Source organism: Bombina bombina, chromosome 2, assembly GCF_027579735.1.
Source record: "Bombina bombina isolate aBomBom1 chromosome 2, aBomBom1.pri, whole genome shotgun sequence".
NCBI lineage: Eukaryota > Metazoa > Chordata > Amphibia > Anura > Bombinatoridae > Bombina > Bombina bombina.
In genome coordinates, this window is record NC_069500.1 from 116,695,654 (window position 1) to 116,767,742 (window position 72,089).

Consider the following 72,089-nt stretch of genomic DNA (forward strand, 5'->3'; position numbering starts at 1 on the left):
GGGACAGGTAACCCATTTTTTTTTCTTTCAAGATTCAGATAGAGAATACAATTTTTAAAAAGTTTCTAATTTACTTCTATTTTACAATTTGCATCATTCTCATGTTATTCTTTGTTGAAGAGCTACCTAGGTAGATAGCAGGCACATTCCTGAAGCAGGAAGTAGTGCTGCCAACTAGTGCTCTTGCTAATGTATAACATTTTCTGCAAAACTGTTGCCATATAGTACTGCAGACACGTGCACACTCCTGAACTTACTTTCCTGCTTTTCAACAAAGGATAACAAGAAAACAAAGAAAATGTGATAATAGAAGTAAATTGGAAAGTTGTTTAAAAGTATATGTTCTATCTGAATAATAAAATAAAATGTTTGGGTTTTATATCCCTTTAAGTGCTTAATGGCAGTTTTAGGTGCATGTTACCAGCCACTGATTTTGCCATCGGGTGAATACACCCGCATTTCCCAGTCTCGCAATTGCCGCAAGCGACATCACTCAAGCAAGTACATTTTAATGCTTCTAACAATGTTTTATATGCACTCATTACCTCTCCAAATACCACTTTTATGTCCCTTTAACAAAGTAATTTGCCCACAAATTATAGGATTTCAGGTTTCCCATTTAAAGGGATAATAAACCCAAATTTGTTATTTTATGAATCAGATAGAGCATGCAATTTTAAGCAACTTTCTAATTTACTCCTATTATCAATTTTTCTTTGTTCTCTTGGTATCTTTATTTGAAAAGCAGGAATGTAAGATTAAGAGATGGCCCATTTTTGGTTCAGGACCTGGGTTGCACTTGGTTATTGGTGGCTAAATGCAGCCACCAATCAAAAGCACTAGCCAGGGTGCTAAAACCAAAAATGGGCCGGCTCCTTAGCTTTTATTCCTACTTTTTCAAATAAAGATAACAAGAGAATGAAGAAAAACTGATAATAGGAGTAAAGTAGAAAGTTGCTTAAAATTGCACGCTCTATCTGAATCATGAAAGAAAAAAATTGGGTTTACTATCCCTTTAAGCTTATTTTTTTTAATTTGGAGATGTAGAAAATGTTCTGGGGGCAAAATGAGAGAAGTCTTGAATGTGTGAGTAGTTTGTGCCTTAAAGTCACACCCAGTTCATTTTTTATTATTATTTAAAAAAAAAAGGTGCCTCCTGGTGCAGTGACAGCCAATCACAGGGGCACAATATGTATCTCACTGTTACGGTTGCCTCCAGGCTGGCTGGAAGTTGGACCGTAGAAAAGGATGCTCCTAGCGCTCACCAAAGAATCATCAGCACCATAGTCAGCAATCCCTGTAGTGATATTAGCTGAAGCTGTCCCCTACAAACATGAGTCAAAGCTGCAAGTTAGAGGGACAGAAAATAGGTCTGATGTGCTGGAGCACACAGCCTGCTTTTTATTGAGGTTACATGCAAACAGGACACTCTCAGGGGGAGGCATAAAATCCCCCATCACACATGTCATGAGATGCAGGACATATGCAGGACACAGCAATGATGGTACAACTCTATTTTATTACAGAGCATAGCAATACACATCCAGACAGGTTGATTGTACTAAACTAACTGCGACACAGACACCGGACCTAAGCCCCGCCCACATGCTAGTGACATCACATCCTGCTATCATCACATCTTCCCCTTTTTCAAAGACAAAGCATACATTCGCATATATTAAATAACAAGGTACACCAACAGGGTATACAACAACATTTTGTTTTAGAACATTATAAAAACAGATAGATTAGAAAACATGAACAAATAAATTACATCCTGACTTGGACATCGGGGTAGACTACCCTAGTCCACAGTGACCATGGGATTATTCTGCCCATACTTCCGGTCACTGTTCTAGCTAAAGTCAGTCCCTGTATCGGGCCGGAAGCCTCACCACTCTTCCGCTTGATGTAACTTTGCATGAACTGTCCTCTGATACAGAAGATGGTGAACAAGAGTCTGCTGGAGGCAAAGATATATCCCCGCTATGATCTTGCTGAGGGGAAGGCACCTCTCTTAGAACAGGGGATCCCACCGGCGGTGGTACTGAGGTATCCGGTTCCAGACTCTCAGGTACAGGCTGAAGATGTCTTCGGTTACGGCGTGTAACCGTCCCTCCCTCTGTAAGGACTGTATAAGACCTTGGTTCTGGAGAGCGGCCCACTACCGTAGCAGGCGTCTTCCATTTCTTCTCATCATCCAGTTTAATTCTGACACTTTGGCCCGCTTTCAGTTCCTGTAAAGGCCTGACAGAATGTCTCCTGTCGTAGAAGAAACGATAACCCTTTTTGGCCTCTTCATCCCTCCTAAGGACTTCGTCCCGAGGAACAGGGCCAGGCGGCTTGAAGACACCCACTGAGGGTAAAGTGGTGCGAATCTGGCGTCCTAGCATCAGCTGTGCCGGGCTAAACCCGGTGGCTTGAATGGGCGTCGCCCTGTATGACAAGAGGGCTAGGTACGGTTCAGATTGCTTTAGAATGAATTTTGTTGTTTGAACTGCCCTTTCAGCCATTCCGTTGGCCTGCGGATAATGTGGACTTGACGTGGAATGTACAAAATCATATTCCCTGCTGAAAGCACTGAACTCTGTAGAAGCGAACTGCATGCCATTATCACTCACCAGCTCCATTGGAATGCCCCAGCGGGCGAACAAGCTCTTCAGGCGAATGATAACGGCCTGACTTGTGATATCATTCAGGGGTGCTATTTCCAAATACCTGGAATAGTAGTCGATAACAACAAGAAACTTTTTCCCGTGCAGTTCGCACAAATCAGCAGCTATTTTCTGCCACGGCCCCGCAGGCAGCGGAGTAGACATTAAGGGCTCCCTTCTCTGAGTAGGCCGGCGTTCCCGGCAAAAGGCACATTTAGACACGTGATTTGCAATGTCGGAGCTGATCCCAGGCCACCACACAGCTGTAGCTGCTCTTTCTCTGCACTTTGTAATGCCTAAGTGGCCATCGTGAATCCTGTTTAACATCTCCTTCCTCATGCTGACAGGAATTACAATACGGTCTTGGAACAGCACCAACCCCTCCAGCTCCGTGAGCTGCGACCTCTCTGGCTGGTAAGCATTTAAAGACATCCAGGCTGCCCGGCTCTCGGGCCAGCCATCTCTTATGTACCTTATAACTTCTCGCAGATCTGTGTCCAAATATGTCTCTTTCTTTATCTCTTCCAGTTTCCTTGAAGAAATGGACTTAGAGGCCAGAACTGAATCAACATACACTTTTACATCCGACTCTGTGGAGGATTCTTCAGCAGCAGCCAGCGGGAGCCTGGACAGTGTATCTGCCACAACCAGCTGCTTCCCCGGCACATGCACTGCCTGAACATTGAACCTGAGTAGTCTCATTAAAAGTCTCTGGCATCTCAAGGGTGTTTTGTCGATGTCATAAGAATTGATAAGAGGGACTAGCGGTTTGTGGTCAGTTTCCAGACTAAATTTCTCCAAACCCACTAGATAACGCTGAAAGCGCTCACAGGCCCAAACTGCAGCCAGGCACTCTTTCTCAATTTGAGCGTATTTCGACTCCGCAGCCGTCAGTGTGCGGGAACAGTAGGCGATGGGCTGTAGTTTGTTGTCATTCAGCTGCAGGAGTGCAGCCCCCAACCCATAACTGCTTGCATCAGCACTAACCACCGTCTTTTTTGAAGGGTCGTAGAACCCCAGCACTGGGGCAGACCCCAGTAGGGACTTAGCATGCAGGAACGCTTTTTCTTGTGAGGGTCCCCAGACCCAGGCAACATCTTTCTTAAGCAACTCCGTGATAGGGTGCAAAACTGTAGATAAATCTGGAAGAAACTTGCCCACGTAATTTACTAGGCCCAATATCTGTCTCAGCTCATGTACATCAGAAGGGCTTTTCATCTGTTCGATAGCCCGAATTTTCTCGGGGTCCGGCTTGATGCCATCCCCGTTGATGATATGCCCAAAGTAGCATAATTCAGTTTTCCTAAAATGACATTTTTCTTTATTCAGCTTCAGCCCAGACTCTTTGATAGCCTGCAGCACACAACTCAAACGCTGATCATGCTCCTCCACTGTAGACCCATACACTAGAATGTCGTCCATGACGACTGCTGTGCCCACGTGGCCACTCAGGAGAGAACTCATTTCCCTCTGAAAGATCTCAGGAGCGGAGGATATCCCAAAGGGAAGTCTGCAGAAACAGAACCGACCTACCGGAGTGATAAAGGTAGTCAGTTTGCGGCACTTTGGATCCAGGGGGATCTGCCAAAAGCCGCTAGAAGCGTCTAATGTGGAAAAGAACTTCGCCCCAGCCAACTTCGGGGCTATATCTTCCAGTGTCGGCAGCACAAATCTCTCCCTCTTCACTGCCTCATTCAACCTTTTCAGGTCCACACAGATGCGCACCTTTCCGTTTTTCTTTGCAACTGGAACAATGGGGGCACACCAATCAGTTGCTTCAACAACCTCTTCAATAACCCCCATAGACTTCATGCGCATGAGCTCTTTCTCCACTTGAGGCATGAGCGGGAACGGAATTCTACGAGGAGTAGAAATACTGTACGGGACTGCGTCACTTTTAAGTGCTATACGGACAGGTTTGCAGCTCAGTAGGCCCAACTCGCCAAACATATCTTCAGAGATCTCATTCACTCTGGCCACGAGGCCCAAGTCACAGGCTGCTTTTCTGCTCAATAAACTGTTAACACACTGACCTCGGATCACATGCACCCACATGGTGAACTTCCTTTGTTTGTACTCACAGCTGGCAAGAAATTTCCCCACACAATCAATGCGGCCACCAGGACTATGAACATTTGTAGTAACCTTCGCCAGCTGGGGCTGTCGAGGCAGTCTCATAAATTCAGCAAAAGACATTACAGTGATATCAGCTCCTGTGTCAATCTTAAAATCAACATTGGCTCCCATTACAGTAAAGGTAACTTTCCAATCTTCCTCTGAGCTTGTCCGTTCCACAACAGACCCCACAAAAGACACTTCCTGACCCTCCTGGTCACTGTCCACCTGCATCTCCTTAATGTATTCAGTTTTACACACCACTTCAAAATGGCCTATTCTGTTACATTTTCTGCATCTTTTATCTCTGGCCGGGCATATAGCACTCTGATCATGAGCCCGGTAGCACCGTGTGCATCGGCCATGTTGCGCCCATCCACTTCTAGGCCTTTCCAGTACTTTAGATCTACCGCTCACACTGTGCCTTTCACTAGTAATTTTCCTAGACTGTTGCACTTCATCCACAATACTCTCAGACCTCAGATCAGCACTTTGCTTTTTCACCAGTTCACTCTGGCGGGCCATCCTAATAGCCCCGTCTAATGTTAAATCAGGCTCTAACTGCAGCTTCAGGGAGACTTCAGCATCTGCAATTCCAATAACTATTCTGTCTCTGATTTGCTCTTCTTTAGCAACACCAAACTCACAGAATTCAGCTAATTCATACAGGCTGCGCACAAATGACTCCACAGATTCTCCCACACGCTGATTACGTTTGTGAAAACAAGCTCTCTCATGAATCACATTTCTTTTGGGCACAAAGTGGGCACTGAGTTTATCCATAACTATATCAAAGTTAACTTCTTCCCCTTCTTGGAAAGTAAAAGCATTGAACACTGGCTCTACATCTTTCCCCATAGAGTATAAAAGAGAATTAACTTGTACTTCACCACTCTCCTTGTTCAGTTTGGATGCAATCCTGAAGCGCTGAAACCGCTGACGCCATGTGGGCCAAGCTGCAGGCTGAGAAAAGTCAAAAGGCTCAGGTGGGGTAAACTTTGACATCGTCATCATCAGAAACAGAAGCGTAGTCCAGAACTTCTGACACCATGTCATGAGATGCAGGACATATGCAGGACACAGCAATGATGGTACAACTCTATTTTATTACAGAGCATAGCAATACACATCCAGACAGGTTGATTGTACTAAACTAACTGCGACACAGACACCGGACCTAAGCCCCGCCCACATGCTAGTGACATCACATCCTGCTATCATCACAACACATTTGATATTAGATAGAGAGACACTCCCTTTGACAGGCCACAACATTTACTTCAGCAGATAACATTACACACAATAAAACAATGCAGTCCACCTTATCAATACTAGTCTGATTAGACAATGGGAAAGTTGATCACTAAACCTAATTAGAGCTAATCCCAGCAGACTTGTATGTAGAATAGGTTTCTTGAAGCTGAACAAAATTTAACTCTTAATGGCACACAATGAAACTGAACCAAGTGGGAGAAAACCAGGGACAAGTCATTTCACAGGTCTGGGGACATAGTCTTAAAGGGGGCATTGTTCACCAGAGTCACAATATGTCCCCAGACGTTTCCCAAAGGGCCACACACACCCAACAAAAGTCAATATACTCTCAGGGGCACAATCTTCCAGGGGCCCTAGTCATGAGGAAGGAGGCTGGCAAATAGGCTTCTCCAAAATCCAGGGAAGCAGGGCAACCTTCCATTTAAAGGGCCAGTCACAAATAGCAGTTTGTAACATATCTCCCCTTTTGGAGGGAGACTAACAAGGCACCTGACCTTCTGTCGGTCAGTGCCTAAGTTAGTCTCGCAACCCACCCACAAATAAACACTAGCAGCAAAGCAGCCCCCCCACAACAAGTAGCACTGGCCTGTAGGTTCCAGGTTATAGGATGAAAGTGTAGCATCCTCTGCCTTCCTGGCGCAGCTGTGCAAATAGCTGATGGTACTTGGGGGGCAGAGGCCAGCGGCACTCTGCCCTGGTGCCAGCGCTTCTGCTGGGGTGAGGGGTTTGCAGGCCAGTCCTGTAACAAGGGGGTCTGTAGGGCAGAGGCCAGCAGCGCTCTGTTCTGATGCCAGCTCTTCTGCTGGGGGAATTGGGGCATAGTCCTGCCCGGTGGCAAAGGGAACGTGGGGGTCAGTGGGGGTTAACATCTCCACTGTTAACCCTGGGCCCAAGTTAGGAGTTAGCTGGGGAGGGGGAGATTGGCTTACCTCCTCCTCCTGATACTCCGGCGGCCGTTGGGAAGGGAGGTCGATGCTCTCCGCTTCCTGTGGAACATGCTGCGGCTGGGGATAGAGACCGGTTGTCTCCTCTCCCTGGAAGGCACACTCCGGCTGGGGAGGGAGGTCGATGCTCTCCCCTCCCTGTAGCTGGGTCTGTCGCTGGGGATCTGGGCCGCCTGCCCAGCATCCCTGTAGGGCCGGTAGAGAGACTGCGGTCCCATCTCCACCTGCCTGCTGGGGGTCCTCCCAGGACCAGTCTATGAGGCCTGCTGCCTCTGGTATCTCTGGCTGGGGAAGGGGACTGGTTGTCTCTTCCCTCTGCACGGTATACTGCCGCTGGGGAGGGAGGTCGCTGCTCTCCTCTCCCTGTAACTCTGGCTGCCGCTGGGAAGGGAGGTCGTTGCTCTCCGCTTCCTGTGACTCACTTTCTCGCTGGAGACCAGGTGTCCAGACCCTCAAACTCCACAGTTGGCGCTCAAAGGCTCGTGCCGCTTTGTTCTCCGTATCCAATTCCCGGATGATGCGACTGACTACCTCCTGTGCAGGGTCTGGACCATATCGGACTAGCCGCCTCTTTACCTCTGGAACGAAATCCGCGCCCTCATAGCGACGGATCAGGTTGAGGTGCTCTTCACAGGGTTCTGAATAGTGTCTTGTCAGCTCCATGCTGCTGTAGGTAGGGACGCTGCGCAGTGGCTAGCGTTGCCCTCAATAACTCTCCTACGATACCAGTGCTGTTGTGGTGCTGCTCCTTGCACTAGGACGCGATCCCACCGCTGCCGCCAAATGTTACGGTTGCCTCCAGGCTGGCTGGAAGTTGGACCGTAGAAAAGGATGCTCCTAGCGCTCACCAAAGAATCATCAGCACCATAGTCAGCAATCCCTGTAGTGATATTAGCTGAAGCTGTCCCCTACAAACATGAGTCAAAGCTGCAAGTTAGAGGGACAGAAAATAGGTCTGATGTGCTGGAGCACACAGCCTGCTTTTTATTGAGGTTACATGCAAACAGGACACTCTCAGGGGGAGGCATAAAATCCCCCATCACACATTTGATATTAGATAGAGAGACACTCCCTTTGACAGGCCACAACATTTACTTCAGCAGATAACATTACACACAATAAAACAATGCAGTCCACCTTATCAATACTAGTCTGATTAGACAATGGGAAAGTTGATCACTAAACCTAATTAGAGCTAATCCCAGCAGACTTGTATGTAGAATAGGTTTCTTGAAGCTGAACAAAATTTAACTCTTAATGGCACACAATGAAACTGAACCAAGTGGGAGAAAACCAGGGACAAGTCATTTCACAGGTCTGGGGACATAGTCTTAAAGGGGGCATTGTTCACCAGAGTCACAATATGTCCCCAGACGTTTCCCAAAGGGCCACACACACCCAACAAAAGTCAATATACTCTCAGGGGCACAATCTTCCAGGGGCCCTAGTCATGAGGAAGGAGGCTGGCAAATAGGCTTCTCCAAAATCCAGGGAAGCAGGGCAACCTTCCATTTAAAGGGCCAGTCACAAATAGCAGTTTGTAACACTCACAAACAGAAAACAGGTCTCTGGTGCTATAGGAGCAGGCTGGGTCCTTCCAGTTACCCAGCAAATTGACCACTGGCTCTCTCAGGTGCTGGATACTCCTTGAAAACTGAAACATGCAGTAAGATATATTTTTTTTAAACAAATTTTAAAAAAAGGTTATTTAAAGGGACATAGTCTAAATGAAAGATAGTTCATACAATTTTCAATACTACAGTGTTTGCAATGAGATTTATAACAATGGTGTTGATCACAATCATTAACATGACTTATCAAATGATTTATCTATAAAAAATAATAGCCATAAACTTTAATAATGGTAAATTTTGTAGAAAAATCATGATATAACATTTTCTAAATGATTGTGCTCAGGACACGTGCTCTTGGGTCTATCTAGGTATGGTCATAAATAAAGGATATTAACAGAATGAATGAGTTAGGCTTTGCCTAATGAAATAGCCAAGTTAGAGCCATGAAATGTGTTTCTTGTCCTTTTTATTAGCTTTTCACTACAGGAGACTGCTAGTTCATGTGGGCCATATAGATAACATTGTGTTCATGTCTGTAAAGTTATTTAAGATTTAGCACAACACAGTACTAAATGCAACTTAATAGATAATAAATAAATAAAAAGTAATGTGATCAGGGGCTGGCTTAGATACAAGGTAATCCCAGAGGTAAAAAGTACATTAATAAAACAGTGTTGGTTATGCAAAACCAAGGGATGGGTAATAAAGGGATTATCTATCTTTTAAAACAATAACAATTCTGGTGTAAACTGTCACTTTAAATCTGACGTTACACAGAAAAAATGTACAATGTTTTCAGTTTCTATACAGACTCAGTGAAAAGCCATTTAAGTACTCGTTGGGGCAAATTTATGAAGCTGCATTTGCAGCTATTCAGGCTATGCGGAGCAGGTGCAACCACAAATTTAAAGGGACAGTTTACTCAAACATGTTCTCCCCTTTAATTTCTTCCCAATGATCCACTTTACCTGCTGGAGTGTATTAAATGGTTTACAAGCATTTCCATTACCCTTATATTGGCATTTAAAATAGTTTATTTAGCCTGTGGTATCCCCACCTATCCTGAAAGTTTTTGGCCTCAAGGCCAAGCTGTGTTAACACAGCCATTAGAAGAAATTGCACCCCCAGAGGGTTATAGAAGAGATAAGGTAATAAAATGTTAATTTTCCATTGTTCTCTCTAAGTATTGGTGATTGGTTTATAGACAGATATAAGATAAAGAAGCAGGTATTTGTACACAATGTGATAAAGTAATGAGATCTGATTATACCTACAAGCTCAACCCATTGTATTATGTTGTGACTTCAAAACACAAAATTAGCTAATTCATATACACAAATAAGCCTTAAAAAAAGCAAATCTCATGCATTTTATACTCTGCAGCTGGTAAAAAAAAGTAATTGGAAACACATTAAGGGAAAAACAATTTTATAGTATACTGTCCCTTTAAGAAGCAGGAACTGCTTGACTTGCATCTCTGACACCTCAGAGGTGGCGAGATAAGTTACCCTGACACTTTTTCAGGGTGACTGACATGCGCAGCTCTTGCTTAATTGGTTGTGCAAGAGCAGCGGGCGGCATTGGACATATAACCTCTTGATCTACAATGTTAAATTTGGTCATGTGATGCAGCATCACAAGTGGCGATTGGAGGCACACAGGTTCACTACTTGCAAACCTGTCACCCTGCAATAATGATGCATTTTGACCTTTATCTCCACTGCTGTGGCCAATTAGGGACACAGAAATTAGCTACTGCACTGATCAAGTAATCACTGTGTAGAATTTTGAAATTAGGTAGATAGCAGGCACATTCCTGAAGCACTACGTGACAGGAAGTAGTGCTGCCAACTAGTGCTCTTGCTAATGTATAAAATTTTCTGCAAAACTATTGCCATATAGTACTGCAGACACGTGCACACTCCTGAACTTACTTTCCTGCTTTTCAACAAAGGATAACAAGAAAACAAAGAAAATGTGATAATAGAAGTAAATTGGAAAGTTGTTTAAAAGTATATGTTCTATCTGAATAATAAAATAAAATGTTTGGGTTTTATATCCCTTTAAGTGCTTAATGGCAGTTTTAGGTGCATGTTACCAGCCACTGATTTTGCCATCGGGTGAATACTCCCGCATTTCCCAGTCTCACAATTGCCGCAAGCGACATCACTCAAGTAAGTACATTTTAAGAATGCTTCTAACAATGTTTTATATGCACTCATTACCTCTCCAAATACCACTTTTATGTCCCTTTAACAAAGTAATTTGCCCACAAATTATAGGATTTCAGGTTTCCCATTTAAAGGGATAATAAACCCAAATTTGTTATTTTATGAATCAGATAGAGCATGCAATTTTAAGCAACTTTCTAATTTACTCCTATTATCAATTTTTCTTTGTTCTCTTGGTATCTTTATTTGAAAAGCAGGAATGTAAGATTAAGAGATGGCCCATTTTTGGTTCAGGACCTGGGTTGCACTTGGTTATTGGTGGCTAAATGCAGCCACCAATCAAAAGCACTAGCCAGGGTGCTAAAACCAAAAATGTGCCGGCTCCTTAGCTTTTATTCCTACTTTTTCAAATAAAGATAACAAGAGAACGAAGAAAAACTGATAATAGGAGTAAAGTAGAAAGTTGCTTAAAATTGCATGCTCTATCTGAATCATGAAAGAAAAAAATTGGGTTTACTATCCCTTTAAGCTTATTTTTTTTAATTTGGAGATGTAGAAAATGTTCTGGGGGCAAAATGAGAGAAGTCTTGAATGTGTGAGTAGTTTGTGCCTTAAAGTCACACCCAGTTCATTTTTTATTATTATGTTAAAAAAAAAAGGTGCCTCCTGGTGCAGTGACAGCCAATCACAGGGGCACAATATGTATCTCACAAACAGAAAACAGGTCTCTGGTGCTATAGGAGCAGGCTGGGTCCTTCCAGTTACCCAGCAAATTGACCACTGGCTCTCTCAGGTGCTGGATACTCCTTGAAAACTGAAACATGCAGTAAGATAAAAAAATTTAAACAAATTAAAAAAAGGTTATTTAAAGGGACATAGTCTAAATGAAAGATAGTTCATACAATTTTCAATACTACAGTGTTTGCAATGAGATTTATAACAATGGTGTTGATCACAATCATTAACATGACTTATCAAATGATTTATCTATAAAAAATAATAGCCATAAACTTTAATAATGGTAAATTTTGTAGAAAAATCATGATATAACATTTTCTAAATGATTGTGCTCAGGACACGTGCTCTTGGGTCTATCTAGGTATGGTCATAAATAAAGGATATTAACAGAATGAATGAGTTAGGCTTTGCCTAATGAAATAGCCAAGTTAGAGCTATGAAATGCTTTTCTTGTCCTTTTTATTAGATTTTCACTACAGGAGACTGCTAGTTCATGTGGGCCATATAGATAACAATGTGTTCACGCCTGTAAAGTTATTTAAGATTTAGCACAACACAGTACTAAATGCAACTCAATAGATAATAAATAAAAAGTCATGTGATCAGGGGCTGGCTTAGATACAAGGTAATCCCAGAGGTAAAAAGTACATTAATAAAACAGTGTTGGTTATGCAAAACCAAGGGATGGGTAATAAAGGGATTATCTATCTTTTAAAACAATAACAATTCTGGTGTAAACTGTCACTTTAAATCTGACGTTACACAGAAAAAATGTACAATGTTTTCAGTTTCTATACAGACTCAGTGAAAAGCCATTTAAGTACTCGTTGGGGCAAATTTATGAAGCTGCATTTGCAGCTATTCAGGCTATGCGGAGCAGGTGCAGCCACAAATTTAAAGGGACAGTTTACTCAAAAATGTTCTCCCCTTTAATTTCTTCTCAATGATCTACTTTACCTGCTGCAGTGTATTAAATGGTTTACAAGCATTTCCATTACCCTTATATTGGCATTTAAAATAGTTTATTTAGCCTGTGGTATCCCCACCTATCCTGAAAGTTTTTGGCCTCAAGGCCAAGCTGTGTTAACACAGCCAGTAGAAGAAATTACACCCCCAGAGGGTTATAGAAGAGATAAGGTAATAAAATGTTAATTTTCCATTGTTCTCTCCAAGTATTGGTGATTGGTTTATAGACAGATATAAGATAAAGAATCAGGTATATGTACTTAATGTGATAAAGTAATGAGATCTGATTATACCTTCAAGCTCAACCCATTTTATTAGGTTGTGGCTTCAAAACACAACATCAGCTAATTCATATACACAAATAAGCCTTAAAAAAAGCAAATCTCATACATTTTATACTCTGCAGCTGGTAAAAAAAAGTAATTGGAAACACATTAAGGGAAAAACAATTTTATAGTATACTGTCCCTTTAAGAAGCAGGAACTGCTTGACTTGCATCTCTGACACCTCAGAGGTGGCGAGATAAGTTACCCTGACACTTATTCAGGGTGACTGACATGCGCAGCTCTTGCTTAATTGGTTGTGCAGGAGCAGCGGGTGGCATTGGACATATAACCTCTTGATCTACAATGTTAAATTTGGTCATGTGATGCAGCATCACAAGTGGCGATTGGAGGCACACAGGTTCACTACTTGCAAACCTGTCACCCTGCAATAATGATGCATTTTGACCTTTATCTCCGCTGCTGTGGCCAATTAGGGACACAGAAATCAGCTACTGCACTAATCAAGTAATCACTGTGTAGAATTTTGAAACCTGTAACATTCTAAACTTTGCTGGGCACACACCCTCTCTGGGGGTTAATTCAAAATAACAATATGCAGAGTCAAATTAAACAGGAAAAGTGGGCAAAATCTAAAATGAAAATATATTGCAAAGATTTTCTTTACTACACATTGTGATGAGCTGTAAATCACTACTGAGCATTGCCTCTCAGACAGAATCCAGTATTGCAGGTTTACCATAGCCTTTGGGAATATCAGAAGGCTGTTGATTGGTTGCTGTTCTCACTAAGCGACCAGTAATCTGGCCAGAGCTACAGCAGTACAGGAACTATTTTGTAACATCTAAATAAGTAATACAGGTTTTGCAAGACATTGTTATAGGATAGTATCTATTTCTAACTCCCTCACATTGTTATGATTAGAGGATTTTTTATTATTCTGTCCCCTTGATCTTTTTGCAGCTTTATTAATATTTTTATAAAAATAATGATGTGCACCCACATAGTAGCAGTTGCTGTAGATCATTACAATTATGCATTCTTGCTATTTACTTGCTCACCAACCAGCATTAGATTATAACTAGAAAGTTTTGAAAAGTCATAAATAACTTACACACTCCCCCAATCCCCTCCCAACCCTCCATTGTCAAAGTGTACAACCAAACCCTGCAACTTCCCTTAGAAGTAGCAAATGCCTTTAACAATTATTTTGTCGGATGCTCCACCACCCTTATTGACAAACTATTAAATTAAACACATCCTGAAACTAAAAAATGTGGATCAGGCCCCACTAAATCTGCAAAGACTCAATATAGACAAGTTAAATTTTAGACCTGTACCCATCAATGTCACAACCTTGTCAGGGTATCTGTGAGTGTTATTGAATAATATATATATATATATATATATATATATATATATATATATATATATATATATATATAATATATAGTTGTCTACACCAAATGATTCATTTATTTGTGAGACTGTAACTACAACAGACCTCCCTCTTTACCTTAGACATCTAAGGATTCAAAAGAAAACATTTGGTCTAATTAGTTTAGGCAGTCATTTCAAAGATCAGGCAGTTACTTCAAAGTAAATATTAGCATTTTGGAACCCTCAGATGTGTATGCCCAAGATGGGTAATAACTGACTGTCAAGGTATATGTAAGGTTAATAAATATATATTTTAATCATATATTTTAAGGTTAATAAATATATATATTTATTCAGATCTGACTGGTCAGTAGAAAATTATTCATTTCTTTCAGACAAACTGACTTCAATCATGGTTAATTCTCCCCCACTGAGCATATCTCAAGACTAAAATTGCAGACAGATGTCCCAAGAAACAAAAGGGAAGCATTTGCTCTTAATTGGAAGTGCAAACTCATGTGCAGCTCTTCCCCCATTTAGTATGCAAAATTATTCTCAACACCCCAGTGAGGGAACTAAACATTTGGCTTATTTAACTTTAACAGCCATCTCAGGATACAATATGTTTTTCTACCTGGAAATGTGTGATAAACTCCCTACTCCTCACAGAGGAACCTGTTAGTCTAGTTTAAAGTGACATGTCTTGGGAAAACCTTAGCCTCACACTCAGGTGCAAATGAGTCCTGCTGTGGCTGCTAACACTGAAATATACAAAATGTAGACGTTGCGTCTGAGGGAGGATAACACACAGTGAAAGCACATGACTTACATGTTTAAAACAACTATATTATATGCAAGTAGAATACACTTCAGCATTATCAGAAAATATATATTTTAATGGATATGAGACTATTTACGTAATATTAAATATAAACACATGAATATATATATGGAAAGTAAAAGATTGAATGAAAATTGTAATAATCCCATATTTGAATTACATATATATATATATATATATATATATATATAACATGCTTTCCTGTTTTTTTCAGATGGGGCTAAAGGAAAATAAATACAAGATACTGCATAGAAGTGGATGTGTATATGTATGTATGTGTATATATGTATTATATATATACATGCATATTTTGAAAGCATAAAATATCTTAGCCTCTGTGTGTTTAAGAACATGAATAGATGTTTATGGACCTGAAGAGAAGTGATTATTGACATTTATTTTTATTTCAGATCTACATAGACAGGATTCATGTATTCAGGAAGAAATACACAGAAATGTAACTTGCTGTATCTGAATAAATGCAATATATCCGGAGTTTTAAATACTACCAATCTGGAAAAACTAGCAGTATAATTGTTTTGATATGGTATGGTGTTAAGGACATACTGTGTTTCATGTCAAATTGATCAGAATAAATAATGTAATATAATACAGTACATATAACTTAATAATGTAAGGAAATTATGACAGTTATTACACACTTAAAGAAATATTTTAAATGCTAGAAATGTTAAAAATGTATTGCTGTGTTGTATGTCTGCTGCCACCCGTGGGCCAAAACCAAATATGACAGTTAAAGGATTTAGCTGTTCAAAAGAGGTGTTCCCATGGTGAACATGCTCAGCTCCGTTAAGGGCCAATCCGATTAGATATTCCAGATATCCAATCCGAGAAAAGCTTCCGTTTTGGGCGTTTCCAATCTAACCAATGATGGGTAATGATCAAAAAAGGGGAGGGGTGAGGTCAGATGATTTAACCCCAAGCATAGAGGCTGCAAGATGCTGGCTGCTGCTATCTCTGGCTATCCCTGAAGGAAAATAACTGCAACAGTTATTACAAAGCAAACGGCTATCTATATGCTCCATATGCAGATACCCCCAATCTTGGTCTTCTGAGGTTAGATCATTCTTGTTAAGAGATATTGGATATCGATTGCTGTCTACCCTGGTAACGTATGCAAGATTATTGGTAAGAGCATAGTCACTACAGTTAAATTATAATAAATAGATTGAAAGAGCAAATTGTATTTTAAAACTGATAGCCATAGCCCTGTATAGTGTTAAACTTGTATCTTGCAGGTTAAGTAACTTATCTGTGCAATTTCTGATGTTGTGAATTTGTATGAGGATAAATTGCAACTAAATAGCTGAATATATATATTATCCAATTGTTTATAAGCATTGTTAGGATTATATTGCGTGGATGTTAAAAGTTAAAGATTTTAGTCTCATTGTGTTAACTGGATAAAACTTCTATTGTTAATAAGGTAAACGTGTATAGTATTGTCTCATATTCTGGTTCCTATAAATATATTCCAATATGCTCATGGATATTAACTAAATTAAAGGGCACTTTGTATTTTAGCTTGCATTCATAATCCTGTGTAGTTTAAAACTAGTCTTTTGTATGGTAAGTAATTAATTTATTTGCTAGTTAAATGTCCTTGTGTTGCATATTTCTAAGTCAGGCCTATTATTGTAAGTAAATCTCTCTGGTGTGCATTAAGTTATTGGCAACTATATATATTTTAGAACTTGCCTTAATTGTAGCTAATAAAGAATTTATTTCAGCTCAGATAAATTGGCATAGGAGTTGGTTGTTTGCACAAAAAATATATACAATTTCTGATGTTTTAAATTAGAGTTATATAGGATAAATTGTAGGCTAAGTAGTTTAATTGTGCTGGTCTGAAAGTTAGTGGCCCATACTTTGGTATTTCATTGTGGTGATGCAATGCAATTCAATTGTGAATAAGGTTAATTATAAAGGTACATTTGGTTTGCTTTGTAAAGAATATTGTAACAATTCAAGCCTGCATAGTTTGATTCATCTGGTTTTCTATAAATATAATTCAATGTGTTTATAAATTTAACTAATATAAAGCATTTAGGAATTTATATTAATTTTAATTGTTTTGTATATGCATTTTATGGGGGGTTTGTTTTAAAGAATAATAATTAAATATATTGTATTCTAACCCGGCCATATACTGACACCTTAATAATATAAAAATGAACTATCAGTCTGGACCTGATCAAATCCCAGCAATGCTGTTGAAGCTCAGAGCGCCGGCAATTGCTAAACCTGTCACCTGGTGGTGGGTTTGTTGAAGGAAAAGTGTATGCAATGGTGGTCAGTCCAGAGGAGTTTGGTGATGTGATTGATTGAGATGTGGTGGCCTGAGGAGAAGATCGGGTTGAGGAACTCTGCAATACCCTCGCTGCACACTTCCACCGCAAGATCCTCGACATCTATGACAGTTTAACGCCTCATAACTCAACCTCCACCACCCACTCCCCTACACCCAATGACACCCCTCCCAAATTCTCCCCCCCTCACCACACACGGACTATCTGGAGCCCAGTCACCACAGATGACACCGTCAGAATCATGAAATCCATCCACTCCAGCACACTTTCGGATCCATGCCCCATCACATATTCAACAAAGCAAGCAACACCATCGCCCCTGAACTCCGCCACACCATCAACTGCTCCATGAAAACCGGCACCTTCCCGGATATCTGGAAGCACGCAGAACTGAAAACCCTGTTGAAGAAACCCTCGGCAGACCCCATGGACCCGAATAACTACCGCCCCATCTCTCTACTCCCCTTCCCAGCCAAAGTCATAGAGAAGTCCATCAACTTGCAACTTATTGACCACATTGAGGCCAACCACACCCTGGACCACTCCCAATCCGGTTTCAGAAGCAAACACAGCACCGAGACCACCCTCCTCGCCGCCACAGACGACATCCGTGCCATGCTCGACCGAGGAGAAACAGCCGCCCTCATCCTCCTAGACCTTTCAGCAGCTTTTGACACTGTCGACCACAACACCCTCCGCACCCGTCTACAAGACGCCGGCATCCACAGGAAAGCCCTGGAATGGATCACCTCCTTCCTCACAGGCAGGACCCAAAAAATTAAACTCCCGCCTTTCTCCTCCAAACCCACACCAGTCAACTGTGGTGTACTGCAAGGCTCTTTGCTGAGCCCCACCCTCTTCAACATCTACATGGCCCCTCTCGCCACCATCGTCCGACGCCACAACCTCAACATCGTCTCCTACGCCGACGACACCCAGTTAATCATCTCACTCACCCGAGATCCCACCATCGCCAAAAAGAACGTCCACGAAGGCCTGACAGCAGTGGCCACCTGGATGAAGGACAACCGGCTCAAACTGAACACAGACAAAACTGAAGTCCTCCTAATCAGACCCAATAAATCCGCATGGGACGACTCCTGGTGGCCCACTGCCCAAGGTCACCATCCAACCCCAACCGACCACGCATGAAATCTAGGCTTCATCCTGGACTCCTCACTCTCCATGGACCGACAAATCAATGCCATCACCTCAACATGCTTCCACATTCTCCACCTGCTACAAAAAATCTTCAAGTGGATCCCTACTGAAACCAAGAAAACAGTCACCCATACCCTCATCAGCAGCCGGTTAGACTACGGCAACACACTCTACTCTGGCTCCACCATCAAACTCCAAAAGAGACTCCAACGTATCCAGAACGCCTCAGCCAGACTCATCCTTGACATCCCTCTTCAATGCCACATCACCGAACACCTAAGGAAAATTCACTGGCTCCCCATCAACAAAAGAATCACCTTCAAGCTCCTTACCCACGCGTTCAAGGCACTACACAACATCGGATCCGAATACATCAACCACTGCGTAAATTTCTACACCCCCCGCCAGACAACTCTGATCGGCCGACCAAGCACTCGCAGTCATCCCCCACATCAGCAAATCCACAGCGGGCAGAAGATCCTTCTCCCACATGGCAGCAAAGACATGGAACACCCTCCCGCTGCACCTCAGACAATCCACCTCCATTACAGAGTTCAGAAAGGACCTCAAAACCTGGCTCTTCGACTGAATGCCCATCCCCCCTCTTCTCCTATCCTCTTTCCCTTAGTGCCTTGAGACCCTCACAGGTGATTAGTTTGCGCTGTATAAGTACCCAATAGATAGATAGATAGACTAATCATCAAGTGCTACCCAATTGCTGAACCAAAAATGGACTGGCTCCAAAGCTTACATTCCTTCTTTTTAAATAAAGATACCAAGAGAACAAAGAAAATTTGATAATAGGAGTAAATTAGAAAGCTGTTTAAAATTGCATGCTCTATCTGAATCATGAAAGAAAAAAAATGGTTTTAATATCCCTTTAAAGCATGATAATATTTACCCTTCACTTTTTGTGCAACCACTTCCTTGACTTCAGGGCAAATAAGCATGTGAGGCTCTACCCATTGCAGTGAAAAAACTGGATCCAAGACAGCTGCTTTTAGATAGATTGGGTCTGAAAAAGGCATAGTGGTTCCATCTTTTGTGCTTGCCATTTTCACATTGACAAATATTCAAACTGAAGACTTCTGACCAGGCTAGTTAAGAAACAAAGCTGATTGTCGCCATTTTCTCCCCCCTTGATCAAATCTGTTGCCTTTACAAATGGCTTTAGGATGTCCACCAACTCCTTCAATTGATGTCACTTCCTTGATATGAACAACAGTTCCTTATGTCCAGACTTTTCCAGAACACAACAGATCTTTTGATGATCACATTCAATTACTATATATCAAAAAGATAGGTATAGAACTAATCGCTTCAACTAATCTCTTCATCAAAATTAGACTTCATATATTACGCATACACTCATATTTTACAATGGAGTGCGGGGGATGCCCTAGTGGTAGATATACAATAGTATCTCAGAAAAAAGAAAAACCACTCTCTGGCACACACTTAAACACATAGGTACATCGGCAAAAGGGGAGCCAAAAAATCATAAAACAACTTTTACTTGCAGATATTAACATACACAACATCCTACATGGGATATATATATATATAAAAAAACATAAACACATACAGTTTAAAAACAAAGTAGCACTGTCGGGGTGTCTGGATTTAACACACTACAATGTGTCCATTTAAAGGGACATTAAACCCAAAAAAAAATTCATGATTCAGATAGAGAATACAATATTAAACAACATTCCAATTTACTTCTATTTTCAAATTTGCTTCATTCTTTAGATATCCTTTGTTAAAGAAATAGTGATGCGCGTGGGTGAGCCAATCACATGAGGCATCTATGTGCAGCCACCAATCAGCAGCTACTGAGCCTATCTAGATAGACTTTTCAGGAAGGAATATCAAGATAATGAAGCAAATTAAATAATAGAAGTAAATTAGAAAGTTGTTTAAAATGATATTCTCTATCTGAATCATGAAATAAATTTTTTGGGTTTAATGTCCCTTTAAAGCAATAATCAAAACAGCTCTCAGTACACAGCATCAAGCAAATTCCAACACTGTCAGAAGCCCATTGTAAGATGTCCACTGAGATAAAAAAAAGATCCCTAGTAATCTACTCACTATGTTTAGGTGATACCCAGCAAAGGTGGGTGCAGGAAGGGGCTTATCAGACTATCTCTCAGTAGATATTACTTGCAACTATTGTAAAAAAAATGCAGACACCCCAACAGTGCTACTTTGTTTTTAAACTGTATGTGTTTTTTTTATATTTGTCCCATGTAGGATGTTGTGTATTTTAACATCTGCAAGTAAAAGTTAAGTTTTATGATTTTTGGCTAATTTTTTGCCGATTTACCTATGTGTTTAAGTGTGTACACATTCAATTACTGCCTGTACCTGTCTTGGTGTTGATTTCCATCTTGTGTTAACAGCAGTTGGAATATTTCTTTCTCCAAATTCAGACTGAAAAGGCTTTCTTTGAATGTTGTGCTTTTGTGAAGCAATGAGCTGATTTTGGATAATTCTGAGAGAGCCCGCAACATCACCTTTGTTTCTTTCAAGCCGTCCCCCACTACAAGCTGAAGAGTGTGGATGAAACACTGAAGCTGTTGTTTACTTTCCATAGCAGCATCCAGAGATTGCTGCTCCTTTTGGCTTAGGTCATTCCAGAGCTGTGGATCATCAAGTTGGTCCTCATCATGTATGGCTTCTTGTTCAGTGGGGAGGCACACAGTGAAGGCTTTCTTCATGTTGACTGCATTATCACCAATAATTTAGTATAATTTATGTTTAATGCTGAAATCATCACAAATGGTATCAAATTGCTCACTTATTAAATATCTTGGGGTGTAATCAAAACAAAAATAAGTTAGGTATTTTAAATATATTATTTTGTTTACCATTCTACAGGGACCATCCTAGGTCACAACTCTGATCTTTAGAATGTATAAAGACTTGGCAAGTCATAGGACTCATAGGACTCAAGTCCAAGTCAAGTCTCAAGTCTTCCTTGATCATGTTGAGTGGAGTCACAAATTTGTGACTTGAGTCCAAGTCAAGTCCAAGTCATGCAACTCAAATCCACATCTCTGATAGGAATATCTATTTAAAAATACTTAGACCATATTTCCCTATGTGAAGAACATTGGAATGTGAAATATTTGCAGTAAATAACTTTTTTAATGCATTTTTTTTATTAGACAGTGATATTATGAGTGTAACTATACTTGCCAATGTAATTTTGATGTGTTTTGTACATTTTCATTTATTCTCTTAATATCCTTTATTGATGAGCATGCCTAGATAGGCCCAGGAGCACGTCCTTAAAGGCACATGAAACCTAAAAAAATTATTTCATGATTCAGATAGAGAATACCATTTTAAACAACTTTCTAATTTACTTCTATTACCTAATCTGTTTCATTCTCTTGGTATCATTTGTTGAAGGAGCAGCAATGCACTAATGGTTACTAACTGAACACATGGGTGAGCCAATCACAATCAATATATATATGCATCCACCAATCAACAGCTAGAACCTAGGTTCTCTGCTGCTCCTGAGCTTGCCTAGATAAACCTTTCAGCATAGGATAACAAGAGAAAGAAGCAAATTAAATAATAGAAGTAAATTGGAAAGTTGTTTGAAATTGTAGTCTCTATCTGAATCGTGAAAGAAAAATTTTGGGTCCATGTCCCTTTAACACTTTATGACAGCAGTGTTGGTATAAATGTATTACATTTGGTTCCATCACAATAAGTTTGAAAATTTTATGTAATGATTTTTATACTCAATTCACCATTATTAAAGTCTATGGCTAATTATTACAGATAAATCATTTGGTAAGTTCTGTTAAAGGGACAGTCTAGTCCAAAATAAACTTTCATGATTCAGATAGGGCATGTAGTTTTAGACAATTTTCCAATTTACTTTTATCACCAATTTTCTTTTTTTTTCTTGGTATTCTTAGTTGAAAGCTAAACCTAGGAGGTTCATATGCTAATTTTTTAGACCTGGAAGGCCGCCTCTAATCTGAATGCATTTTGATTTTTTTTCACCACTAGAGGGTGTTAGTTCATATGTGTCATATAGATAACATTGTGCTAACGCACACGGAGTTACCTAGGAGTCAGCACTGATTGGCTAAAATGCAAGTCTGTGAAAAGATCTGAGATAAGGGATCAGTCAGCAGAGGCTTAGATACAAGGTAATCACAGAGGTAAAAAGTATATTAATATAACAGTGTTGGTTATGCAAAACTGGGGAATGGGTAATAAAGGGATTATCTATCGTTTTAAACAAGAAACATTCTGGTGTAGACTGTCCCTTTAATGATTGTGATCAACACCATTGCTATAAATCTTATTGCAAACACTGTTGTATTGAAAATTGCATGAACTATCATAATCATGAAAGTTTCATTTAGACTTCCATGTCCCTTTATTTTATAACAGTTTGACAACCTGTTTAGCAGTTGATGCATAAACAAACGGATCAGAAAGTTGTAGCTAATTACTATTGTCTGTATTAATGAGATGCATATTAATCTTATTGAGTATTAATCCCTGGACGGCAATTTATTATAAGGGTGAAATTTATAGGTTGTAAGTATAATTAGAACATTGTCTAGTCTCTGTTTTAATTAATTAATTATTTATTATTAATATGTCAATAAAATAACTGTTTGTATGCAGGAATTGCTTTTTATAATAATAATAATAATAAGTGTTTAGAAGCATTTAAATCTGACGTTACTTAGAAAAAATGTTTTTCAGTTTCAATATAGACTCATTTTAAGCGACTTTCTAATTTACTCCTATTATCAATTTTTCTTCATTCTCTTGCTATGTTTATTTGAAAAATAATTTATCCACCAATCAGCAAGAACAACTCAGGTTGTTCACCAAAAATGGGCCGGCATCTAAACTTACATTCTTGCATTTCAAATAAAGATACCAAGAGAATGAAGAAAAATTGATAATATAAATAAATTAGAAAGTTGCTTAAAATTGCATGCTCTATCAAAATCACGAATTAAAAAATGTGGGTTCAGTGTCCCTTTAAGTACTCGTTGGGGCAAATTTATGAAGCTGCATTTGCAGCTATTTAGGTTCTGCGGAGCAAGTGAATCCATAAATGTAAGAAGCAGAAACTGCTTGTTTTGTATCTCTGACACTTAAGAGGTGGTGAGATCAATTACCCTGACACTCGCTCATTCAGGGGGATTGACATGCGCAGCTCTTGCTCAATTGGTTGTGCAGGAGCAGCAGGCGGCCTTGGACATAAAACCTTTTAATCTACAATGTTCAATTTGATCATGTGATGCAGCATCACAAGTGGCGATTGCAGGCACACAAGCTCAGTACTTGCAAACTTGTCCGTCTGCAATAATGATGCATTTTGCCCTTTATCTCCTTTGCTGTGGCCAATTAGGGTCACTTAGAAATCAGCTACTGCACTGATGAAGTAATCACTGTGTAGAATGCTGCAGGTTCAAAATTCTAAAGTTTGCTGGGTACACTCCAGCCTCTCTGGGGGTAATAAAAAATAACAATACCCAGAGTCAAATTACCGAAAAGTAGGCAAAATAAAAAATGAAAATATATTTAAAAAAAAAAAATTCTTCAGACACCTAAACTTCACCTCCTCCATGCACCGAAGGCAAAGAGAATGACTGGGGGTTGTGGGTAAGGGAGTGATACGTAACAGTTTAACTGTGGTGTTCTTTGCCTCCTCCTGCTGGCCAGGAGTGATATTCCCAACAGTAATTACTGAAGCCGTGGACTCACCATATTTTAGGGAAGACATTTTCTTTACTAAACATCAACATTTTACTATAAATTAAATGTGTAATGTGTTATAGACAGTGTTATAGGAGAGTATCTATTTCCAACTTCCTCACATTGTTATGATTAGAGGATTTTTGTATTATTATGTCCCCTTGAATTTATTTGTAGCATTGTTTTGGGTTTTATTTCGCTTTAATCCAGAAGTTGGGTCTTAATACAAAGGAAGGGGAGAGAAGTGGGCACACAATGCTGTGATGCTTTACAGAAACTGCATTTAGGTGGTTATGCACATGACCAACAATTCTGTAAAAAAAATGGTGCTAGGAGAATTCCCTAGGAGAAACTGTAAAAAAAGGCACAAAATACCTCCAAATTGTACGTACTGGGAGGAACATAGGGTTTTATCTCTGAGTAGCTTAAATGGAGTGACAGCAGTTGTGTAGTGGCTTCATTTATTCAAACGCATCACAAAATACCATCACATTTTCAGTGACAGCAAATTATGTGTGGGTGATTTCCTTTATTCAAATTTCAGTCTCTTGATATCCTTGAAGCAATACTGGGAGCTAGCTGAACAAATCATGTAAGCCAATTACAAGAGGCATATAGTTGCAGCTACCAATCAGAAGCCAGCTACCATAAGGGCAATGCTGCTCCTGAGCATCCTGCAAAATGCTTTTCAACAAAGAATACCTAAAGAATGGACCAAATTAAATAAAAATAAACTGAAAACTTGCTTAACCCCTTAATGACCAACGTCAACGACCTTTCAAAATAGCAAGATCGCACTATTTCTGCATGCCCCATGAGTGTGGCACTGCAGAAATAGAATTGCAGAATTGTGATGGTGCCGATCGTTGGTGGGTGGGAGCCAATGCAGGGAGGCGGGTGGGCGGCCCATCGCAAGTGCATGCTCCGGCTTCTGTGAAGAAAGTGTCTGTGAGCACTCAAGGAGGCGGGGGGCGGGTCTCACGGCCATTATACTAAAGGAAAGGAGGGAGAGGGGAAGGGGAAAGGGAGAGGGAGGGGGAAAATTGTTTGGAAAGGGATCCGGGAGGGGGGTAGGGTATTGAGGGCGGTAGGATATTGAGGGGGGAAGCTACACTACAGAAAAATAGGTTGTTCTGACTTTCTGCCAGTACTCAAGATGGCGGGGACAATTGTGGGGTGGGGGAGGGAAGAGAGCTGTTTGGGAGGGATCAGGGGGTGGGATGTGTCAGGTGGGAGGCTGATCTCTACTCTAAAACTAAAATTAACCCTACAAGCACCCTACAAGCTACCTAATTAACCCCTTCACTGCTGGGCATAATACACGTGTGGAGCGCAGTGGCATTTAGCGGCCTTCTAATTACTCAATAGCAACGCCAAGGCCATATATGTCTGCTATTTCTGAACAAAGGGGATCCCAGAGAAGCATTTACATACATTTGTGCCTATAAAAGAGAACCAACCATTAATAATCTAACATTTTTGTTACAAACTCAGTATATAATTGAACAGTTTGATAGCTCCAATAGCACAGAAACTTGGCAGGATAAGTTTTGTATAAAATGGCAGGATTTTCTTAAATTATATAGGAGTAACTCCCAGATGCAATTTATGACCCCGTTTCCAAACTTAGGGCTCAGTACGGTAATGTATGAGAAGGTTTCTATAACAATTTTTTTTTTCTCTCCTTCTTCTCCTCGCTCTCCCTTCACCCACCAGGTTTCTTCAACCCTAATTTTACTCTAAGAACAGTACCTAGCCTTATCATACTATATAGTCTCCTCTTCTTTTTTCTCATTTTGCTCTTTCTCTTAAATAATAAAACATATGGTCATAATATATAAGTCCAGAACAATTGTGAAGTTGTGAAAAATGTAACCATTTTTTTATTTGATCGCATTTGGCGGTGAAATGGTGGCATGATATATACCAAAATGGGCCTAGATCAATACTTTGGGTTGTCTACTACACTACACTAAAGCTAAAATTACCCCTACAAGCTCCCTAATTAACCCCTTTACTGCTGGGCATAATACACGTGTGGTGCGCAGCGGCATTTAGCGGCCTTCTTATTACCAAAAAGCAACGCCAAAGCAATATATGTCTGCTATTTCTGAACAAAGGGGATCCTACAGAAGCATTTACAACCATTTGTGCCATAATTGCACAAGCTGTTTGTAAATAATTTCAGTGAGAACCCTAAAGTTTGTGAAAAAGTCAACAATTTTTTTTATTTGATCGCATTTGGCAGTGAAATGGTGGCATGAAATATACCAAAATTGGCCTAGATCAATACTTTGGGTTGTCTACTAAAAAAAATATATACATGTCAAGGGATATTCAGGGATTCCTGACAGATATCAGTGTTCCAATGTAACTATAGCTAATTTTGAAAACAAATGGTTTGGAAATAGCAAAGTGCTACTTGTATTTATGGCCCTATAACTTGCAAAAAAAGCAAAGAACCTGTAAACATTGGGTATTTCTAAACTCAAGACAAAATTTAGAAACTATTTAGCATGGGTGTTTTTTGGTGGTTGTAGATGTGTAACAGATTTTGGGAGAAAAGTTAGAAAAAGTGTGGGTTTTTTCAATTTTTCAATATATTTTATACATTTTTTTATAGTAAATTATAAGGTATAATGAAAATAATGGAATCTTTCGAAAGTCCATTTAAAGGCGAGACAAACGGTATATAATATGTGTGGGTACAGTAAATGAGTAAGAGGAAAAGCTAAAGACAAACACAGCAGAAATGTAAAAATAGCCCTGGTCCTTAAAGGGACACTGAACCCAAAAAATTTTCTTTCATGATTCAGAAAGAGCATGCAATTTTAAGCAACTTTCTAATTTACTCCTATTATCAAATTTTCTTCGTTCTCTTGCTATCTTTATTTGAAAAGGAAGGCATCTAAGCTTTTTTTTTGGTTCAGCACTCTGGATAGCAGTTTTTTTATTGGTGGATGAATTTATCCACCAATCAGCAAGGACAACCCAGGTTGTTCACCAAAAATGGGCCACAATCTAAACTTACATTCTTGGATTTCAAATAAAGATACCAAGAGAATGAAGAAAATTTGATAAAGGGAGTAAATAAGAAAGTTGCTTTAAATTTCATGCTCTATCTGAATCACAAAAGAAAAAATTTGGGTTCAGTGTCCCTTTAAGGGAAGGAAATTGAAAAATGGTCTTGTCCTTAAAGGGACACTGAACCAAATTTTTTTCTTTTGTGATTTAGATAGGGCATGCCATTTTAAGCAACTTTCTAATTTACTTCTAATATCACATTTTCTTCATTCTCTTGGTATCTTTATTTGAAAAGCAAGAATGTAAGTTTAGATGCCGGTGTTCTAAAAGAAGTTTGTATACCCATAGAAATGTGAAACCTACGTCACTTCCGGTGACGTGAATCAGCTGCTGGAGGTTTGTGGTGCTCACTGCGCATGCGCTAGAGGCCCAACATCCTCCAAACAGCTTTTTTAAGGCACAGTATACAGAGATAATAGATATTGCATTAGCTCATTCTGTGTTTATTAGTATCGGAGTTGCACAGTTTTATAAGTCAGATCTCTAGATTACTCTAAATTCAGCAATCTGTTTACAGCATTTAACGTGCCCTTTAAAAAAAAAGAATCAACCAGCCTAATATAACAGTATGAGGGACACAACATACTTAGCTAATAATCACAGGGATAAAATGGTAACATGGAGATTAAACAATTTATAAAATGTACAAAAATAATTTCTAGCAGGTTTAGTTTATGAGCTATGCTGCATAACTATTAATGATTAATGCTAATTAGCCAGTGGTAACCCTAACGAGTGTGTGCAGTGACTATCCAGTTACCATCAAACCTACCAAAGGTCCACAACATCCCAAGCTCAGCGTAGCTTTATCCTTCCTGGCCGTCCTGCAAAACAGATCACTTGTTTTAAGAGACATTTTACTGTACCATGATCTATTATACCAGCTGCTTACAGACAGTTTCTTTATGTTTGTTTTGTTATGTGAAATAGCTGTCACCTCCATTGTGGGGGGACATGATTCCACTAGTTTAGATTTAGCCAGACAAAAGTCGGTCTAGAATTTGCAGAATTCACTCTCTGTAGCTTCAGAAAATAAGACCAGGTTTATGCTGCACACAGCAGGGGTCTTATTTTAAATAAGGTGCCACAACTGGCATTTTAATTTCTCTTAATAAACGTTCATAGTTTTATATAAATCAAACTGAAAATAGCAACTAGCACAAAGCTACATACACAAACATTTACTCTGGATCCGCACAGACAAGACTGGCATTAACGGTTACTGTGCGGATCAGGTTGGTTGGGAAGTGGGGTCAGATCAGATAAAATGTCATTGAGGCCCTAAGCCTTGGGTTGGACAAGCCCGTTGCAGTAACAGATCGTGCTTGATTTAGCTGATCCAATAAAACCTCTATTTCCCCAGACAGTTGTGCAGCATAGCTCATAAACTAAACCTGCTAGAAATGATTTTTGTACATTTTATAAACCTTTTATTATTATTAGCTAAGTATGTTGTGGCCCTCATACTGTGTTATTAGGCTGGTTGATTCATTTTTTTTAAAGGGCACGTTAAATGCTGTAAACAGATCGCTGAATTTAGAGTAATCTAGAGATCTGACTTATAAAACTGTGCAAGTCTGATACTAATAAACACAGAATGAGCTAATGCAATATCTATTATCTCTGTATACTAGCAGTAATCACGGTGCTGCATTCCAGTACAGATCTGGTTATGGGGCATGTGCGTGAGGGGCCCCCGAGGTCCCTATACACTCCCCTGTGGTTCTGAAGATGCAGCTCAGTCACCTATTGTGCCTTAAAAAAGCTGTTTTGAGGATTTTGGGCCTCTAGCGCATGCGCAGTGAGCACCACAAACCTCCAGCAGCTAATTCACATCACGGAAGTGACGTAGGTCGCGCATTCCTATGGGTATACAACTTCTTTTAGAACACCGGCCCCTTTCTGGTGAACAACCTGGGTTGTTCTTGCTGATTGGTGGATTCATTTAACAGACCAATAAACAAGTGCTGTCCAGGGTCCTGAATTAAAAAATAGCTTAGATGCCTTCTTTTTCAAATAAAGATAGCAAGAGAACGAAGATAAATTGATAATAGGAGTAAATTAGAAAGTTGCTTAAAATTGCATGCTCTATCTGAATCACAAAAGAAAAAAATTGGGTTCAGTGTCCCTTTAAGGGGTTAAACATGTATGTTCTATCTGAATCATATAACTTTAATTTTGACTTCCTGTCCCTTTAAGGCTGATTACTGTGGGTAGCCATGCCGGGACCTGTGTTATCTCCCTGCATATCTAACCCTGACCCAGAATCCCTTATGCAACATGTTTATAGCTAGATAAAAAGCCACAACCAACAAGATGGAAAAATAAAATTTAATGAAAAGTTTTCTTGATACCTAATTTACAATATGGGAGAGGATAAAAATCTTCTTAGATTCTTGCACCTGGGCCCTGTGCTTTCTAGTTACGCCTCCGCATACCTAGGTATCTCGTCATCAAAGAATACCATGGAAATTAAGCTAATTTGATAATAAAAGTAAATTGGAAACTTTTTTATAAACTGGTAAGCTCTGTCTGAATCACAGAAAATGTTTGTCTTTCATATACCTTTAATAACTAGAAATAACATATTTAGTGAGGGTCCAGTTTATAGAACATAACTTCACATTTTAGGAATTAGAAATGAGACCATGAGCCTCTAGGAGGATATAACCTGGGAATTTTGTCTGTAATTTGGATTCGCTAGCGGAGAACAGTGAGTGACCTATGATCTGTATCATGTACAATAAAGTGATGCAGAAGCGAGAAACCCTACAATGACAATGTCCTCTTTACTCGCTGATTGCAGGATCAGCATCATCATATTGTAAAATCCCCAGACTTACCGTATAATTATCATATTTTTAAAGTAATTCTATCTCAATTTCATATTTAACCCTGTACTTATGTCATTTTTTCACTGAATTCTTTAACACTACTGCTGTTGTAACAGATTGTATATATTCAATAAAGAATTGTTATCTTTGTTACAGTAAAGTTTTATTTTACTTAGAACTATACTTTACTAAATATTATCCTCGGCAAAACACTTGTGATAAGATGACATACTAAATGTCTGGCCTCATAACGGTCCTATATGTGTATTTCAAAAAGCATTTATTTAATTATCATTTTTTAATAATAAAATAAATATACTCATTGAACGAGTCATAGGGAGCAGTATTTTTGCATGAAGCCTAGATCCTTTATCCTTCAACCATTTGTACGTTTCCCTGATTGGCTAAATAATGCTGGAAATAGTTTCTTTGATGTGTGGGAGGCTTGTCCAGTAATTTAGTTTTGGGAAGCAATTTGATTGTGAAATGCCTTTGGTTGCATCTATAAAGTCTAAAACCAGAAGACATAAAGCTAAGGGTTGGAAAGAAGGCTCACTCCCCCATGATAACATAGTAACCTAGATCTCATAAATAAACAATCATCTAAAAAGTTAAATGTCTTTATTTTTAGCATTATTGATAAGAAATAGTCCTTTTAATTAACTTGAGTTAGCTAGATATCTTTCTTGGGCTCAAGTGAATGCTTATTAATTAGGTTGGCAAATACATCTAGAAATACAATCACATTTCCCAGATGCTAGAATCATTAATAATAACAAAAAAAACTTGAACTTGAGTTAATTTATTTTTAAGAAAGCAGCCCTTGACCCCAGCAAAACTATTTACTGTAAAGCAAAAAGTAAGGAAAAACGTAATTAATTAAATAACTGCAAAACCAACTTTCTTGAAAAATTGAATGTGAAAACAATGTATGTTCATGCCAATGAATAAAAAGCAAAGAGCAATTCCTTGTTTCAGGTTCCTCACAATATGCTGCATGCAAGAACAACTATAAAACTGACATCACTCCAAAAGCTCTCTATTTAACAAAAGGCTGGTCCAGTTTTGTGAGGAAGGGGGACGGATCCATACTATAAGTTTCCAATTTCCATTAAGAAACAAGAATTCCCTATTCTTTAATGTTTCAAAATTCTGTTTGCGGGACATCAGATCTATCTCTGGCAGACCCCAAAGACCCACAATCTGATTGAACACATCCTGGTGAAGACACCACTCACCTGGATGTAGAGATTGATGACTGAGAAAGTCTGCTTCCAAGTTGGTTTCCCCTGAAATATGAATTGCAGAGACTAGACAGGAATTGGCTTCTGATCACTAGATATGGATAGCAAATATCAATAATATTTCTTAATATTAAATTGAATCACCCTAAGGGGTGAAATGCGTTGACCTTATACTCTTGGCCTGAGTGTACAAACTTTGATATTGCTTGGACCAAGTTCAGGCTGCTGCATCAAACATTAAAGCAAACTGTAGGCTAAACCATCCATGCTGGTATCCAGGAAGAAAGGGTTAGATGAACCTCATAACTGGAGATGTAAACTCTGATACCGATAAGAGATGTAAACTCTGATACCAATAAGAGAATTTTGGCTGGACTTTACACCTTTGCATTTCTAGTGCTAAGAATGATACCATTTAACACATATAATTATATGGTTAAACCATCCACCTGATAAAGACATTCTTTCAGGATTTAAGTGTTTTGGTATATTGAGAGCCCCTCCTGCCAACTATATTGCAATGGTTTTGTGAACTTATAAATCCCCTAATGCTTAGGGGCTACTAAGGTGGCAATTGATTTTTAGAATATACAGTATCTCACAATAGTGAGTACTCCCCTTACATTTATGTAAATACTTAATTATATCTTTTCATCTGACAACACTGAAGAAATTATACTTTGCCCCTCAAAATAACTCAACACACAGCCATTAATGTCTAAACCGTTGGCAACAAAAGTGAGTACACCCCTAAGTGGAAATGTCCAAATTGGGCCCAATTAGCAATTTTCCCTCCCCGGTGTCATGTGACTCATTAGTGTTACAAGGTCTCAGGTGTGAATGGGGAGCAGGTGTGTTAGATTTGGTGTTATCGCTCTTACACTCTCTCATACTGGTCACTGGAAGATCAACATGGCATCTCATGGCAAAGAACTCTCTGAGGATCTGAAAAAAAGAATTGTTGCTCTACATAAAGATGGCCTAGGCTATAAGAAGATTTCCAAGACCCTGAAACTGAGATGCAGCATGGTGGGCAACACCATACAGCAGTTTTACAAGACAGGTTCCACTCAGAACAAGCCTCGCCATGGTCGACCAAAGGAGTTGAGTGCATGTGCTCAGCATCATATCCAGAGGTTATTTTTGGGAAATAGACATATGAGTGCTGCTAGCATTGCTGCAGAGGTTGAAGGGGTGGGGGGGGTCAGCCTGTCAGTGCTCAGACCATACGCCACACACTGCATCAAATTGGTCTGCATGGCTGTCGTCCCAGAAGGAAGCCTCTTTTAAAGATGATGCACAAGAAAGCTCACAAACAGTTTGCTGAAGGCAAGCAGACTAAGTACATGGATTACTAGAACCATGTCCTGTGGTCCGATGAGACCAAGATAAACTTATTTGGTTCAGATGGTGTCAAGCGTGTGTGGCGGCAACCAGGTGAGGAGTACAAAGACAAGTGTGTCTTGCTTACAGTCAAGCATGATGGAGGGAGTGTCATGTTCTGGGCCTGCATGAGTGCTGCCGGCACTGGAGAGCTACAGTTAATTGAGGGAACCATGAATGCCAACATGTACTGTGACATACTCTCTTCGGAGACTGGGCCACAGGGCAGTTTTCCAAGATGATAACAACCCCAAACACACCTCCAAGACGACCACTGCCTTGGTAAAGAAGCTGAGGGTAAAGGTGATGGACTGGCCAAGCATGTCTCCAGACCTAAACCCTATTGAGCATCTGTTGGGCATCCTCAAATGGAAGTTGGGGGAGCGCAAGTTCTCTAACATCCACCAGCTCTGTGATGTTGTCATGGAGGAGTGGAAGAGGACTCCAGTGGCAACCTGTGAAACTTTGGTGAACTCCATGCCCAAGAGGGTTAAGGCAGTGCTGAAAAATAATGGTGGCCACACAAAATATTGACACTTTTGGCCCAATTTGGACATTTCCACTTAGGGGTGTACTCACTTTTGTTGCCAACAGTTTAGACAATAATGGCTGTGTGTTGAGTTATTTTGAGGGGACAGCAAATTTACACTGTTTTACAGGCTGTACACTCACTACTTTACATTGTAGCAAAGTGTCATTTCTTCCATGTTGTCCCATGAAAAGATATAATAAAATATTTACAAAAATGTGAGGGGTTTACTCACTTTTGTGAGATACTGTATATCCAATATATACGCTGGTTTGTCTGTTTTAGATATTGCAATTTGCATCCGGATGTTTTTAGGTACATGTACATACATTTAACTTGACCAAACCAGTATTTTGTACAAAGGCATTTTTAAATATATATTTTTTTAATTAATACATGTTATTGATATTTGTTATCCCCATTTAGTGATTATTAACTTTGTATCTATCTTTCTATATAACTACATGCTGTATAGCACTCATCTAGTTTGTATTAAAGAAAAAATCTATTTATTTGGTTAATCTGTGAAGGGGTGGACAGTAGGTCTGCGATGTAGTAGAGGTTAAAGCGCACAGAAATTAGAATAATAGGAATTGGTTTCTCCCCATGAGAGATTAGAGAGACCTCTATCATAGCTAGGGAACTGTGAGTTTCCCTAATAGTGGACATAAACTACTGCTGTGACATTGTCTGGAAACAGAGATGAGACTCTCTTTTCAACAGAGGACAAGCTTGTATTTCCCTGAATATTGCATGAATATTGCATGATTGGTAACCTCGCCTCCTGAGTATCCCAAGCTCACTGTACTCTCAGAGACCCCCAAACAGCTCCCCAACTTGAGAGACTTGCATCTGTAGTGATCACAGTTCAGGTAGGATGAGCAAAAGAATCCCCCAAGTTAGAGACTGACGTACTGGGATCAAAAAATATCCTTTGAGACAGCCGAGTATAATCTCTGCACTATTGACGCAGCATACAAAGCTGAAAAGGCCCTAATGTGAAAACATGCAGATGGAATTGCATCTGAAGCTGCAATCATGAGAGCTTGGACTTCCACACAAAGAGCAACTGAGGGAAAAAGAGAGAGATTGAAGGTTCAGACAAGCTGACACAATTTTAACCTTCTCTGTGTTGTTAGAGATAGACTCATTGATACTGAATCTGTTTGAAAACCCCAAAAATTACCTTTGTCTGAGGAACCAAAGAACTCTTTGGAAAATTGATTCTCCAACCCTGCTGTTGAAGAAACAACAAGAGTCGGTTGGTGTGAGATTCTGCTAAAGGAAAGATGGAGCTTGAGCCAAGATGTAAACCAGATATGGAAACACTGCAATACCCTGAGACCTGATCACAGACAAAAGGGCACCCAGAACTTTTGTGAATATTCTTGGAGCTGTAGCTGGACCAAAAAAATTAAAATGCCTGTCCAGAAAGGCAAACTTCAGAAACTGGACATGTTCTTTGTGAATAGGAATATGAAGGTAAGCAATCTTTATATCTATTGTGGACATAAACTGACCTTGCAGATCAAAAGGCAGAATAGTCTGAATAATTTCCATTTTAAAAGATGGAATCCTTATAAACTTGTTCAGAGCCTTCAGATCTAGAAATGAAATCTGAAAACAAACAAATATATAATTTACAATAATAATAATAATAAAAGACTAATGGCCTACTAAGATAGTGACGTTATTTGTGAAATATTTCACAAGAGAACAAAGAGTCCCATGTAGTAAAAACTCCTCCAATTGGAAGTCCTATAAGTGAGGCACTGGAAGTCCAGTACATGGGAATAATAAGTGTCACAGGTATATAAAGGCTGAGTCCCAAGGAATGGTTGGTAAGTACAGTACTTATCTTGTCACCAGGAGAGGTATGCAGAAAGTTTGTATCAGCTACCAAGTACGTTGAAAGACCACCCTGTTGCTATGTCCGTCCGGAACTGAGAAGCGTATCGAATTGGACAACTTCTGCCATTGAACCCTCTCAGGCGAGGAGGCCCTAAAGTCCCATCCGAAGGTAATGTCCGCTGTTCGAATCCTCCGCCACCGTGGGCATCGCTTCTTCCCCGTGAGGTATCCATGCACTGACATCAGTGCGTACCGTGCAAGCGTAGAGCTTAGACTGTAAAGGTGAGAATGGGTCTGCAGCAGTCTGCACCAATCAGGTGGATAAGTAAGTAGAACAATCGGCTACTGAATGCTTAGAGCGGTATTTCCATCCGCTATATTAGAGAAAGAGTCCAAGGCAAAAATTAAGCAAGTCAGAGGCTGGAAGCTTGATGCTGGTTACAATTTATTCAGCAATGCCAAATACAGAAAGGGGTCATTCAAAGAAACTAGATCTAGAAATGGTCTGAAAGTACCTTCCTTCTTTGGAACAATGAAGAGGTTTCAATAAAATACCATCCCTTGTTCCTGCAAAGGAACAATTACTCCCATGGATTCCAGATCTGAGACAAACTTGAAAAAAGCTTGAAAGATTCCTTGGAGAATTGGACGGAAACAACATTCCCCTGGGAGGCCTTGTTCTGAATCCTATTTGATATCCCTGAGGAACTATATTCATAACACAGGAATCTGGAACAGACTGAAACCTGAAAGAGGCTTAATCTGCCCCTTAATCTGCCCCTACCAGAACTTCTGGATCGAGAGCTGCACTTTCATGCAGTTTTGGTAGTAGGGATAGATTTCATACCCTGCTTTGACTTGTTCCAGTTATCACTAGGTCTTCAGACTGGACCATGTTTTTGAGTAGAGGAGTAAACCTTAATAATATGGATTTTGACACCATATCAGCAGACCTGGATTTTAACCAAAAGGCTCTCCTGGCAAGGACTGCTAAAGACATGCTTTTTACATTAATCTTCATAATATCAAATACAGCATCGCAAATGAAAAAATTGGCACTCTTGAGTAAGCCCAACCAATTTGAACTAGCAGAGTCATCAGAATACTGCTCTGAAAGACTAGACAACCAATAAGTAAAAGCAGCAGCTACAACAGCAATATAAATAGCTGGCCTGAGAATATAGCCTGCATGTAAAAAAGCCCTTCTATAAAAAGACTAACCGGAGTGGAAATGGCCCCATCAACCATGGGAACTCTTTCCATAAATCAATATTATCAGCAGGTAAAGAATATATTTTTTTAAACCTTGCAGCAGGTGTAAATTAATTACCTGGCTTAGACCATTCCATAGAAATCATGTCAGACAGCATCAGTAATTGGGGAAACCTCAGGGAGATTAACAACAGTTTTAAAAACTAAATTGTAATGATTACAAGGCTTATCATCAGAAAATGTAGGTTCTTTAACCCCTAAAGTACCTAAGACATCCTTTAAAAGAGAACAAATATGTTCAACTTTATAGAAAAAAAGGAAATATTAGGTTCAACATCAGTTGAAGAGTCCTCATCACCCGAGGGAAATTCACCATCTGAAGACATAACAGTATTCCTGGTTTCAGGACACATAGAACTTGTAGAAGGTAAAATATGAACTGACCTTTTACACTTGTTTGAATGTGGGAGAGCAGCCAGCGCCTCAGAAACCGTATCAGTATTCTCCTGTAATGAACAAACTGAAGGTGCGTTAATACCCAAAAAAAGAAAATTCTAAACTTGAGTCATATAAATGAGGTGGAGAAGGCACCTTAGCTCTATTACAATAAGCTCACCTAATAATGGTAGAAAGGTGTTCAGAGGACTCAGTTTCTTGGGTAGATTTAGGGACAAAATCAGACTGCTCTATCATAGCATATGGCAAAGCAACACAACACTATAACCCCCATAAAAAGCTCTTGAGCAATGGAAATCACTTACCCTCTCCTAAGTAGCTTTTAAATAAGCTCTTAGATACAATGCGTGCTAATCCAAACTGCAAATTAAAGCAGGAGACAATTACATAACATCCGAAGAGAAGATAACACTCATCAGAGAGATTTAAGGAATGTAGTGCACCAAAAACCATATGTGCGCAAAGCCAAGGATGAACGTGTGCTAACCCGACATGCGTAAGCCGGCTGAAGTGGAATGAATTATAGAAGACTAAAAGGGACGTGCCTTAATCTGACAAGTGTACAACCATGGCGCACATAAACCAACAAGCCGACGCACGAAATTTAAACTAAATGTGCCAAAAAAGCAGACATGCGCAAAACAGCAATGAAATAGTGAAAAGAATTCTGTCCCAGGGCTATATATCTTAACAAAATATATATATATACTCTAAAGCAGTGCCCATAAAATAGCTATAGAGTGTCTACAATGTTTAATACATTATAATTACCAATAGACACTCGTCAACCAGCAAATAAGTAACAGAGGTTAAGGACTATCAGTATATTGTAGATACAGAAAGGGAGGCAAAAGAAAAGTCCCTGCAGCCAATTATGGAAGGTTTATGAAAAATTTCCTACATCCCTCAACACACAGTTCCCATAGACCGTAATGTAAAGGCACTTTTCAGTGCCGTTTTTTTCTTACACCCCACACCCGCCAACTTCTGCCCCCAAAAACTGCTTAGTTCCGTTTTTGTTTTGTTTTTTTAAACAAAAATGCTACATTTAAAAAAAAAAAAATAATTAAAAAGGAACTCACATGCTATTTTGGGGACAATTGGGGGACTTTTAAAAAATTACCCAGAGGTCTGATTTTTTGAGCGATAATTGCTACTGCAAGCTCGCAGTAGCAATAACCGGCCACTTGTAATGGCTAGTTATTTATCGTGCAAATTTCCCATTTGCAGGCGCACATTAAATTAGCGGTCCACTTGTAATCTTAATGTGTTAGATATACACTAGTGGTATTAACCCTTATCTATTTCATTGGAGGTTGTTGCACTATATCATTTTTCTTAGATTGAGAGACCAAGATAGAATAGAGCATTAGAAGGGTTAATAGTGCAGCGCTTTAGTTTGCTTAGTATATTTGTAATCAATATGAGAACCAAACACCTTCCGTACAGTGTGAACTTGTATAGGCTATACATATACAATGTTAAAAAGCTGTCTTAGAAATTAGAGCATGACCTGTTTAAACTATAGGGCCCTTTGGGGGCGGAGCTTGGCCACACTGGGTAATGGCCGCGTTCTAGAGAAGCTCCTGGGCCCTCACTACCCAGTCGGCACTAAACAGCATACATGCAGGGGAGAAAAAGCTTCATATGAAGGGACCTAGCTAAGGTGATCATCCGGAGACCACGAGACTGTTACCAAACAGACAGATAACAATAGCAAGTGCATCGGAGCATCCTGTATGCTGCACCGCCTGTACACGCGAGCGCAATATCAGACAGCAGGTGCGTGGCAAAGCATGGCGCAGAGCTGAGAAGCAGCTTCTAGGAGAAAGAGAGGAGAGAAGGCGGCTCACAACAAAACACTGCAGCGGCTGGATCCGCTACACTTAAACCACCCGAAAACCGCCGTGGAAGTGTCAGGTGAGCGCCTAGCTGATAACTAACACAGCACTGCATAGGCCTGCACCGAGAGGCCGCAAGACAATAGAGAACCAACGTAGCCTGATAAACATACTGTCTGTCCACAATACATATAAGGGGGAGAGAGGAAAGGTGCCCACTCATAAGGGAAAAATAGATAAATATAGGGACTATAATACAAGAGAACCGGAAAGAAGGGACAGAATATAAGGTCCTCGTGGCATCAGATATTAATCCCTGCACAGCCATTGTACGCACGAGCAGAATGCCTAAATTTGAATAAGGGAGCTCATAATCGGGGAATACCTTGGGAGACAAGATATACCCTTATCTAAAGCATAAAACACAAGCTGCATTTAATAACCCAATCTATATTAACCTCTAACACAGAGGGCTGACTTTTGTGAAGCACATTAATACTCAAAGTGATTAACTGGCGAATGTAGCACACGGGTGCAATCTCACACGCAGGGAGAAATAGCAATATACAAAAACCTTGGGTATGCCAGCAAAAAAACAGCCTAAGGCAGACACCCCAGCAAAATTAAAAAAAATTAACCAATATCTGAAGCCTATAGAGAACTCTAGAAATCAAACCACAGATTCTACAGAAATGGCTCTCAAAACAGCGCAAGACCCAGACTTGCAATCTGCTGGTACTTCATGTGACATCACCAAAGCTGACTTACAATATTTAGCAACCAAAGATGATATTAAATCCGCAATGTCTGATATGAAAGAAATGTTTAATGAGATGAAAAAAGACATTAAGAAAGTAGAAAGAAAATTGTCAACCCTAGAAGAGGGGCATAATGTGGTAATGCAAGACATACAACACTTGTCCCAACTTTCCTATGATCAAGAAGAGGTTATACACAACCTCATGGAGAAAGTGGAAGACCTCGACAATAGAGGGCGTCGCAATAATTTGAGGATAAGAGGTGTCCCCGAAAGCATACACCCCCCTGCTATACCGGGATATTTACAAGACCTCTTTAGAACCATAAAGGGAGATAACACAGCCCCGACTGTCACTATTGAGCGGGCTCATAGAGCACTAAGAGCTAAACCTCCAGCAAAGGCCCCTCCGAGAGACATCATTGTAAAATTTCTCAACTTCGCAGAAAAAGAGGAGATACTAAAGCACTCACGTCAGAAAAAACATATCACACACGCTGGAATAGATATCCAAATCTTTACAGATTTAAGCCCAACTACTCTACAAAAACGCAGAGACTTGCAACCTGTGACAACGGTTCTGAGAGCCCAGAAGATCCCATATAGATGGGGGTTTCCAGTGAGCCTTGTGGCTACAAAGGGAGATAAATCAGCGATACTCCGTACATTAGAAGATATCCCTGCTTTCAGCGAAGCGCTGCAGATAGAGATCCCAGTCCCCACGGACTTACCTCAGCCACATACAAGTAGAAAACACTTCACAACAATCTCCAGAGACAATCTGAATCCACCTTTCTCTAAGTCCACAGAAAACTAGGATATCACCCTGATGGGAAATCCTGTCAGTGGTTTTTTTTTTCTCCTACCCACTCATCAGCATGGACATATTGTATGGTGTTATTGAGAATAAGTAGATGTCCATAAGCTCAACGTTCCCAGGACAGATGAGTATATTGCTTTTGTAACTGTTCAAGATAGTATTGTTTTAAAAATGTCATCTAACTGCTTAACTTGATCCTAGAATCTGAATATTTATGTCTTGTGAATAATAAGATCCAAGTATAGTCAATGAACACTACTAAACCACAGGCTCAGCTATAAGAAGTAGTTTACCCTTCACATGCTCTACTTGGATTTTATTTCCACAACCCCCTGCATGCAGAGATCTCATGTGCTAGCATGAGTGATCTATATTTGTTTTAACTTATGTTTGGTGCCCCTGGGAAAGAGGGCCCCTTCCCTCAATTTGTACAGCAAGGTTATAAAAGTTTTGATTTATTGTTTAGCTTAGATTATATCTGCCTTTGTGTTACCAAAATACCTATTCTAAGCTTTACTTATCTCATTGTTGCTGGCTTTTGATTTCCTTCCCCTGCCTACCCCCTACCCCTACTTATTACACAGGGCAATCCTATAGGTTTAGGCATTAGGCGATACAACACTCATATAACTACTGGAGTTAGGTGGGACTATCCATATAAAAAGCTTATAGTCCGCAGCACGCACTAGCACATCTCACAACCTAGACATGGCTTCACCTCCCAAAACTCATAAGATTAACATCTTATCGGTCAATGTCAAAGGGTTCAATATCCCCCAAAAAAGGTCAATCATCACACATGACTTAAACAGACTGAAAGGGGACATAGTCCTACTTCAGGAAACTCATTTCAAAAAAGGGGCTGAACCAAGATGGTTTAACCGTTCATATCCCACCGCTTACTTTTCCTCTGGCCCAGCGAAAAAATGCGGAGTGGGAATTCTTATCAGACAAAATATACCTCTGAAAATTACAAACATAGAAAAAGACACAGAAGGTAGGCTACTTATACTGAATGGCTTATTACATGGGCGACCAATTACAATAATAAATGTTTATTTCCCAAACAGAGCACAGGCATCATACATGCGGACTCTGTCCGGGAAAATTTTAGACAATATGCAAGGGGTGACTTTTATGGGCGGAGACTTAAACGTGCCACTACATCCAGAGATAGATACGTCAAGAGGCATCTCAAACATACCCAGAAGAGATATCAACCATATAAATAGCCAAATAAACACATTAGCTCTGTATGATATATGGCGTACGTTCCATCCATCGGTCAGAGACTATACTTTTTTCTCCAGCCCGCATGGTATATACTCAAGACTCGATTATATATTTACTGACTCTATAGGCCTTACAACGATCAGACACACCTCGATACATCCCACAACATGGTCAGATCACGCACCAGTGACCTGCCAATTAGAATGGCCTAATACCCCGGTCACGCCATATATATGGCGACTAGATGACAGTCTACTAGACCACCCGCTGATACATCCAGACATTGACAAAACCTTATCTGAATACTTTCAGATTAATGACACTCCAGACGTGACATGGCCAAACATCTGGGAGGCACACAAATGTGTAGTGAGGGGAACGTTATTGAAACATAAAGCAAACTTAATTAAACAAAATAGGACCAGATATGACAGTACACTCCAAGACCTCAGGAAACTAGAACAAGAGCATAAAAAAGATCCCAAAAATACAGAACTTAAAATGCGTCTGGCACACACCAGATCGGAGTTTAATACATTACTGCAACACGAACAGCATAAGAGAGCCCTACGATTACGCCAGCGCTACTATGAACAAGGGGATAAGGCAGGGAAACTGTTGGCAAGAGCGCTAAAGCGTAGACAGCTCAAAACACATATACACCAAATCAAAAATAAGGCTAAACAGATGAAGCACGACAGTACATCAATTGCCAAAGTATTTCGCTCATACTTCTCATCCCTGTATAATTTAAGTACTAAGACAGCTGATCATCTCACACTAGACACAAAGAAACAATTAATAGCTGACTACCTGGAAGGAGTCGAATTACCCAAACTAGACAAAGATCAGGCAGAAAAATTAGACTCACCATTCCACATTAAAGAAATCCAAGATGCAATAAAGTCCCTCCCATCAGGGAAAAGCCCAGGTCCAGACGGATTTGGAGTAAAATACTATAAAAAATTTATACATATACTGGCCCCGAAAATGCTACTTCTCTTTAACTCAATTAAACAGTCAGGAGGCTTCCCGGCTTCTATGCTAGAGGCACATATTATCATGATACCAAAACCCGGTAAAACTCCAGACGCACCCGAAAATTTCCGCCCGATCTCCCTTCTGAATACAGACATAAAGGTATATGCCAAAATGTTGGCAAATAGATTAAATCCTCTACTTACGCAATTAATATCCTCTGATCAAGTCGGTTTTATACCGGGGAGGGAGGCAAGAGACAACACTATTAAGGTGTTACAACTAGCATCCTTAGCTCGGAACTCTGACCAGGACCTAGTCCTGATCTCTACGGATGCCGAAAAAGCCTTCGACAGGGTGGACTGGGATTTTCTAGAAGCCACCCTGCGAGGCATGAACATAGGTAACGACTTCATTGCAAATATCTTGTCCCTATACGCTAACCCAACGGCAAGAGTCAGGACCAATTCGGTCCTGTCGGAGCCCTTTAACATCAGAAACGGGACCAGACAGGGGTGTCCACTGTCACCTCTCCTGTTTGCCGTGTCCATTGAGGTCCTGGCTTGTAAGATCAGATCACAAAAGGAAATAAAAGGCATTTTCACCAAAGATAAAGAATACAAGCTAGCTATGTATGCTGACGACATACTATCAACACTGACCAAAAAAGAAAGCTCCCTCCCTCCTCTGTTAAAAACCTTTGAGGAGTATGGCAAAGCCTCAAACTTCCATTTAAATTTGTCCAAGTCCGAATTAATTAATATTAACGCCCCAGCAACAGTCATATCAGCTCTCAGGTCTATATGCCCCATCAAAATACAACAATCCCAAATAAAATATCTAGGCATTCAAATCACCCAACATTTTGGCGACCTAGTCAAACAAAATTATATACCACTCTTAAATGAAATTACAAATGATTTGTCTAGGTGGAAAAATAAAACACTGTCCTGGATAGGTAGAATACACGCAGTAAAGATGAACATCCTCCCCCGCATTTTATACGTTCTACAAGCGCTACCTATCCCCCTACCAAAAGATTACCTAAGCCAGCTTCAGGGCAACATTGAAAAGTTCATATGGAATGGAACCAAACCTAGAGTCCCCAGGAAAACTTTACACTTGCCAAGGGAGGGGGGCGGACTGGGGTTACCAGATCTCAACCTGTACAGGATAGCAATACTCTTACAGAGAATAGTGGAGTGGAGCCATAATCTAGACACCAAACAATGGATAGACGTAGATAGGGAGATATTACATGTTAACAATGTAGGGGGGTTGGCCTGGCTACAAACAAAACAGAGACCAGAAAATATCAAAGACTTCCCGTTGTTGGAAGAAGTATTTCAAAAATGGGACTCACTGATAACCACTAGCACACATATAACAACCAGACCGGCACCACTGACCCCACTCCTGGGGAATCCAGACCTCCCGTTCATGACAAAGCATAAACCACCCTCAAACAAACCGAGTCAATTGAAAGACCACATATTCAATACAGTTATGTGCAAGGGGAAAATGTTACCACTGGCGGACCTAGCAGAGATAATAGGTGAACATCCGCAAAACTGGTATATACATACACAGTTATCTCACTTTGTGAACACACATAAATCACAAAACAACCTAAATAGACGACTCACACGCTTTGAGAACCTGTGTACTACGCCACTCCCCCCCGTCACCTCATTTCAAAACTATACAAATTACTAATGAACGTTGATGAGAGGCAACTACCCTCATATTGCCATAAATGGTCCAGAGAATTAAACTCAGAAATTTCATATGCAGAATGGTCGCGGATTTTCCGCAACCACAAAAAAGCATCAGTCTCTGCCAAAGTTCAGGAAATGAACTTTAAATTTATATCCAGGTGGTATCTTACCCCTGTGAGATTACAAAAAATTTACAAACAGGCGAGTGATAGATGTTGGAGGGGATGCGGAATAGCTGCAGATATGCATCATGTGTGGTGGGGCTGTGAAAAGATGAGAAATTTCTGGGAAAATGTCATAAGACGCATAAACAAAACTCTGGACACACAAATCGCCATAGACCCTAAAATACTACTGTTTCATAACCTACCAAACTTTAAAGATGACTCTAAACAAAACCTCTTGTTTATAAGGATTAATAGTGCTAAATCCCTGATACCACTAAACTGGAAATCTGTGGAAATCCCTAGCCTGGAACAGTGGCGTAGCGTGGGGGGGGCAACAGGGGCGGTTGCCCCGGGCGCATAATTCTGAGGGGCGCTTCCAGCCTCAACTTAGCAAAGGGAAGAAGGGAGGCTAAAAATTCTGACAGGCCCCCAGCTCTGTTCTGCGACCCGTCAGGAATGTGGTGATACCGCGACTAAGGTAAGGTGTCAGGACCAGACTTACTTATAGTCCTGTTTTTGCCTGATACTAGCAACACGCAAAATGCAGCTTAATTACGGTTCTATTATTACCCAACAAGTAAGTTCCCGTCCAACAAAGGACCCAGAGCCATAATGCCATGCATTGCCTGAGGCACTTTTTAAGGATCTCTAAGCAGAGGTGGGGGGGGAGGAATCCTTAAAAAGTGCAATAAATCTCTTTCAAACCCGTGGCACTGGTGGCAGCATGGCTGGGCTCTGCCTTTCTGTTAACCCCAGTTACCTAGTTAGTGGGATGGTGGGGTGATCAGAGACCATACTTTCATGTTTGACCGGATTCTGATTACAACTTACGCCATCATGTCCTTGCACAAAAAAAGTATATTTGTTACAGTTGACAAAAATGAGACCTTGTTTCCTGTATTTGATTTTTCCCCTCCATGATCTTCCTAGGGCAGAAGTAGATTTAGGGATTTGTGTGCTGTCTGGCACCAGGATTGTGCTGCTCACCAGGCATTTCACTGTGTTTGTCTCCTATCATAGAAGTCCTATGAATTCACCATCTTGAATCTATTTCTTGCTGGACTCCTGAGGTGTAGACTTTTACCGATTTTTAGGGTTTGGGTGCTCATTGCCTTTTTTATTTACATTAAACCCACCCTTACTGCATTTAAAGTAAAAAAAATAACTATAATTTGTGTTAGTAAATAAATTTAACAGCACCCCCCTAAATACCATACACCCTCCCCCCATATATGTATGTAATGCTGGGTTGTCTGTCCCATGCCCCTTTTATATTGATTACTTACAATTGTTATACTTATTAAGGTAGAATATATACCCCACTTTTATATGTCATTGGCACCCAAAAGACAGCCTGCCCAGCAGGGACAACCTTATGTAACAGCTGCCAACCTGTGTGTCCCCTTTTCCTCTTTTTAACGACTTACCAAAAACCTATTGCACCACATATACAATATGGGTTGCTGCAATGTGGGGGTGGGTGCACCCTGTGGTCTGCAGTATTTGTACCATGAAGTTTTACAGATCAGGACATGTCACCACCAGATGGGGGTTAAGGGGGGCTTTCCCCCATGTGTAAAACGAGAATAAATCTTAAAATTTAATATTGTATATATATTTGCCCAGCTCTGGAGAGCTGCAGACAGGGTTTGATCACAGTGGGATAGCACATAATGCTTGCAGGCTTCACCAACTGCCTCTTGTATTGCCAATATATTATTTTCATGGCTTTGTTTGTAAGGCGCTACTGATTAGCAGCTGCTTATGACAAGGGACATATTTTGGGGATAATGGGTATCATCAGCAATAACTGTTAGTTATCCAGTAAAGATGGTTAAGGGAGCATTTTGTGGGAGAGGAGACAGTGTCCTTTGCTTTATGTGATCTACCAGGCTTGGGTCCTTGCTTGGTTTGTCCCAAATGTAAGAAGAAGCAGCATATCTAAAATGGGGTTGGGGGGGCGCAATACTTGCCTTGCCCTGGGCACTGACAACCCACGCTACGCCACTGGCCTGGAATCATGGAAACAGCAAGTGGATAACCTCCTTCTTATGGAAAGATACCACTTCCTTGTGATAGGCAAATTAGAGATTCATGAATATATGACGATGCGATGGAACGCACATAAAGATGATTGACATAGAAATATAACCAGACTCAGGGTATCTCGACTACTAAACCAACACCAATAATTTCGCCAAACATACGCTCAACAGTTAGATTTGCCCTGGCAACTCCTTCCCTTCCCACCCCTTCCTACCCTACTACCCCACCTTTAATGTTGTTAAAACTGTTACAATTTGTTACATACATCATCTACATACGAAATAGCTGAACAACTCAGCTCATGTTTTATAAATAAATTATGTTTAGATGGACATTACCCCCCTCCAAACGGGGAACTTGCTCTCATAGCCCTCACCACCCAATTTGGACTACAGACTTTACTCAGCCCAAAAGTGGCTGGAGAAAACACTTGGGATTGGTGGAGGTTAATTTATATAATTAATATCGAGCTCAGAAGAGACTCAAACTTGTCAATCTATAATTTCCAGTAGCCATTACTGCTTATTTATGTTATTTTTCTTGCTTTTTGGAATGTTATACAGGCTCACATTGTAACCAGAGCCAAGTTTGTTTATTGGATTTTATGCTAATAAAGCTCTTTGAAAAAAACAAAAAAAAACCTATAGGGCCATTTAAGTAGTAAAAAAAATGTAGTATAGTATATGTTTAGTTAGTATATGCTTTTTTATATTTAATAATGTGCGGGCGGAAATGATACAATGTAGTGTATAGACCGCTGCTTCATAACGTCTGTTTCCGGCGAGCCTGAAAGCTCGCCAGAAACAAGGGGCATACGGAGCTTGATAAATCGGCCCCTTAGTTAAAATGTTATTAGTATTATTACCACAAAACTAAGTACAGCAGCACAGTGTTTTGAATCAAAGTCATATTTTTTTATTGCATTCAAATGCAAGGATAACAGCAAAAAACTGACAACAACGTTTTGGGTTTTACCTCTTAATCATGTTTTATCATGTATATAACAGCATGATTAAGGGGTAAAACCTGAAACGTTGTTGTCATTTTTTTGCTGTTATCCTTGCATTTGAATGCAATAAAAATGTACATTAATTCAACACACTGTGCTGCTGTACTTCGTTTTGTGGTTTGTTTAGAGTGGTTTTGGACACTTGTAGCTTGCATAGACATTGGCGAGTGTGCTGGAATATACACCTATTTCCCATATATTAGTATTATTACCATCATCATCATAAACTTGCAAAGCGCCATTACATTCTGTACACTAAGAGCCAGATTACAAGTGGAGCACTAATTAATGCTCCCACTTGAGCGTTAAATGAGCTAGAAGTAAGATTTTTGCGCATGTCGAGTTGTGCTCATATTATGAGTTAAAAGTAAACTGGGTCCAGATCTGTGTAACAAATCTGCCACCACATATGAAAATATGTGACTTTTTCTCCACAACCTTGGAAGCAAGCCTCGCTATTAGTTCCCTTACTAGCATATAGTCTGGATGGATTCAGATGCCACCAATAGGCAACTTTTATAAAAAAATTCTCTCAAGTTTACCCTAAAAGAGAAGGAACATCCATTTTTTCAGGATGGCTGCCCATTTATCAGGTGTCAACATTTACTTCTGTTTCCCAGGATTGTATAAACTTTTCTTTATTACAGTTAGTCAGCATATTAAAGATAGGATATAATACAGAAATGATACTCCTTGATCTGATCTTAAAAAGGCATAATGATTTTAATCTAGCCAGGGGGTTAGGATGGTGAGAGAGCAGGGTTTCCTGAACTCTGGACCTTAACTGTAAATAATGAAACCAGTTATGTCTATCGGTAGGGTCTAGCTCTGTGTTCTGAGTAAACGAAATTACTGAGTCGTTGACCAAAGCATCCGCGATTTTATAGAGACATACCTCTATTGCCCCATTTATTTAATACAGCCACTGGGAGAGAGGCCGACAAGGAATCTAAGGGAGTCACTCTGGAATGGTGTGATATCAGAGAAAAAGAAGTTTTCAATTAATCCCATAAATTGTATGTGCTATAGAAAAAATGGCTGCCAATGGGACTTAAACATGCTTTTTCATGTTTTCATCCCCTTAACTGCAAAGGGGCTCCAAAGCACACACACACACACACACATATATATATATATATATATATATATATATATATATATATATATATATATATATATATATATATATATGTCTATATATGTGTACATATGTATTTATGTAGACAAACTGTACACAGATGTCAACCAGAGCCAAAAAGGCACCTGTAAGAGGCGCCAAGTGATGATAAGATCTATATAAATATATATTTAAAAAAGATCAAAGGATAACAAAATAGGTATCCCTAAATGAGATGTGCAAAAAAAGAGCAACAAATTGCTATTGGCTTCAATAGTCACAATCCAAGGCACATATATATCCTAATCTTCAGTGCATGTATATCCTGGAAGTGCATATGGTACAACTTCACATATAGTGTATATAATAAAAGACCTGACACATATGCTAGTTGGCATACATATACACAAATACAAGCATAACATCAAGGGTAAAGTGGAAAGTCCAAAGATATATAATCAAATAAGAAGGTCCTGCTAGTGTGATTTGATTCAATCTCAAAACAAGAGTCCAGGACTGGAGGCAGCTCCTCTAGAGTGTCACGCCACGACACAGGAAATGATGATCTATAAAGGAGAAGGTAGAGGGTGCCACATAGTGCAAATCAGACTGTTACACAAAGGGTATTAGTAGATATTAGTAATCCTACTCACGTGGTAAAAAGCACTAGTGTGCAGTAAAAGCAGTCCGGAACCAAATGGTCGTCCGGTAGACCCAGTGATGATACAGGAAACAGATGGTATCCTCGTCCCGCCAGGAGGAGCCCAGAGATCCCAGGTACCGTGACCGCGAGTACAAGGCCCACGAGATGCAGAGGGCAACAGGCAACAGTTCAGGATGGAATCTTCGAACTGCGCAGACCAATAGGCAGCAGTTTGAGGATATAAAATAGAGACCTCCAAAAGAGTGATTCTTCCAAATGATGGTTCAGCAGCAAAATCTTCAATGCCGATGGTGATGCTGCTTATAAGATTCTGCCAGTGTCAGACAAGCATCACCTCTTAGAGAAGTATAAAACACCTTTTGGTGAGACTGTCTTCAAACTCTACTATCAGCCCTTGTCTCTATTGCACCTGTCAGCTAATCTGTGTTTCCTGTATCATCACTGGGTCTACCGGACGACCTTTTGGTTCTGGACTGCTTTTACTGCACACTAGTTAGATTTCACAGCATGTTTTTACAAGAAAACGTGTTTCCAAATTATTAGATAAAGTTAAAATGATGCAAATTGTCTGTAAATATGCGTGTTCCCACAAACACACACGTACTGTTAACATTTCTATAAAACTGCATTTTTCTATCCACCTACCCACAGATCAAACATAATAAGACAGATAGATTAATTTAACTCTAGTTATTAATTAGAAATGGTCATAATTAAAGACAAAGAAAATAGAATAAGCTTACATGGTGGATTTTTTAAACTGTTCTAAGCCATCATAACAAGGGTTTTTGTAATATTATTACACTTTTCAATAATTTAGCACAGCAATGGTTGGAATAAACACTTTAACATATGTCTGATGCTGCAAATTCTTTTCTCCCTCTGAGAAATGACAGACTTAACCGCATCCAAAAATTTGGCGGCCTATTACTACATAAAAAAAAACATTGCTGTAAAAAAAGTTGGTTAAAAAAAATCTCTGTTTAATTTGAACCTTTGTAACTTTTTAATTTGCAGAATTTCAGAGAGTTAATCCTGTAATATTTATATTGATTTAAAGGAAGGCAAACAAAATTCCTGGTAAATCATTTGCCCAGTATATTGTATGAACAAACATAATTACTTTATCTGACAAGAAAATAGCTATCTAATTACTCTTTATTTTCAATGGTCCATCTGTAGTTCAACATCATTGGCATCTCATTTTTATGTTTAAAGTTTTCTAAAATTCTGTTATTCATGACTTGACAAATTCATTTGACATCGAGGAGCCTGCAAGAATATATTTTTTGGGACCTGAAAAGTTATACAGCTATATCTAGAAAATAAATCAGTGACTCATGTAGCAGTCTCTTCTTTTGCTATGTGTTCAAAACTTTCAAGAGGATCAAATACGTAGCTACTGTTACACTGCTTGAAAACCCCTTTTAAAAAGCAAGTGATTGGGGCATTTGTTCACAGCTCATTTGTTCACCAGCCATATCCTCATCAAAACTGTCATAAGAGTATTTAACTTATGTGCAACTGTATGTGTTTAAAGCTCTAACACAATGGAACATTTTATTTTTACACTAGATTGTCCATTTAAAACAACAGCTATGGAAAGATACCTGTAAGTTAAAAATACTGAAGGATCACAAAGGCTAAGTGCCCTTCTGTTCCGTAAGATTGTCACCAGGTCTAGAATCTATCAGTCTCCTCTCAACAAAGAAAATTAACGCTGATCCTATCACACATGTAGAAAAAAATAACCAACAAAACGTTTAAAAAAACAAATGTGTCAATCAATGTGGTAAGAACATCTCCAATGGTTCCCAAACTAACTAGCACAGTCAAGGGGGGCATCACTGTTTTGCGAGCAGGGCAGAGTGACGAGTCCGGAGGGGGATAGGTGAATAGTGGTCAGGATCATAGGCATGTATGGTGGGTTCTGGGCAAGTCTTGTTAGTCTATGGTGGGGTTAAGAAACATTCTGCAAATCAGAACCTTTAGCTGTCTCAGACTTAGGGACTGTCCCTCACAAACAGTTGGGGTGGCTGTATACATGGTTATATATGGCACAGAAGCACATTCAGGATACACGCCTATGTACGGTGCCCATTTCAGGACATCCTTGCTCCCTCCTCCAAAACTCACTTCTCCATCCTTTAAAACTCCATGCTACCTCCTGCAAAACTCCCTCCTTTCTCCTTCCTCCTGTAAAACTCCCTCCTCTATCTTCTAAAACTCCATGCTCCCTCCCTGAAAACTCCACCCCTAAAGGTGTAGAAAAGGCACAAAACAGAAATATCTTCTGATGTGTGATAACAGAGGTAGGGAGGAGTTTATGAGGAGGAAGTACAGTGATTCATTGCATGACTGAGGGAGATTGACAGAAAGGTGGAGAAAACTCCTCCCTACAGTGTCCATTCACCTCTGAATCTCAATCAATAACCCATACTCCCTCCTAAAAAATTCTGTCAGTCATCCAACAAAACTCCATCCTCCCTCCTAACAAACTCCCTTCTCCCTCCTAACAAACTCCATCCTGTCTCATAAATCAGACATCATGGCTCAGGCATCACACAATATAACAACACAATCAATTAAATATCAAAGCCATCCTTGTAAATGTTTTACATTTTGTGATATATATCTGTTCAGAAGGTTATATACTACAAGCTAAAATGTATATTTTTTTTACATCTAACAAATATATATTTATTTTCTCATAAATATATACAATAACACATATAACATATAAAAAGAAAAAGTTATGATTGCGCTATATAAGCTTCTGACTGTGGATAGCTAATATTTTGGAAAAAATATAATAGGATGGCATTGACAGTTGATGGCCTGATGACAACAATGCAAATTATGCACATTATGATCAGATATTTTTTCCACCTGATATCTGACACCTGATACCTGATGTCTGATACCTGATGTCTGACACCTGAGTCCTGATGTCTGACACCTGATGTCTGACACCTGATACCTGATGTCTGACACCTGAGTCCTGATACTTAATATCTGACACCTTATATCTGACACCTGATACCTGCTGCCTGGCACCTGAGTCCTGATACCTGATGTCTGATACCTGCTGTCTGACTCCAGATGTTTGACACCTGATGTCTGACACCTGATGTCTGACACCTGAATCCTGATACCTAATATCTGACACCTGATACCTGCTGTCTGGCACCTGAGTCCTGATACCTGATGTCTGACTCCTGATGTCTGACACCTGATTCCTGATGTCTGATAACTGAGGTACAATGGAGTTTTCAGGGAGGTAGCATGGAGTTTTAGAGGATGGAGGAGGGAGTTTTACAAGAGGAGAAGGGAGTTTTGGAGGAGGGAGGAGAAAGAAGGGAGTTTTGCAGGAGGGAGCATGGAGTTTTAAAGGATGGAGGAGGGAGTTTTGGATGAGGGCGCAAGGATGTCCTAAAATTGACACCGTACCTATGATTTTGGTTAGAAAACATGAGAAATTATGAGCAATAAATGTTGATAGAAAGTTACAGAAAACCAAAAAATAGAACAAAACTTTTCAAGAAACTTAACAATGAACATTTATTATGTTAGAGATGCATCAAATATACTACAGTACATAAATGCTGTATTTATTTAATGAGCAGCCAGGAGCATCCTTCTTTAGAGTATAATGGCTCTAGTGATTCATCCTCTGAATGGCTGTATCACTACTGCCTCCAAAGTAGGGAAGGGCAAATGTTTCTAAAAATTCGAAATTTAAAACGAATTTTGATACATTCATTCGTTTCAATAAAATTTGAAAATATTCGTTTGAATAATAGAATGTTTAGCTACGTATTCATTCAATTTCAAAATGTAATATTCAAATTCGAATGTCACATTCGAATTCGAAATCGTTTTTCTAGTCTAATACTGTGTTTTTTAAATGTAATATTCGAATTTAAATGTGACATTCGAATTCGAATATAACATTAGAATTCGAAATAGTATTTCTAAGTCTAATACTGTGTTTTATAAATGTAATATTCGAATATTCGAATTCGAATGTGACATTCGAATTCAAAATAGTATTTCTAGTCTACAACTGTGTTTTATAAATGTAATATTCTAATTTGAATTTAAAATTCGAATGTCCCATTCGAATTCGAAAGTAACATTCAAATTCAAAAGTTATATTCGAAAACTGCAAATAACATTCGATAATAGAATTTTTAAAAATATTCGAATAGTGTCTACATTCTATAATGTAACTCGAATTTTTACAATAACATTCGTTCTAACATTCATATTCGAATATAAACACATTCCCCCATTCCTACTCCAAAGACATAAAAAAACAGGGAGGGCAGCCAAAGAAATGAAGAAAAAAGGGGAAAAAGGCTGGTCAAAAGCTTGCAATAAGAGAAAAACAAACATAAGAAAATTTATATTTTACTAACAGCCACCAATAGCTTTTAGATGCTGGACAGAGAATGATTTATTAAACTTTATAACCACTTCCTCATTTATTTAATCAGTCTGTGCAATAGTCAGACAATAAAACAACAAACCCTCACATGACACATAGTATTGCAGCAACTATTATAGAGGCAAACCATAAGGATCATGTACAAGTTTTTCCAATCTTAAAGTGAATGTAAATTTGAATGAATAAGTGCACGGTTTTTAAAAATACTATTCAAAAAGGAGCACTTTTTCTTTAGAGAACCCAGACCGGCATAGCTTTCTCTAGTTTTTCTATGCCTAGTTAAATGTTTGTATATGCAACGTGTATATATGTAATAAGATTTTGGTATAGGCAACTAGGGTATATGTGATTCTGTATATGTAATGCTGCATTGTGCCCGGTATTAAATATCAGCCCCAGATATATTGGCTTGTATGCACAAATTGGCGCTATGTATATGTCCTCACTATAGAAAATAGTGTTTATACTAGTGTCTAAATGAGCCCCAGTTTTCCGTTAAGTCTTTTACTAGAGGTAGCCATTTGTGCCCTAAGAATACTATATAACTGTCCCGGACTAGTATAAATGGTTCTTGACATGCATAATAGAGATCTAGCGTTTTAACATTTTCTTTATGTTCTTATGTACTGTTGGGTATTGGTAGTGCTCAATAACACAGACACAAGCTGTTTACTACGCGGTCAGTTGCTAGGTTACACACAGCGTCCATTAGTGATGCCTGCACAGGCACTGGGCAATTACTGCTACACATAATATGGGAAGTAGATGTTTGTTTTAATGTTTAATGTTAGCGGACAATGTAAGGTAATTTAAAAAACACACATATGTTTTTATCGCTAAGACACATATGTTATATTTAGCGGTTGGTTGCTAGGCTACATGCGTCGCCTAATGGTGACGTATGCTAAGTGCTTGTTCACACCGTTCTTGCACACAAGGTAATTAACGCTTATCAGATACACATGTTGGGTGAGTAGGGTATTTAAGGTACGTTGTTGAGCATTTCTTTGTTGTTGTTTGAGTCTGAGGACAGGGGTGAAACCCCGAAACGTCAATCTGTTGGATTAAAAGTTTTTGCCACCTCAAACCCGGTGAGTGCCTGCTTTTGTTGGAAATCTATGAACTGTTTTGCTGAGCACCCTGGTCAAAAGGATTGTATCATGAGTGCTAAACCGTTTTGTACTGTCTATATATTTATATATATATACTGTATATATCTATATATCAGGGGCGGACTGACAAGTCGGGCAAATCGGCCCCTCCCCCATCGGCCCCTCCCCCATCTAGATCCATGCATGATCGTACTGAAGCTGTATTTATTTATTTATATATGTATAAAAAAATATTTTTTTGGGGGGGGCTTTTGAATTTGTTCTGGGGGGTGACTTAGTGTGTGTGGCCGTGGATACTTAGAGAAGGAAGGAGCGGCCGAGTTGGTAAGTAGTGACAGTCTGACTCACTGACTGACAACACACAGAGGAGTTCGGACTGACTTAAAGGCCTGGCATTGGCAAAGAAGTGCTGGCTGCCCTGCAGCAATATGTGGACTGGGTGTGTGTGCAGTGTGTATATATCCGGTCCACATATTATGATCCAGTCCACCTTGTCTCCTGGCTGCTCAGCTGAAGCTCCGCCTCCACCCACACCCTTGACATGGCACGCCGTGTGCACACAATTTTAACTGTGCGCATTAGAGGCGGCAGCAACATTGCAGTAGCCTGAGCAGTTTGTGGCGACACTGGTGGTAGGCGACGTCTCAAGCGGCAATTGAAGGAGCTAGGCGACGTCTCAGGCGGCAATTAAAGGAGCTATGCGACGTCTCAGGCGGTAATTGAAGGAGCTAGGCGACGTCTCAGGCGGTAATTGAAGGAGCTAGGCAACGTCTCAGGCGGTAATTGAAGGAGCTAGGCGACGTCTCAGGCGGTAATTGAAGGAGCTAGGCGACGTCTCAGGCGGTAATTGAAGGAGCTAGGCGACGTCTCAGGCGGAAATTGAAGGAGCTGGGCACGGGCTGACGGGCCGGAGGCAAGTCAAATCAATCACAGTCATTTGACATCAAATGAAATGTGTCAGACAGTGAGACTCAGTCCGTGTATATAACTTATTATATAAGTAGATAAAGTAGAAGAGCCTTATACACTGACTGAGTCTGACTGTCTGACACATTTCATTTGATGTTGAAGTGATCAAGTGAACAGTACAGTCTTTGAATTGTCAGTGTAACATAATTAGTAAGTACTGCAGTCTGCTTGCTTGCTTGCATGATTTTCTAATTAATACTAAATCAAGCAAGCAAGCAGACTACAGTACTTACTAATTACCTACTTACACTAACTAATCTATTTAAACTCCATTCGAATACAAATGCCGCCCTGACCTGACTCATACTCATTTATTGTGAACTGATGGGGAGGGGGGAGAAACAGCAGCCTGAATCTTAAAGGGACATTAAACCCACATGTATTCTTTCATGATTCAGATAGAGAATACCATTTTAAACAACTTTCTAATTTACTTCTATTATCTAGTTTGCTTCATTCTCTTGATATTCTTTCCTGAAAAGCATATCTAGATAGGCTCAGTAGCTTCTGATAGGTGGCTGCACATAGATGCCTCGTGATTGGCTCACCAATGTGCATTGATATTTCTTTAATAAAGGATATCTAAAGATTGCAGCAAATTAGTTAATAGCAGTAAATTGGAATGTTGCTTAAAATTGTATTCTCTATCTGCAAACTAAGTAAACTCCATGTGATATCTTCTGTAGCTGCTGTGCTGAGCAATAAGAAACTTTCAGATCATTTGCTTTTTCTGTTTTCAGACATGGCTACGGCTGAGCTGAGATACTAGCTAATGTGCAGCATGTGCTACAGAATATATACACAGATCCTGTATGTGACAGAGGGGAACTCTATAATAAAAATCTGTATATAAGGAACTGGGGAGGGGTCTGTGTGTATGACAGAGGGGAACTCTATAATATAAATATGTATAAGGAACTGGGAAGGGGTCTGTGTTTATGATAGAGGGAACCTATATATTATAAATCTGTATATAAGGAACTGGGGAGGGGTCTGTGTTTGACAGAGGGAACCCCTATGGAGTCTATAATATAAATCTGTATATAAGGAACTTGGGAGGGGGCTGTATGTGTGACAGAAGGAACATCTCTATAATATTATATATCTGTATATAAGGTACTGGGGAGGGGTCAGTGTGTGTGTGTATGTGAGACAGAGGGAACCTCTCTATAATATTATATATCTGTATATAAGGAACTGGGGAGGGGCTGTGTGTGACACAGAAGGAACTCTTTATATTAGTATCTGTATATAAGGAACTGGGAAGGGGTCTGTGTTTATGATAGAGGGAACCTATATATTATAAATCTGTATATAAGGAACTGGGGAGGGGTCTGTGTTTGACAAAGGGAACCCCTATAGAGTCTATAATATAAATCTGTATATAAGGAACTTGGGAGGGGGCTGTATGTGTGACAGAAGGAACATCTCTATAATATTATATATCTGTATATAAGGTACTGGGGAGGGGTCAGTGTGTGTGTATGTGAGACAGAGGGAACCTCTCTATAATATTATATATCTGTATATAAGGAACTGGGTAGGGGCTGTGTGTGACACAGAAGGAACTCTTTATATTAGTATCTGTATATAAGGGACTGTGAAGGGGGCTGTGTGTGTGACAGAGGGAACCTATCTATAATATTATATATCTGTATATTAGGTACTGGGGAGAGGCTGTGTGTGTGTGAGACAGAGGTAACCTCTCTATAATATTATATAAGGATCTGGGTAGGGGGCTGCGTGTGTGACAGAGGGAACCTCTCTATAATATTATATATCTGTATACTAGGTACTGGGGAGGGGCTGTGTGTGTGAGAGAGACTGAGGGAACCTCTCTATAATATTATATATCTGTATATTAGGTACTGGGGAGGGGCTGTGTGTGTGTGAGACAGAGGGAACCTCTCTATAATATTATATATCTGTATATTAGGTAGGTACTGGGGAGGGGATGTGTGTGTGTGTGTGTGAGAGACAGAGGTAACCTCTCTATAATATTATATAAGGATCTGGGTTGGGGGCTGCGTGTGTGACAGAGGGAACCTCTCTATGATATTATATATCTGTATATAAGGTACTGGGGAGGGGCTGCGTGTGTGATAGAGGAAACCTCTCTATGATATTATATATCTGTATATAAGGTACTGGGGAGGGGCTGTGTGTGAGGCATAGAGAACCTCTACATTGTGTTAAATTGTTATTAATTAGGTTTTGGTGGGCGTTAGACCTCTCTATAGTACTGTATATCTCTACATTAGATGCTATAGGAGGGGAGCAGCAATGTTCTACCGGAGCTAGCTGAGCATGTTGGGTGAGCCAATAACAAGAGGCATATTTGTGCATCCACCAATCTTCAGCTAAATCCCAGTAATCCAGTGTTGCTCCTAAACCTACTCGGGTATGCTTTTCAACAAATGATAGGAAGTGAATTAAGTAACTTAAATAATAGTAAATTGTAATGAATGGTGTTTAAAATTGTATGTTTAATTTGATTCATTAAAGGGACAGTAAAGTCATAATTAGACATTCGTGATTTAGACAGAGCATAACATTTTAAACAACTTTCCAATTTACTTCTATTATTTAATTTGCTTCCTTCTCTTGTTATCCTTTGCTGAAATGTTTATCTAGGTAAGCTCAGGAGCGGCAAAGAAACTAGGTTCTAGTTGCTGATTGGTGGCTGCATACATATACCGATTGTCATTGGCTCACACATGTGTTCAGTTAGAAACCAATAATGCATTGCTGCTCCTTCAACAAATGATACCAAGAGAATGAAGCAAATTTTTATAATAGAAGTAAACTGGAAAGTTGTTTAAAATTGTATGTTCTACCTAAATCATGAAAGAAATTTTTTGGATTTCATTTTACTTTAAAGTTTTATTTTGACTATACTCTCCCTTTAAAATTGATTTCTCTAAAACCTGCCCTGGTTTCAGTGAAAATTGAGATATTTTTATCTTTATTTAGTATAGACGCATAGTTATAGGATCATGAAATATAAAAATACAAATGAATGATTTTTACCTCTTTAGCTGCCAGTAACAAGTGATTTTACCCCCTTGTCTGCCCCTCATTAATTTCTGCTCCATACTGTAGTGCATATAGGCATGGGGATTATTATTTTTTTCTTGTCATATTTACAATATTTAGTTCTTATTAAAAATATTTAAGAAAAAAATTGTCTCTTTATATGGCAATTAAAAACATGGTGGGGAGGGGCATATAAGGTGGGAGGGGCAAGGGAGGTGGGAGAGGCACAGGAGATTGGGGGGCAATAGGGTGGAGGAGAGCAGAGGTGGTAGGTAGGTGGAGCAAAGAGGGGATGGAGGGCCCTGCCACACTTTTGCCCGGGGGCCCTGGTTGGTCTCAGTCCGCCCCTGATATATATATATATATATATATATATATATATATATATATATATAAAGATATGTTGTAGTATATGCACTCTCACCAACACACTGCAACTTGCCAGGGTGCTGTAGCCAGGTATATAGAAAAAGAAAAGTAGAAAGCACTCACTGGACTGTAGACAGCAATTTCAATCAAATAGAATTTATTGTGACGTTTCGGGACCAACAGCGTCCCTTGGTCCCGAAACGTCACAATAAATTCTATTTGATTGAAATTGCTGTCTACAGTCCAGTGAGTGCTTTCTACTTTTCGTTTTCTATATATATATATATATATATATATATATATATATATATATATATATATATATATATAGGCAAAAAATTGGTGTATGCGCACTCTCACCAACGTTCAACAACTACCAGGGTGCTGTACGGTGTATGATAGAAAAGCAAAAAAGAAGCACTCACTGGATTTTCATCAAAAAGTGACCAGAAATTTAATGTACTTTGTGACGTTTCGGGACAACAACAGTCCCTTCCTCTGACAAATAAACACTGAACAAAAGCTGCCTTAAATAGGCTCCCAAATACACTCCCCTCAGGTTCAGCCAATCAGGCTGAATAATTACACACACCCATAAAGTAACCAATGAAAAAACAATCCAAATTGTGCATGTGACTGTTATAACGTTATTGAAAAAATGCTTTAAAAACAAATTCCCTTTGGACCCCAATGCTAGTAGTCATGCCCTCTAGTTACAATAAACATCATATGTGGTTATCAATCGTCTAAATAAATGCAAAAGATCATAAAGTCGTCTATTATTGAACATCCAATCAAACATTGGATTACAAAAACTCAACTTGTAATAGGTTCCAATTCGTCATTCCTCTTACTCCTGATCCGCCCCTTGTTGCCAGGGACGCGATCAGCTGTACGTCTATAGCCATCAAACAAAGTTACCGATCAGCCCCTGGTTACTAGGGACACAGACCTCGGTACAACTCTAACCCTCAAAACAGATACGCATCACCACACACAATAGCGCATATACTGCTAAGTTCCTTATTGCCTGCGCCTTTCTAGATACTCTGTAGCCGATCGCCTTATAAAAAATTAACAAACATGTCAACAAAAAATCGTCCAATGGCAAAGTGCCATGTAGAAGAATGGGCGTGTATATAGGAGCGTGCATGCCTCAGTAGTAGATATGCTAATGTCTAATACACCACAATCCAAAAAGCCAATGGCAAGGAGCCACGACGAAAAATAGGCGTACACATAAAGGCTTGCCTGTCTCAATCATAAATACACTGACATCCGATATACCGCAATCTAAAACACAAGCAAAAACCAAAATAAAAACTAAAACAAAAATCAACAACCCCAACGCCACAAAATACACCAATGTATAAGCCAATATAAGCACATTGTTCCAATCCCTCTGTGCACCGGCAACCATATCATACATAGCGAAATCGCCATGTATAAATTGTCAAGATGCACATAAAGCAAAGAACAGCTATATCCAGTGTATCATACCCTTGGGTGCACATAACTAAACTTATAACAAGGATTTACTTCTAGAACACCTATTTGGTGTCCAGCATGTTTGAAAAAATTGCCATCTATAAATCAGTAAAGCAAATTTAGCCAATCGCTAAATGTCTGGCCCCAATGGGCGTGTTATTAACTCATAGTGCATAAAAAATGAGCCTATTACTCAAATCCTAACGTGAATCAACACTTAAAAATTATCACTTAAAAATTATACAATCCCCGTCTGTGAAAAAAGAAGACTGAGAAAATTTTCCAAAAAAATATTAACACATGTGTCAAAATGAGTGAAACTGAAATTATCACCTAAAAAGTGCATAAACATAAAAATAAACATAAAAACATATATCCACACATGTTAACCACATCATGTCATTGCCCCGATCTCGGGCATCTAACTATACCCCCAAGGGGAAACAAGGGGGAGGGAAGGGGGATGACAAAAAAAGGGGCTACATCATATAGGGCATGATAAACCTGCAGAAGGATCCAATAGGAATCGTGTAACCACTCCTTGGAGTGATACACCACACGAACAGTACAATTAAAATGAAACAGTTAAAAACAAAAATTGGCACATGGAGAACTGACAGAGAACAAATATTTCTTATTGAAAAAAATATTGATATAATCATATAAAAAAAAAGGAATTATCCAAGAAAAAGCAAATATGTTACAGCGGATTATCATGGACTCTCACCAAAGCATGGAATCACATAGGGATTCCTAAAGAATCAAAAAAACAAAAATAAAATAAATAAAATAAAATAAAAATGAAAATAAAAATGTATAAACAGGCCAAAAACTATAAAAATAGATAAAAAAATAAAAATAAAATAAATAAAAATAAAACTAGATCAAAAATAAAAATAAAATAAAAATAAATAAAATCCAAAACCAATTGAAAAAATCAAAAAAATATCAAAAAAATTGAAAATATATGCATAAGATCAAAAAACAGGCCAAAATTTATAAAAATAGATCAAAAATAGAATCCAAAACAATTAAAACTCAAAAAAAATCAGAAAAATTGAAAAAATATGCATTGCTGATAATGGACTCATGGACTCTCATATATGTAACAGCGGGATATCATGGACTCTCACAGAGGCATAGAATCTCATATGGATTCCTAAAGAATCAAAAAAGGACAAAAAGACCAAAAAGTCAAAATCAAAGTTCACAGAAAACATTGCCATCCAGTGTGGGTATTGAGTCCTCTGGGGTGTATAGTCCCCAATTCATAGATCCATCTTGATTCCTTGCGTAATAGAAGATTACCCCTATTGCCCCCTCTCCTAGGGACTGGTACATGGTCAATGAGTCTAAATCTCAAGTCATTGACTGAATGCCCCGCCTCCAAAAAGTGTCTCGCCACCGGTTGGTCCGCCTTTCCATTCCGTATTGCCAGTCTGATACTAGATCTATGATTGGCCATCCTGGTTTTGGCATCATCTGTCGTCTTACCAACATAAAACTTGCCACACGGGCAGTTTAATAAATACACAACATATTTCGTGGTGCAAGTAAGGAAATATCTGATGTTATAGATTTTGTTACTTTCTGGATGGTGGAACTGGGAGCCGGTGAGCATCCCACTACAGGTCACACAGCGGATGCATCGATAACAGCCCTTTTTCTTTGTTTTTAACCACGTTTGTGAACCACCATCTGGGTTAATGTCGGTCTTTACCAAGATATCTCTAAGGTTTTTGCCCCGTCTGAAACCTATTCTTGGTGGTTTCCAATCTTTGAATGGTAAGGTGTTGTCCGCTTCTATTAGTTTCCATTCTTCCTTGACCATTCTCGTTAGTGGTACTACTCCCCTGGAAGTATGGAAACTAATAGAAGCGGACAACACCTTACCATTCAAAGATTGGAAACCACCAAGAATAGGTTTCAGACGGGGCAAAAACCTTAGAGATATCTTGGTAAAGACCGACATTAACCCAGATGGTGGTTCACAAACGTGGTTAAAAACAAAGAAAAAGGGCTGTTATCGATGCATCAGCTGTGTGACCTGTAGTGGGATGCTCACCGGCTCCCAGTTCCACCATCCAGAAAGTAACAAAATCTATAACATCAGATATTTCCTTACTTGCACCACGAAATATGTTGTGTATTTATTAAACTGCCCGTGTGGCAAGTTTTATGTTGGTAAGATGACAGATGATGCCAAAACCAGGATGGCCAATCATAGATCTAGTATAAGACTGGCAATACGGAATGGAAAGGCGGACCAACCGGTGGCGAGACACTTTTTGGAGGCGGGGCATTCAGTCAATGACTTGAGATTTAGACTCATTGACCATGTACCAGTCCCTAGGAGAGGGGGCAATAGGGGTAATCTTCTATTACGCAAGGAATCAAGATGGATCTATGAATTGGGGACTATACACCCCAGAGGACTCAATACCCACACTGGATGGCAATGTTTTCTGTGAACTTTGATTTTGACTTTTTGGTCTTTTTGTCCTTTTTTGATTCTTTAGGAATCCATATGAGATTCTATGCCTCTGTGAGAGTCCATGATATCCCGCTGTTACATATATGAGAGTCCATGAGTCCATTATCAGCAATGCATATTTTTTCAATTTTTCTGATTTTTTTGAGTTTTAATTGTTTTGGATTCTATTTTTGATCTATTTTTATAAATTTTGGCCTGTTTTTTGATCTTATGCATATATTTTCAATTTTTTTGATATTTTTTTGATTTTTTCAATTGGTTTTGGATTTTATTTATTTTTATTTTATTTTTATTTTTGATCTAGTTTTATTTTTATTTATTTTATTTTTATTTTTGATCTATTTTTATAGTTTTTGGCCTGTTTATACATTTTTATTTTCATTTTTATTTTATTTTATTTATTTTATTTTTGTTTTTTTGATTCTTTAGGAATCCCTATGTGATTCCATGCTTTGGTGAGAGTCCATGATAATCCGCTGTAACATATTTGCTTTTTCTTGGATAATTCCTTTTTTTTTATATGATTATATCAATATTTTTTTCAATAGGAAATATTTGTTCTCTGTCAGTTCTCCATGTGCCAATTTTTGTTTTTAACTGTTTCATTTTAATTGTACTGTTCGTGTGGTGTATCACTCCAAGGAGTGGTTACACGATTCCTATTGGATCCTTCTGCAGGTTTATCATGCCCTATATGATGTAGCCCCTTTTTTTGTCATCCCCCTTCCCTCCCCCTTGTTTCCCCTTGGGGGTATAGTTAGATGCCCGAGATCGGGGCAATGACATGATGTGGTTAACATGTGTGGATATATGTTTTTATGTTTATTTTTATGTTTATGCACTTTTTAGGTGATAATTTCAGTTTCACTCATTTTGACACATGTGTTAATATTTTTTTGGAAAATTTTCTCAGTCTTCTTTTTTCACAGACGGGGATTATATAATTTTTAAGTGATAATTTTTAAGTGTTGATTCACGTTAGGATTTGAGTAATAGGCTCATTTTTTATGCACTATGAGTTAATAACACGCCCATTGGGGCCAGACATTTAGCGATTGGCTAAATTTGCTTTACTGATTTATAGATGGCAATTTTTTCAAACATGCTGGACACCAAATAGGTGTTCTAGAAGTAAATCCTTGTTATAAGTTTAGTTATGTGCACCCAAGGGTATGATACACTGGATATAGCTGTTCTTTGCTTTATGTGCATCTTGACAATTTATACATGGCGATTTCGCTATGTATGATACGGTTGCCGGTGCACAGAGGGATTGGAACAATGTGCTTATATTGGCTTATACATTGGTGTATTTTGTGGCGTTGGGGTTGTTGATTTTTGTTTTAGTTTTTATTTTGGTTTTTGCTTGTGTTTTAGATTGCGGTATATCGGATGTCAGTGTATTTATGATTGAGACAGGCAAGCCTTTATGTGTACGCCTATTTTTCGTCGTGGCTCCTTGCCATTGGCTTTTTGGATTGTGGTGTATTAGACATTAGCATATCTACTACTGAGGCATGCACGCTCCTATATACACGCCCATTCTTCTACATGGCACTTTGCCATTGGACGATTTTTTGTTGACATGTTTGTTAATTTTTTATAAGGCGATCGGCTACAGAGTATCTAGAAAGGCGCAGGCAATAAGGAACTTAGCAGTATATGCGCTATTGTGTGTGGTGATGCGTATCTGTTTTGAGGGTTAGAGTTGTACCGAGGTCTGTGTCCCTAGTAACCAGGGGCTGATCGGTAACTTTGTTTGATGGCTATAGACGTACAGTTGATCGCGTCCCTGGCAACAAGGGTCGGATCAGGAGTAAGAGGAATGACGAATTGGAACCTATTACAAGTTGAGTTTTTGTAATCCAATGTTTGATTGGATGTTCAATAATAGACGACTTTATGATCTTTTGCATTTATTTAGACGATTGATAACCACATATGATGTTTATTGTAACTAGAGGGCATGACTACTAGCATTGGGGTCCAAAGGGAATTTGTTTTTAAAGAATTTTTTCAATAACGTTATAACAGTCACATGCACAATTTGGATTATGTTTTTTCATTGGTCACTTTATGGGTGTGTGTAATTATTCAGCCTGATTGGCTGAACCTGAGGGGAGTGTATTTGGGAGCCTATTTAAGGCAGCTTTTGTTCAGTGTTTATTTGTCAGAGGAAGGGACTGTTGTTGTCCCGAAACGTCACAAACTACATTAAATTTCTGGTCACTTTTTGATGAAAATCCAGTGAGTGCTTCTTTTTTGCTTTTCTATATATATATATATATATATATATATATATATATATATATATATATATATATATATATATATACAGTATCTCACAAAAGTGAGTACACCCCTCACATTTTTGTAAATATTTTATTATATCTTTTCATGTGACTACACTGAAGAAATTACACTTTGCTACAATGTAGAGTAGTGAGTGTACAGTCTGTATAACAGTGTAAATTTGCTGTCCCCTCAAAAATAACTCAACACACAGCCTTTAATGTCTAAACCGTTGGCAACAAAAGTGAGTATACCCCTAAATGGAAATGTCCAAATTGGGCCCAAAGTGTCAATATTTTGTGTGGCCACCAATATTTTCCAGCACTGCCTTAACCCTTAATTTTATTAGATGGTGTTTTTATGAATGTAACTGCACTTTGTGATGTATTTTTGTTGTGTTTTGTGACACGAATGTAACAGTTAACCAGAGCTCTGAGGTCTTGCTAACCCAAGGCGCGTTAAGTTTAATTGTGCTCAAGCAATCGCGTTTACTTTCAACTTGTAATACGAGCTGAAAACCTTATGGGTGCAAACACCTGCGATATACCCCTCGTAACTGTAATTTTTAAAAGAATAATTTTTATCAGACAGTGTTATTATGAGTGTAACTGTACTGCTAAATGTATTTTTGATGTGTTTTGTGCAACTTTTTTGTCTTGCGTAACATTTAACTAGAGCTCTGAATTTGCTCTAAACCGAAGCGTGTTTAATTCATTTGTGCTCAAGTGGACGCATTTACTTTCAACTACGCGTGCAAAGAGCCAAGAAATACCTTATAATGCTTGTACATAACAGCTAGCATGCCATTCGTAATATAACCCTTTATCGGCAACACTTGACTTTCGGCCAGCCTACTAGACTTTAGACTTTGTTGAATTGTAGTTAACATTTTTATTTATTTTGGATGTATCTTACTTGCTCATTTTGTGTTACCTGTAACTATTTTCTATTTATAACTCAGCTAGAAAATAGCACATCAGTCTAAGCAATTAAAACATTTTTGACATTATCAAGTAGTAAAAATTGTGTATTTGTTCCTGCCTAATATCACATCCCAATAAGAAGTGTCTCAACTGCTAATTCTGCAGACTCTATTGTAAAGTCTTAGAAATAAATTATTAAGCAGAAGTAGCGGGATAAATTACTCCAACACTCCCTTGTTCAGGGTGATTGTCATGTCCGGTTCTCATATCATTGGTTGCCAGAGATGGGGGGGGGGGGCTTTGCATGAGAGAACTCTTGTGCAATGTTACATTTCACCACACAATGCTGTATTTCAAATGGGGGTTGCAGGAGGACAGGTTCTCTACTTGAGAACTTGATCACCTGCAAGCATGATACATTTTACTTTTAGAATAATGTATGCGGCTGCTTTGTTTCTATAGTCTATAGTATTAGTAGTAATATAGCACATGGCAAACACAACAGGGAAAAACCCTGACAGTACCCTCCCCTCAACGACCCCTCCCCCATGGGAGGACAAAAGGCTTATTGGGGAAACGGGCATGGAAGGCACGGAGGAGGGCGGGAGCATGAACATCAGAGGAGGGAATCCAAGAACGCTCCTCCGGACCGTAGCCCCTCCAGTGAACCAAATACTGTACACGGCCCCTGGACATATGAGAGTCAATAATGCTGCTGACCTCATACTCCTCATGGTTGGCAACACAGATTACAAACCAATGGTTTCAAGAGGGAGACATGAAATAAATTGGAGATGCGCATAGCAGGAGGAAGGTCAAGAGCATAGGCCACATGATTAACCCGTCGGAGTATACAAAAAGGACCAACATATCGGGAAGCCAATTTATTGGAAGGCACACGAAGGTTCAAGTTGCGGGAGGACAGCCAAAATCTCTCACCAACCTGGTAGGAAGGTGCGGTCAGACGCCTACAATCATCCTGTAACTTTTGGCGCTGCATAGAACGATGAAGGCAATCCTGAATCTGCACCCACGTGGAACGGAGTTGCCGAAGATGCTCCTCCAAAGCCGGAATACCCTGAGACATTAATGAATCGGCAACAAGGATGGTTGAAAACCATAATTCGCCATGAACGGGGATAACTTGGAGGAAGCATTAATAGCACTATTATGAGCAAACTCTGTCCAAGGTAACAGTTCAGACCAATTATTGTGGTGATCTGAGACATAGCAATGGAGGAACTGTTCCAGAGCTTGATTAGACCGTTCCGCAACCCCATTGGATTGAGGGTGATATGCCGAGGAGAAGGAAAGCTGGATCCCCATTTGAGCACAAAAGGAACGCCAAAATCTGGAGACAAACTGGCTACCCCGGTCCGACACTATCTCCTTGGGTAACCCATGTAAACGGAAGACCTCCCGGACAAAAATTGAAGCAAGCTCCTGAGCGGTAGGCAGCTTCATCAAGGGAATGCAATGTGACATTTTAGAGAAACGGTCAACCACCATAAGGATAACAGTATTGCCATTGGAAACAGGGAGCTCGACAATGAAGTCCATGGAAAGATGTGTCCAAGGACGCTCACCATTAGCAATAGGTTGAAGAAGACCCACAGGAAGACGTCGAGGAGTCTTATTCTGTGCACAAACTGAGCAGGAGGCAACATACGCAGCAACATCAGAACGAAGACCTGGCAGCCAGAATTGTCGAGTGACAGACCAAATCATTTGGTTCTTGCCTGGGTGACCTGCGGCTTTAGGACAGTGGTAAGTGTGCAAAAGTTTAGTTTTAAGATTCTCAGGAACAAAACACTTACCACTAGATTTCTCAGGAGGTGCATTGGTTTGTGCAGCCAGGATCTCCTCCCGCAAGGGAGAAGTCAAATTAGTAAGTATGGTAGCCAAAATATGGTCAGGAGGTATAACAGGAGTAGGTACAGACTCCTCCTTGAACAGAGGCAAAAATTGTTGAGAGAGGGCATCAGCCCTAACATTCTTACTACCAGGCAGGTAGGAGACCACATAATTAAACCGAGACAAAAATAGCACCCAACTGGCCTGTCGGGGCAACTAACATTTTGCTTCAGATAGATAAGTTAAATTCTTGTGGTCAGTAAGAATGAGCACTGGCACGCTAGTACCCTCGAGAAGATGCCTCCATTCCTTGAGTGCCAAAATTATGGCCAGTAATTCACTGTCGCTAATTTCATAATTGCACTCCGCTGGAGACAATTTCTTAGAGAAGAAACCACACGGATGCAAGGAACCGTCAGGCGTAGGACGTTGAGACACGAGGGCACCTACTCCAGTCTCAGACGCATCGACCTCAAGGACGAAAGACAGGACAGGGTTAGAATGAGCCATAACTGGAGCGGCAGCAAAGGCAGTCTTAAGACTATCAAAGGCCTTAATGGCAGTAGGTGACTAATGGAGTGGATCATTCTCTTTACGGGTCATGTCTGTGATAGGTTTGACCAAGGAAGAAAAGTTTTTAATAAACTTTCTATAGTAATTGGCGAACCCCAAAAAATGTTGAATAGACCGAAGACCAACTGGGCGAGATAACTTGTCAGGATCCATGGAGAACCCTGCAACGGAGATAACATAACCTAACCTAACGATGAGCCTCAAGTGTGGGTGAGTGTATGAGGATATCGTCTAAGTACACCACAACACACTGTTGCAACATATCTCATAGGAGATCATTAATAAATTCCTGAAAAACAGCAGGAGCATTACATAGGCCAAAGGGCATTACAAGATACTCATAATGCCCGCTCCTGGTGTTAAATGCTGTTTTCCATTCGTGGCCCTCCTTAATCCTAACGAGATTTAGTAAAGACCGTAGCTCCCTTGAGGCGGTCAAAGAGTTCCGTAATGAGTGAAATAGGGTAAGCATTCTTAATGGTAAGACTATTAAGACCCCTATAATCGATATATGGTCTTAACTCGCCACCCTTTTTCTTCACAAAGAAGAAGCCAGCCCTTGCAGGAGAGCAGGATTTGTGGATGATTCCAGGTGAAAGAGCATCAGCAACATACTCCTCCATAGCACAATTCTCTGCAACAGACAGAGGGTACACCCGGCGCCGAGGAGGAATGGCTCCGGGTTGCAGGTCTATGGCACAATTGTAAGACTGGTGAGGAGGCAACGTACCGTCATCCACCTTGTCAAACACGTCTAGGAACTCTCGGTACTCCTCTGGCAATTGAGATACCGAAGAAGTGCACAAGACTTTAACTGGTTTCCGAAGACAAGTGGAAATACATTGCGGGGACCACGACAACATTTCGGACCTGCGCCATTTGAGACTGGGATTGTGCTTTTGGAGCCAGGGATAACCCAGAACAACCAGAAAATGCGGAGAGTTTATCACCTGGAACTGGAGGGTTTCAAAATGGAGAGCCCCAACAGCCATGCACAACGGAGCAGTTTCGTGAGTAATGAGTGCAGGCTGAAGGGGCTTGCCATCAATGGCCTCAAGAGCAAGTGGAACGGACCGAGGCAAAACAGGAATGGAGTGCTTTGATACAAAAGCACTGTCAATGAAATAGCCCGCAGCACCGGAGTCAACAAGAGCCTGAGTGACTATGGAGGAGTCCACCCAGGAAAAGACAACCGTGACCAAAGGTTTCTCCTTAAGCGGTTCCAGGGACGAGGATAAACCACCCAAGATCTGCCCCCAACAGGACCTTAGGTGTGATCATTTCCCGGCCGTGTAGGACAAGACTTCAAAAGGTGGCCCTGTAACCCATAATAGAGGCAGAGCCCCTCCCTCCTCCTAAAGGCCCTCTCCGCCGCGGAGAGACACGTGAATCCCAACTGCATCGGCTCAGCAGTACCTGGTGACTCGGGACCAGGAGGCATGGGAGGAGAGGGAGGCATGGGTGGGAACGAACACGTAGGAGACAACGGAACAGGAGGCTTCCGCAAGCGCTCCTTGAAAGAGGGCCTCTCTCTGAGTCTGATGTCAATTAGGATCAAAAAAGACACCAATGCCTCGAGATCCTCTGGTAAATCTCTGGCAGCAACTTCGTCTTTAATCGCAACAGAGAGCCCATTAAAGAAGGCAGCAACAAGGGCTTCATTGTTCCAACCTACCTCTGAAGCAAGCGTATGGAACTCAATAGCATACTGAGCAACAGATCTTGTACCTTGCTGAATGGACATGAGTCGTTTAGCAGCAGAGGAGGAGCGAGCCGGAACATGAAATACCCTTCGAAAGGAGGCCACAAATTCAGGGTAATTTGAAATTACAGGTTTATTAGTCTCCCATAAGGGATTAGCCCAGGCAAGAGCTGTGTCAGAGAGTAACGAGATGAGAAATCCCACCTTAGCTCTGTCAGAGGGAAACGCCTGAGGTAACATCTCAAAGTAAATGCCCACCTGGTTCAAAAACCCTCTGCACTGAATAGGATTGCCTCCATATCGCTGAGGTAGAGGTGCAGAACCGGACATGCTCCTGGTAGGCATAGGTGCAGCAGTGGAAACAGGAAACAGGAGCAGCCATACCTTGCGGGACACTTTGGTCCAAATGTGCAGTGCGAGTCAGCAGGGTTTGCAGGGCTAGTGCAAATTGATCCAAGCGGTGATCCTGTACATCCATCCTGGAAATGATGGCAGGTAAAGGTGGATTATTAGCACCATCAGGATTCATGGCCTTTGCGTAATGTCAGGGTGCCAGGAATCAGACTGAGACGAGAAGTGCAAAAATAATCACACCTTTATTAATTGCAAAAAATAATAAAAAGTCCACAAGTCAAATAACAAGCCAGGAGTCAAAACCAGAGCTGGTAGTCAGACGAGCAGTCAGGAGCCAAAGCGAATAGTCAGACGAGCCGGAATCAGGAACAAGGAAAACAGTAGAGTCAGGAACAAGCCAGGGATCAGGAACCAGGAAGGACGTCAGGCAGCCAGGTAATACACAGGAACAGACATACTGAACAGAGGCCCTTTAAATAATAAGTGATGACATCACAATTTCTGAGACTCCATCCTGTCTCACATGGATGATGCTCACCAGTCTGGCCATAAAAGGAAGTGCAGGAAGTGAGCAGCATCCCCCACAGTGCACCAAGTCAGGAAGAGAGATGAGTAAAATGGCTGCCAGCAGCACATGGCAAACACAACAGGGAAAACCCTGACAGAGCCATAGTAGAAAAGCTCCCTTCTACTTAAGGCACCATGCATTTTAATGGAGTCAGCAACAGGAAAATCCTTTAAAGGACAGGAGACAGGGAGAATGGTATCCCTTGCTTCTCCTATTCCTGTAAAAACATCCAAGGCACGATTAGAAAACACCTCCTCATAAAAAGGAACATCATAGAAATGATAAAGTTCACAAAACTTTCAAAGGTTGACAACGACAGGGAATCGATGTCTTCCAAGTAGCAAACACCTCCTTTAACAGTACACAAGGTGTGCAAGCATACATCTGAAGGAGATGACTTCAGCATCAGATGAAGGGATTATACTTTCCAAATCTAAGATTTCACCCTCAGAAATTACCGGTGAATCTTCCTCACCAGACTGAGGAGAGAGAAAAAACCTGTGTAGCAGAAAAGTGGAGCAGAAACTCCAACTTCGCTATAGGAAGGAAAATACAGACCAAGCCGCAGATACCACATAGGATACCTGAGGCTAATTCTGTATGCAAATACACTCCTCCTGGAGATTGTGACTCACCACAGGGCACTGCATGTGACACCTTAGAAGCTTGGGACGTTTAAGGAGAAACTGTGGCATAGCCAGAACAGTATCATCCTGGGAAACATAAGGCTCATAGGGCAACATCTATCTGTACTATTCAATCGCTGTTGCTAAACATA